The sequence below is a fragment of the Malaclemys terrapin genome, chromosome 6 (genome assembly GCF_027887155.1).
Source record: "Malaclemys terrapin pileata isolate rMalTer1 chromosome 6, rMalTer1.hap1, whole genome shotgun sequence".
Lineage (NCBI taxonomy): Eukaryota > Metazoa > Chordata > Testudines > Emydidae > Malaclemys > Malaclemys terrapin.
Genome location: NC_071510.1, coordinates 102,594,621 through 102,666,709, shown reverse-complemented (window position 1 = coordinate 102,666,709; position 72,089 = coordinate 102,594,621).

The window sequence follows — 72,089 nt, the reverse complement described above, 5'->3', positions numbered from 1 at the left end:
ACAAAATATGGGAACATTTCAAATTGGGTTTTGGTTCAGCAGATAATATAGATGTAAAAAGTTTGGGCGTGCTTGGCTCTGGGGTTTTGGTTTGGGCTAATCTCTAAGACAAAATATATAAAGTGGGCCCTGCTATAGACATAAGTATTGCTATTCTATAGTGCTTGCGGTGTCACAGCATCTCCTGAGGGAGGTAATATTGTTCCTGCAATTTCCTACAATGCATGCTGAGAGTTTAGTAGTGCTCACTGAACCTTCACTTTTATTCCATATGTTAAGTAGATCTGATGGTCTTGATATACATAGTACAGTTCTTTCTGACTTTGAGGGAAATGCACTAAAAATTTCAATGAAATTCTCTACTTGTGCAGAAGTGGAAAAACAATCACTATACATCATACTTTTAAAGAGCATTTCATTAACGACAACATCAGAATATACTGCTAGTTATAGATCATTTAATTGTTATGTATTTAAAATAAGAAATATTTCTCACATTCTTTCCAAGGTTTCATATACTTGAAATTTATTATGTCAGTCATCAACTGCTATGACATCACAAGACGAATTCACAGCAATGATTACTTTAGAATTTAAAATGCTTGGAGTGTGCCAATTATTCAGGCTGCTAAGTGAAAGTAAAAATGTCAGTTTAGCTATCTATAATCCCACAGTGTTTAAAGGTTCATGAATTACACATGGGACAGATAGAAAGAGAGAAACTGAGTTTGACTAAAAGATATTTTCGGCACAAAATTTGCAGAAACCATTGCTTTTAATGTATTCTAGTGATTAATCAATGTGATTTAAGGTTCTGTACTTGGAATTTACTTTGAATTTAAAGCATCCTCCTGTTCATTACAATGAGTAAGCAAACAGCCTAATGTGCCTAATGATTTAAAAGATTCACCTGCACAATTTAGGATCCTGAACCTGCATTCCTTGGTTACATACAATTCCCATTAGAGCCAATGGGAGTACTGAGTACACAAAGAATACATAATTGGTCCACAAGACTCTACTAATTTACGTTATGAACCTCTCCGCAGTGCCCAGCATGAGTAACTTGACTGAGTGCTGGCGAACTTCCTGTGGGAAAGAAGGGGAAAGATTCCCCTCTGGCTACAGGCTGTGAAGATGGAGTAAAGACGCTCCAAAGCTACTATAGAATCATAGAATTAGAAGGGATTGCAAAGGTCATCTAGTCTAACCCCCAATAGTATACATGTACTATGTTTACTATTCCAGCCTAATGGAATACAGCCCCAGCACTCTATCACTTCATGACAGCAAAGGACCAGAGAATCTAAGTGGCACACTCACTCTTGTCCCCCCTTCCAGAGCCCTTCCTAAGTAACTCCCCGTGAAAAAATGTGGAACTAACATGATGTTTGCTGCCACCATATTGTCCACTCTGTTTCTGTGTTTTACCCCTTCCCCCACCCAGTCTGTCTCATCTATTTGGAGAATATTGCCTCATTGTTTCCTTGTACTGCTCTGTCTGTATTACACTGTTGTCTCTTGTGTACTTAGACTGTAAGCTCTTTGTCTTTTTGTTCTGGGTGTGTACATCACCTAGCACAAATGGGGTCCTGGTCCATGACTGGGGTTCCTAGGCACTACAGTAATACAAATAATAATAACAATACCCCATGCTGTGTCAAACAGTTTAGAAGTCACTATATCCTGCCCCCTCCCTTGTACAGCAGAACTGTTCAGGTTCCACTTCCAAAGACTCTCTGTATCTACGAAGTAAGAGATAGGATTTTCTCCTTATTCTTGCATACCCTAACTGCTACCTCCATCAATTATAACTGTATAATTAAGCATGTACTTATGATAGGAATATGACGCATTAAGTTATTTTCTATCATGTTAATTGATCAGAAAATGTTCAATATAAATTGTTATAACTCACTTACAGCTCACATTTGATGTCTTTAAAACAAAACTTCTATCTCTTTCACAGTTTTAAAGAAAACCTTTCCCCTTCATTTTTACCTGAATTAAAACTTTCTGGTGGAAGGCATCTATTATTACTAAGTACTGAGTATTGACACTATGTATGGTGCTATCTATACTTGTCCCAAAGAGCTAGCAAACAAGACCCCAACTCTGCAATCAGATTCACATGGGCAGACATTTGCATCCATGCAGAGCCCCAGTGAAGTCAATTCAACTCAGCATTGGTGCAGTGGTCCATCTATGTGGATCTTATTGGAGGACTGGGCCCTATATCAAGTACAGACAATGTAGTTCAAAAAAATCTGATACATACATTGAAGGTGCAAACTTCAAGTATTTCAGGGTTGTTTTTGTTTTCCCCTCAGACTTAAGAATATGGAGGCAGTGCTTATTGAGTGACTAGATCTTTTCATTATGACTGTGGGAAGAAGCCAGGTGTTCTTTTTTAATTTGTATTACAGTAGTCCCCAAGGCAGGATGGATGCTCCACTGTATGAGGAACTGTACTGCTTGCTACTATGACAGAATCTATCCTTGTCTTTGGACATTATTGATCATGATGTGTGCTAACCTGCCTATGACACCTCACAGAAGTAGAAAGGATCACACTACATTGTCTTTGATCATGATGGGCAACTGCTTCTTTTCACAGAACCCTCTCACTGATGGAATCTTTTAGGGTTCAGTTCTATCACTGCTCTTATTCAACAATATTTTTAGAAATTATGCCATTCAATGGGCTGCAATGCTATCTGAATGTCATCAGAGTCCTTGGTACGTCATGAGGCAAAAGAGGCAAAAGAGGATTGGGGAGATGCTATGTCTCAAAGAAACTGAGGAACCACCTGATCAGTATCCTGTACAGCAGACAGGAGAAGATTAAGAATGAGCTCTTAAAACTGGAGACTCTCATACAATACCAACCTTCCACACAAACTTCCACATGGCTGGACTTTACAAAAATGAGACAAGCCATTTACAATGCACACTTCACTTCTCTACAGAGCAAAAAGGACAGTAAGCTATCTAAACTCCTACCTGCCACAGGGGGCTACAACAGTGGTACCCTCAACTCATCTAACAACATTGCCAATCTTTCCAACCACACACTTAGCCTAGCAGAAGAGTCTGTCCTCAGAAACAACTCTGACATTATCATCAAAGGGGCTGACAAAGGAGGTGCTGCAGTTAATGAACAGGTCGGATTATGAACAGGAGGCTGCCAGACAACTCTCCAAGACCACATTCTACAGGCCACTATCCTCTGATCCCACTGAGGAATACCAAAAGAAACTACACCATCTGCTCAAGAAATTCCCGGCTACAGTACGGGAACAAATCTACATAGACACACCCCAAGAACCCCGACCAGGGGTATTCTATCTACTACCCAAGATCCATAAACCCGGAAATCCTGGATGCCCCATCATCTCAGGCATTGGTACTCTTACAGCAGGATTATCTAGCTATTTGGACTCTCTCCTCAGACCCTACGCTACCAGCACTCCCAGCTATCTTCGAGATACCACCGACTTCCTGAGGAAACTACAATGCATTGGTGTTCTTCCTGAAAACACCATCCTGGCCACCATGGATGTAGAAGCACTTTACACCAATATTCCACATGAGGATGGACTACAAGCTGTCAGGAACAGTATCCCTGATGAGGACACAGCACACCTAGTGGCTGAGCTTTGTGACTTGGTCCTCACCCACAACCACTTCAGATTTGGGGACAACTTATACCTTCAAGTCAGTGGCACTGCTATGGGTACCCGCATAGCCCCACAGTATGCCAACATTTTTATGGCTGACTTAGAACAACGCTTCCTCAGCTCTCGTCCCCTAGTGCCCCTCCTCTACTTGCACTACATTGATGACATCTTCATCATATGGATCCACGGAAAGGAGGCCCTTGAAGAATTCCATCTGGACTTCAACAATTTCCACCCCACCATCAACCTCAGCCTGGACCAGTCCACACAAGAGATCCACTTCCTGGACACTACAGTGCAAATAAGTGATGGTCACATAAACACCACCCTATACGGGAAACCTACTGACCACTATATGTACCTACATGCCTCCAGCTTCCAACCAAGACACATCACACGATCCATTGTCTACAGCCAAGCCCTAAGATACAACCGAATTTGCTCCAAACCCTCAGACAGAGACAAACACCTACAAGATCTTTATCAAGCATTCTTAAAACTACAATACCCACCTGGAGAAGTGAGGAAACAGATTGACAGAGCAAGAAGGGTACCCTGAAATCACCTACTACAGGACAGGCCCAACAAGGACAATAACAGAACACCACTGGCCATCACATACAGCCCCCAGCTAAAACCTCTCCAGCGCATTGTCCACGATCTACAACCTATCGTGGAAAATGATCCCTCACTCTCACAGACCTTGGGAGGCAGGCCAGTCCTCGCTTACAGACAACCCCCCAACCTGAAGCAAATACTCACCAGCAACTACACACCACACCACAGAAACACCAACCCAGGAACCAATCCCTGTAGCAAACCTCGTTGCCTACTCTGTCCCCATATCTACTCTGGGGACACCATCAGAGGACCTACTAATGTTATATATGCCATTATATATATAAAATCAGGACATTTGGTCACCCTAGGTCCAATCTCAGAGACTATCTGAGCTGTTTGCATTCAACGGTCTCTGATAAAGAATACATGGCTGTGTTGGTGTAGAATATTTCTTGACAAATATGTACTTGTGACAGCATCAACAATTTTAGTATATGAAAATAGAACTGTGAACCAGTTATTATGGAAACATGGTCTTGATCTGCAAAACAACAAAGAGATGTTATAAAACAGAAAGGACCAATTCTTTTTATTTAATCAATGAGATGAGAAGAAGTAATACAGCTATAGCAGTAAAATATTAGTTTAAATATTAGGAAAAATTCTATACCTCATAAAGCAGTTAGGTAATGCAATAAACTGCCAAGGGAGGTTGTGGATTTACTATCAGTGGTAATAATCATAACACATGATGCTCATTTAAGGATGATTGTGCTAGATCGCCCACTTGAGGTTACTTTCACCCCAAATAATCACTTGAAACAAAATCAATGATCTTCTGAAACTTCAGCATTCCAAAGTTAATTTGCAAAGAATATTAGTCAATGGCTTGACCTGAGGATAATTTACATTTTATTATAAACAGAAGTCTCCATTATGTATTATTCTTTAAAATTCGCTATTAGGAACTGGCAGTTGACAAATACTGATAATTTTCAGCAACTGTTATTAACATTAACATGCTGGGATAAAGTAAATAATTAGGGTGCAGATTGTATATTGGGCAGGTGGGATAAAGCACATAGTTATAGTAAAAAGATGTAGTACTATATAAATGCAGATTTATAGATTAATCACTGACTATACTGAAGATGGTGAAGGTGGGTGGAGGTAATATGTTTTATTGGGCCAACTGCTGTTGGTGGAAGAGATAAGATTTTGAGCTTCACAAACAGCTCTTCTTCAGGTCTGGAAAAAATTATCGGAGTGTCAAAGCTAAATACAAGGTGAAACATATTATTAAGCATGAGGGGTTAACACATGTTGCAAGAGACCATTTTCATGGGCAATTAACACCTCTGCAAAGGACAAAGGAGGACATTCATAGAAGGGTAACAAAATGACCATGCAGATGACTTTTGAGGAAAGCTTAAGAGAGCTAAATATGTATAGTCTAACTCAGGTCAGGGAAGTGTAAAAAAGGACTATGTTAATAACCCATGTTAAATTGTTGTAATAAACCATAAAACCAGAGTCCATGATTTTTAGTGTCTATCAGAGTTAGGAATTTAAGTTCCCAAGCTCATCTTTTGAAGATGTTGTGCAGTTTCCTTTGAGGACAACTACTGAGAGGTCAGACATTTGAGATGAGTAGTTAACTGCTTACAGATGGATATCTCAACTAATGTAAAGGACATATTAATACATTTCTCAGATGACATTAACATTTGAGAAGTTGCAAATACCATTGAAGAGAGTAAGTAATAAAAAGACTCCTAAAAAGATAAGAAACATTGGTAGAAAATATCTTTGAATAAAACAAAAATACAGATATTCCAGGCAGCATCTCATCCATGAGTTTGCAATGCAGCATGACAACAAAAGGCAGAGATGGGTCCAAGTTAGAAAGTTCTGATCTAGAGCTGGATCTGTTCTGGAGCCAAATTTTCTTGGAGTTCAAGGTTTTGAATCCAGGGTTTTGGATTATGTGCATCTCTACATAAAAGGCACTGCAATGATTTGCGGCAAACAGGGAGGCATCATGTAATCGAGAAAGGAGATAACAGTTCTTCACTATTGACCTAATCCAAAGTCCAATGAAGTCAATGGCTCCCACTGACTTCATTATGCTTTGAATCAAGACCTAAATGCCTGTACTATAAACTCACATGGAATATTGCATTTCAGTTCTGGGTACAATGAACCTGATTCAAAGTCTAGTGCAGTCCATGGGAATCTTCCATTGATTTCAATGGGGTTTGCATCAAAGCCATAAAGAGGAATCCCTTTCTCCATGTTATGATGCCTCCATGTGTGCACAGATGCCTCATATTACTAGGAGATATTGATAAATTGGAGGACATTCAGGGAAGGGTAACAAAAATGACCATGAAGATGACTTTTGAGGAAAAGCTTAAGAGAGCTAAATATGTATTTGTATATACGTATATATATCCTTGACCCGAGTTATATATATGTATATAACTCAGGTAAGGAATGTGTAAAAAAGGACTGTGTTAATAGCCTACAAATACTTGAAAGGTGTAAACACCAGAGAAGGGAAGGAATTATTTAGTGTGGTACATGGAAGTATAGCTAGAAGTAATTGCATGAAGTTAAGGAAAAGAACATTTAGATAGAATTATGGGAAAAACTCCTAATGACAGTGAGATCTTTATAGTTGTGGAAACACCTCCCAAAGGAAGTGATAGTAGCTACATTGTTTGTGGCATTTAAAAGTAGATGGGACAAAATCAAAACAAAACAATAACAACCAACCCACCACTAGCAAACTATCTTGCATTAGCGGGGAAGTGGATGGCATAATAAATCTTTTCCATCTCTAATTTGGATGATTCTATCAATCTATTAAAAGAGCAGAAATAGGCCCTACATATGCTACATTGTATTATACTGTTTGCTCAATCAATATTTTTTAGCTTTTTCTGTGTTGTCCTTACATGTTTTTTTTCTATTTAATAAAAGTATCCTATAATGCATAGCTCACCTCTTTTGGTTTGAAACTGAAAAAAGAAATGCAGTCAGGATCTGCTGTCTAAGGGACAAGAGGTGAGAAATATGAGCAGACTTAAGACTACAAGATATAAACAACTGTAATCAGTTCATAATATTGCCTTCCTGCTTTACTGCTGTGCTTTAAAATGTGAACCACAACCTAGCATGGTGTATACATGCAGATCATAAATAATAGCTGAAGAGTTTATTCATAGATTTAGATTACGGGTTCAACACAGATGTTATGAGAAAAAAATGCCTTAAAGAGTTTGAATGCAAGTACTTGAAGAAACTTATGTTCTAATCCAGTGCTCATTAAAGTAAATGGGAGTGCATTTATGTTGGCTTCAACAGGCATTGTGAATAGTTAAATGGGTGCAAAAAATTTTGTAAGCATTTAAAACACATAGCTGTAAAAAATTAATTTTTGTGTATCTTTTTTGTCCCCAATAAAACTGAAATGCATATCTATGGTGAAGATTTGTTTCTTATTCTCCAGTCATTATTAGTATCTCGAGCTATGTAGCTACTATAGTACATAAGCATATTCTAATAAAACACATGGGGAACAGAGAAGCCCCAAGAGCTAAAGAGCACAACTTTGTTGAAGTCAGTGCAGTTTTGTTCCCTTGCATCCACAGTGAATTTTACCCATAGTTTTTTATGCTGTCATTTTAAAATTACATTGTAAATCAGAAAAATGAATCTGATACATCATATAAAGTGTATTTCTCCGATAAGCTGAGTTTCACCATTAACGGTCTTCCTTCCATCAGTATAGTCTACTATTAACCATTACATCCTATATACACAAATAAATCTTATTTGTTCACTTCTGGAATCATTGAACAATGCATCTTCTATTGTTTCAGAAAAAAGAAAGGAAAATGTGTTAAGTTCCTTCCAGGAACAATGTCTACTTAGAACCAACTTCTGATCACATAACATAATCATAGATGGAAAAAGAAAAATTAGTTTTCTTAGTTAGTTTTAGAGGATCCTTCTGAATATTTTCTTAATTAAACGGTAATGTTTATCTAATCTTTTTAATCACTTTTAGGGTAAATATTCCCAACAGCAGCTCTATGAATCTCACTGGTATTTATATTGGCTTCTTAATTGTTATAAAACATGTATTTTTGTACAATTATCATTAACCTGCAAACAATAACCTTTTGCACATGTAAAGTGGTTGCAGTGCTTCTTATTATAGACCACTTTCAGTACCGTTCATTTAGTATGCTGTGTTTTTAACACAAATGTAATCCACTCTGCATTTTCCATTTAAAATGCATAAGGCAAAGTGCATCATAACAGGATGTAACTACGTATTAATCAAATTAGCACAACACTTCAAAGGCCCCAGCTTTTTACTAGGCTACTGTTAGATCACAATTGATGATGGAAAGAAGCAGCATAATGAAAGGCTTGGCAAGGGAGTTGTTTATTTTCTTTCCAGAAAGATATATTGTGGGTTAATTTTCATGACGGGAAAAAATGTAGAGGAAGGATAACAGTAAGCATTAAGCTAAGGCACAATAAATGGAATTTAAAATACTACCATGGCTTTGCTATTGATGAACATAAATTTAGTAATTAGTTGATGATACAACAGAGCTCAAATGACCTATTGTTAAATTATTCAAACTTCATGACGCAAGCAAAGAAGAGACAGATTATTCAATATTCACATTGTGAAACTAGACAGCTGGAGAAGGTTCTTTGCCATTTATATGTCTAAAACCCTACAAGTGCACAAGAACTTAAAGTAATGCTTTTTATATCTGAACATTTTCAAGTGCATGACATATATCTCTAAATTAGTATAATTTTAAATGATGTTTCAAAGCACTGTGTAAGGGTTTATGTGATACTGTCCCTCAAATGCATGGAATATTTTACAGACACTAAAGAAACATGATTTAACCAAATTACAGAGAGGTACACTAAAGCATTTAAGATGTGTACTATAACACTGTTTCTGAGGTTTCCTCACAGTACCACGAGATTTTAAAATTGGATATAAAAATGGTTCTCTTGCGATGTAACCTCATTACAGCTTCAGATGAAAATCAAACCATAGATATTATGTTTATCACATATTACATACTTATTTTATTTACTCTCTTCTGTCTCATTTACTTATTTCCATTTATATCTTTTTCTTCAGCGGCACAGTAATTCAGAGACTGATCCAAAAGTCAATAAGACTGTACATTTGGCCTACTATTTCCTACAACAGGGATGACAGATTTTATTCTAGTTTTTGGCCTCTAGTCTTTTGACACATTACTTTTATTTTTATGCATGCAATCTAGCCATTTTATTTTCTAAATAGATACACACCCATTTCATCCTCTTCGCACTTTTGTTTTGTTTATCCCCTGTAGAATGAGGAAATAAAATCTACCCTGTGGTTTATATTCTGTATAGCATATAAAAAAGCTCTTTATAGCCATATCTCTGTTTCATAGGTGCATTAGTAAAAGCAAGCCTACTATGGCTACTATTTTGAGAAGCTGAGAACAACTGAAATTTATACTATGGAAAACTGCTTTGACATACTTTATTTGGCAAGCACATAGGCTTCTGGTACAGAAAATAGCAGAGGAAATATTATTCTAAGTTATGATAATGATGCTGAAAACAGAGGATTTAAGATGGCTTGCTGAATCTTTGGGAAACTTTAAATTATGTATAGAACAGAGTGGATGGACTTTTAAAAATAGCTCAGAGCTGAAATAAAAAAATGATAAGGAAGAATATATATTATTAATAACTATTAAGAAGTAGGTGTGTTATATAAAGACATCATTCCATTCAGAGATATTAGTAGTTCACAATTTGAGTGATACTTGTGTCATTTAGAGAGACAAGGTGGGTGAGGTATTATCTTTTATTGGACCAACTTATGTGGGTGAGAGAGACAAGCTTTTGAGCTTACACAGAACTCTTCTTCAGGTCTGTGTAAGCTTGAAAGCTTGTCTCTCTCACCAACAGAAGATGTTCCAATAAAAGATATTACCTCATCCACCTTGTCTCTCTAATATCCTGGGACCAACACGTATACAATAACACTTCATACAACTTGTGTCATTGTCACTTAGGCCCCGGTTCAGGAAACCATCTCTTTTGGGTAAAGTACTTAAATATGTGCATAAGTGCTGAACAGGGATAGATTTAAGTAGGGAATTAAATGCTTTCCTGAACTGGGGCCTAAAACTGTAAAATGGGAATTTTCTTAGATTGAGTAGCTTCATTTCTATTTCAATTATTTTGTTTCCATTCCACATTCCAGAAAAGTCACATTATTGATTGAACATCTTGACAATGCTATGGGTACTCAAACATTCATAATAGCTTTTGTCACTGACTGCTGTATGAGAACTACAGAAAAAAATAGAGGGCCAGATCCTCAGCTTCTGTAAATTGTTGTAGCTCAGGTGAAGTAAATGGAGCTCTGATATTTTATTTCATCTGAGGATCTGGCCATAGTGTAACTATATTTACAATAGTTACAATGCTTACATTTCATGTTTCTGACATGAACATGGTGGTGGGTCAAACACATTTTTTTCCTGAAATCTCTTTAGTAAAATCAGAAACCGGGATAACAATTGAAAGCTGCATTTTGCCTCCCTGTACAGTAGCCACTTAGATGGGTTCACAACAGCTTTGCCTCGACAACATATAGTTGCTCCATGTTTTGATGGGTAATAGCCTGTATTTTTCACATTTTCTCCCAATGTTTTGGGTTTCTATGGAAACAGAGGGCTAAATCTTTGCCTTACTCAGGCTAAACTCTCGCTGAAGAGACTTTTGCCTGAGTACAGACCGAATAAAGACTGCCCAATGAAGCTAGTAGAAATTAGAGATGGAAAAGACCTATAGTGTCATTCAGTCCATTTTTCCGTGACTGCAAGGTAGTCTACATGATAAAATCTGATGTTGTTTCTAGTTCAGTTTTAAGTGACTCCAATGACTCTATCACATTGTTAGGGAGATTTTTTCCATATCTGACAGGCCTCACTGCTAGAAAAGGCTTCCTGATACTCAGTATACTTTTGATCAATTTCATCCTATTACTTCTAGGCTCAGTTTATAAGCTCAGTTTGGATCATGGTTTTTGTTTTTCTTGTAAAAGCTGAGCATACTATGGAAATTTATCAGATTTATGTGTAGCAGAAGCTGTAAGTCACCTTTCATGGCAGTGCTGAGCCATTCTCTATGCCAGCCTCTTCCAGCACTCCACAGGGGTACTTTAATCTCTGCTTTGTTCACTTAATCCTTTGCAGACCACCTCTGTTCCTGTGAGAATGCTGCCTGGATTAAGGCACAAGCAGTATAGACCCATGCCTAGAACCCTAACTCTTGGAATCATGTGATTACAATGGAATCTGAGCTTTCATGTTTATAAACTTAAGTTTCTAGCCTTCATGATTGTGAAGAAAAGCTTGAAAATGTGAACCGAGTTGAACCACGGCAGTGACTTGTGTCAGAACCTGCAGCTGGAAATAACTCTTAGGTGTGACTGTCCCATGCATCTCAATAAGGTGTTATTTCCAACATGCACTTCTGAAGGAGAAGCCTGGAGTAGATGACTCTGTGCCACAGGAGGGGAAAAGTACAGCAGGCCTGGAACACCTGCCCCAAGCACATACACCTGGGCTGCTGAAGTAAACATCCCCCATTGTCAGTACTGTCTCACTGCGGGGAGAGCCAGAGTGGGTTCTTCCAAAGGGGAAGGTGGCCCTGATGTCCTATTCCTGGGAAGGACATGGAGGCCCCATAATTCTGCCTCTGCCTTTCTGGAGAGGAGGGAAACCACCATGGCACTGCCACTGCAAGTGTGGGTTGAGTTCATGGTGCCAGGTGGAGCTTCTGAAGGGGAGCCTAGGGAGGTGTTGTGGTGTGTCAAGGGCACCAGATTGCCCTAAATGGTGTGTGGGAAGCAGATGCTTAGATACCAGAATAGTGAGGGCTGAGGACATAAAGTGACCATATTGTCTACTATTATCTATAGAAGTGCCACGGGCTGCAGATAGAAAGAGACACCAGGGATATTCTCTATATCCTGGTAGGAGAGGAGGATAATTTTTAAAGGTCATTCTCCTTTACTTCTCCAGATGGTCACTGACTAGTTGGTGGTAGGTGCAGAAGGCTACAAAATGGTCCAGGAGAGAGACACATTATTTTGGTGAAGGTGGGTTCAGTTTAAATAAAAGGGTGACTAGGAGGAGCAAAGTATTTTGGAAATTCACAGAGAAGTTATTGGGCCTTGCTGCTGGGGAAGCCACTGGCAGATGGTGAGGACAAGGCTGTATTGCTTCTCCTTGAAGAGCTCTCCCATGGGGGAAGGGCCAGAGAACTTCATCTTAAAGACAAGAAAAATCACTTGGATGGCGAAAGCTCTGGTATCTCCATGTGAACAGCTGTCAGGTCAGTGGAGAGTATCCTTTAGATGCTCAAATAAAGCAAAACATCTCTGAACCTCTTGAAATTCATCCACTTTGACTCAACTACCTCCATTTTCTCAAGACATTTCTAAAGACATTTTATAATATTTGGATTGAAGTGTTTAAGGCTGAAATGCAACTTCCTTTGCCATACCCGTGGTGGTTTTTTTTAGGGGCTCCTCCTGTTTTTAAAGTTGCTTATCATTTTCTGAAACAAATGTCTTTTGGATTACAATTCTCCATGCCCAATCTGTATCCAGAAACAAATTCTTTTGATAAAGTTTCAATCACTTTTCCATTCATCACATATTTTAAAAAATATGCACTTAGAAGGAGGAGATTCTCAAAGGCACAAAATTGTGAGTAGGTACCTATCAACCATTGAAAAATCAATGAGAGCAGATGTGAAAATATCCCCCTTAATTCCAATGTTCCATTCACAATTTTGTACACATCTAGCTCAATAAAAGGTAAGTGATGCAAAAAAATAAAATAAATAAAAGTAGAATTCTCTGTTTGGTTTCTTTGCTATAGAGGTGCACCTGACCAGTATACTTTACTGTTTATTTTTATGTTCAACTTACTGAAGCTCCAAATATAGAGGAAATCTCTGAACAAAACTGAATTTTGAAAAAAATCTGTAAGTCACTGAAAAGTTTGTATGATCTTAAACTTGGAAATGTTTCAAATCCTGAATCATGCAATTTTAAATATTAAGTTTTATATTATTGAAATTTTCTTCAAGCTTGGCTTGTTTTGGAGCTCTCATTAACACTTAAAAATCAAAATGTCCGATCTCTGCATTTGTAGCCTTCTAAAAGACATTATAGTTTTTATTTTCTATTATATTTTTGAATATGCTAGAATGATTTATAAAAGGCCAAACTTTAAGGTATCAGTTCAAAGAGACATAGTTAAAGTTGAGTTTTAGATTTAATTGTATATTCTCTGACTGAGTGCTCAATTTTCAACATTTAACATTGTATTAATATTAGCTTTTTGCATAGTGTTGTTGTGCTAACCTTGCAAGAAGAGCATCTACTTTAGATTTGCAATTTTCTCACACCCTGATGTTACAGGTCCTGTTGTTCCTTTGGGCTAATCAAATGTCTGGATCTGAGGTTTTCAAAATATGCTCCCCACCCAAAATGTCAAGATGACACTTGTTTTGTTAAATATAAAACTTTCCCCAAAGGAATCACCTGTCCTTTTGACATGTCCTTCTGTTTCTATGCAGGGTATGAAAGGTCCATGAAAACAAGCCATTTCTTTAAGTTTGGTGAATGAGTAGATGAAAAACCTTCTGAACCTCTTGTTTTACCTAGTTTGACACTTTGAGGTTCACTGAGTAGCAACTGTGCTTCTTGTATGTTCTGTGACAGCTGAGGAGCAGATTCTGATTTATTTGAATCCAAAGTTTTAACTGTAAAAGACAGAAGACAGAAGTTGTAGTTAAAGGGGTCACCATAAACTAAAACCAGTATGGTTAGAAACTAATTTTCTTGCTAATTTGTTTTTAGCTCATAAAGTCCTTCGGGGGAGGAGCTGTGTCTTCCTTCAAGTCCACAAGCGTGTGGGCCACATTAAGTTTAACACCACCAGATTTTACTATATAAAAATTGTGAAACTAAAGAGTGCTACATCATCCATTCATTACTAAGCTGACTCTTTAGTGCCCTATGCTTATCTTTTGGCCTTAGGCACCACTTGGCTTAGCTTCTTGTCTCTCAGCTAGCATATGTTGCCATCCATGTGCACTAGCAGGTTGGTGGCCTGAAATCATTCTAAGCCGCGTCCTTTGCCCTTTCACTAACAAACCACATTCCCCAAGGCTATGGTGTGCTGTCAGGCATGATAACCATGCCTGCCATGTCATATGTGATCCATGGGTGTGCTGGTTGAGGAAAAGGCTCCTTGTGCCCTTTTCCTTCTCAATACATTCACACTACATGGGGCGTAATGTGGCATTGTGCATTAGCTGCTTTCAGCTTACTTTCAATCCAGAGAGAGTGAGGCAGCACTAGAAATCTCATAAGGAAGCCTTTGCTCATGAGATTTTGAAACCCAACTGTCAATGCAGAAGGTGTAGAGAATGTCTGATGTCATCAGAAATGAAAGGAATCTCCAAAACTTTCCTGGATAGGTTTGTTGATTGCTCATATAAATGTGCGTTAGTCAACTAGTTAGCATCCTACTTTAAAAAAAAGTTTACTTAATAAAAAAAAGGCTTAATTTTATACAGCTGCACACCATTAATATTCTTGGACAGAGACTTCTGTGTACAGGAAGATATAAAGTAAATGAACAAGATGTGACCTAAGACAGTACATAGCTATTTCCCTAGCTGCAAAAATGCATTTATTGATTTTGTTTTTCCCCTGGTTAGAATAATACAAACATTTGTCAGCTGCATCCTTTAGCACTCAGCTTATGTGGAACTATTAAAAGTTGCCCTTATAGACTGTGCCACAAATAAAACAATGTTTCATTATATGTCATGATGTCCCCTCTTAGCTTTGCAAATAAATATAATCTACGTACTGTAGTGCTAGCATTGTTAGGAGGCTCCAGTTGCTTTCAGTAAAGATAGCAATGATAATACTTTCTGGATGAATTATGTATTAATTGTTTTGTTGGGAAAAAAATGGAGATGAACTTTATTTATGACTGGATTTCTCTAAAAGGGTTACAAGGGTTGCTCTTTTATTGTGTACTCCAGGTTTTCAAATCAATATTTATACATTTCCCCCCAATGCTAATGCAACCCTATCCATTTGTTAAAATAAACAATAAAACCTGACCTATTTACAGTGCTCTGTGTATGCTGCACCAGATACTCCTTAAACACAATGGTGGAGAATTAGCACTATTGGATTCAATAATATAATTTATTGAATATGCTATTTGAAAATTAAAGGCCCAGTCCTGTACTCCGTACACACACTCCTTCCACTGACCTCAATGGGAGTTTTGCATTTGAAAAGATTACACTGCTCTATAGCTACTTGGAAAGAAGTTGTTGTTAGAAACAAGATATTTAAGAACCTTTCTTTTTTTAGGATTAGAGACAGATTCTCAACTGGTGTTAAGCAAGGTAGTTGCTTTGAAGTCAATGGAGTTGTGGCAGTTTACACCATTGGAGGCTCTGTGTTAAATGTATAGGAGCAAATTTGCTCTTTTCTAAATTGCTAGATTTATTAATATTCTCCTCATCACTCCTCAACTTTGACCCGAGGGAACCACCCTCTACTGAAGGGAGAGGGTATTTTAGCCTACAAGCTCATTTATCTTTAAATTTCCTTCTTCCTTCCTCCCCTCTCTCCCCCCACGCCGCCAGCAAAGATTGCTGACAATGATACCAAGTATTTGCCGGATATGTAGCATTAATTTATCTCACTAGGATCTTAGCCCAGACCATCAACCTCATTTCACCTGAGACCTTTTCCCAGAATCTACTAAAAATGACTTATGTCGCTCTCAGCCAATCTGCATAGAAAATAGATATCAGGGGCGAAAGTGCAAAGGAACTTATCCATTCAATACACCCATATTCCAGATATCATCACACAATTCTAAATTAAGACATTTTCAATTTTTAGGCAGAAAAATTCTTCATTCATGAACAGGAACTAGTTTATTATTTTTCACTTTAACTATTTAGTTGTTTTGGAAAAAACTGTTCCATGCTATATAAAAACATATAGAAATATTGGAGGTAGAGGGAACTGATTCTGATAAGATATTTTGGAATAAATCAAGGGTAACTCAATTGAAACTGATGGTGTTATACCAGTGTCAGACCGATATATGTGAAAAGCGACATGCCAAGGATTTGCAAAATATTTGTTAGGACCAGAAGGTAACAATGGAAATAGCTATTTTTTCGCATAAACCATATCTTTAATATCTACCTATTTATCCTTACAATAACTTTAAAGACTTAAATAGTCTATTTAAAAAAATAAAACTATTCTTGGTTATTCAAAATTTAAAATATATAGAACCAAATCCTAGTCTTTACTGATGTTAATGAGAGTTTTGCTAAAGGAGGACTGCAACATTTGGCCCATTTTCTCCAGGGGTTTACCTTAAGAAATATAAATTTGGGGCCCTAAACAGGTTGGCAAAAGCTATAAATAGAGATTTAGTCCAGAAGTGTTCATCTATCTGACATCCTACATAATAAAAGCCACAGAACTTCACCTAGTAATTCTTGCAATGGAAGGAATTAGTCTCCCTACTAGGTGAGTGAACGCTACTAAGTGTTGAATACTAACCAATAACTTGTGGTTGAACTAGAGCATAACTTTCAGACAGATATCCTATCTTGATTAAATGACTCCAAGTGATGAAGAATTTAACACTTCCATATGGGAAAAACTAGGAATGAAGGTTTTACTGTACAAACGTCTCTAAATATTGGACAAAATTAAGCTTTTAGATACACATGTATTGCTCCCACTGAAGCCAAAGACACTTGTATGCAGAAGGAGACCTACGTGTGCAGATCCAGTTGCAAGATTGGTGCCTAGGTCTGCAGACAATATAAACTGACTTAAGAACATGTGCTATTCTCATATACACATGCACAACTCCCACTGAAGTCAATGGGAGTCTCTTGTATCTATCTGAGGGCCAGATTTGCCCCATAAGGAAGCATCTTAATGCTCAGATATTGTCCCACTATTTTTGCTGCTTATATTTAAGGAACATGAGAAAAATGAAGTCTTTTAGAGCCCTTTGATTCTCATTGCTATTGTTAGTCTTATCTTTTCTTACAGATAGCGTTAAAGCTTCTGGCTAAAGCTAAATTTGAAGAAGAATTCAAGATTCATTTTTAGGAAAGTAAAGTGCTCAACTTGTTAGAACTGATTATTTTGCTGCTGATAAAAATACCTTCAACATCACTTAGTATGCACTCAAACTAAACACTTGACGGGTGGGGGCGGGGTGATGCAAGTACTCTTGCACTATAGTTGGAAAAGACTGGATGTATTCTGATATTGCTGCCCCACATTCTGCCGTTGACAAGATCCCTGGTATTATCTATCCTGCAAGTGGAGCACTCACACTTATATTTGTAGGAGCTGTCACTGTTACTTTTCCCCCATATCATATTGAAGAAGACACTTAGTATTGTTTCCTTTAAATTTAGATGTTGAATTAAATATAGTTATTTGTTATCACAATTGACCTAGTGGAAATAGAGGAGGATAAAGTGATGGATAATATTTGCTGCAGGAGTATCTTCTTAACGTTCAGTGCAGAAGCAGCACCATCAGATTTCCTGTGCAGCCTCATATACCCAGTGTATATGCCATTACCCAAACTTTGTAGAGAATAATTCTTCCCATCCTCTGAATAGAGTAGAGAAAACACATATACACAAAAATAGGAAGCTAAGAAAAGACGGAACAGCTGGCAACCCATTTAAACTTACTGGTGGAATCATACTCAGGTAATTCAGAGGGATCTGATAATGCTATTGTCAAAAATGCTGCAGTTCAACACCATAGCACTGAACAGAGGGTGAAGAAAGGTATGTGTGGGAATGGTTAGGTTGCCTGTATTTTTAGGACTTTATGCATCTAACTAAAGACTCGGTGATAACCCTATTGATCCATCCGACCCTACCCACACTAATTAATTCAAAAATACTTGTAAACTTCTAGGCAGCATGAAATAGTTTGCAGAGATCAGTCTCAGAATACTAATGTAATATACAAATCCCCTTTTAAAGTTTCTTGTTTAAAATATTCTTTATCTTCCAATTATTTAGCAATCTAGATACCTGAAATACTTATTTTTATATCACTAGAGATGGTAGAAAAATAATATTTTCTCACAAAAAAAAATAATTTTAATTCAGGTTTTAAAAAAGCATGATTTTTGCTTTATTTATTTAGTGACAATTTTTTGCTGTTTTTTTTCCTGTTTTCTTTTCCTCCACCCCCCTTCCTTTTTTCTTTAATTAATTTTGTCACTGAAGGGGGAGGAGGGAAAGGAGAGAAAGAGAGCGGGAATTAAAAATATATATATATAAACAGTTTTCAGGATTTATCAAAAAAGTAAATTTCAAAAACACAACATATTTTGATTAAAACATTATTATGATGAGCTCTATATATCCTATTAAATTTGTACTTTGTGAGGGTGGGGCAGAATGGGTTTATTTTCTATTCCAACTCTCTAAAACATTTTTCACTCAAATCTAAAAACCAACTGTGACATTGGTGATTCACTACTCTGTGTCAGCAACTCTTGAGAGATCCTCACTACACCTAACATACAATTGTCATAATCTGTATCTAAAAAGTGTCATGTAAGGTATCATATATAAACTAGTAACACTCTGGTCCTGAAAATCATTGTGTGGTGTATGTACAGGGGTGTGTACAAAGAGTTAAAAATATGCACAGGAATTAAGTTCTTAAAATGTGTTTGGAAAGCTTGCATAAAATCAGTCTTCCCTAGAAAAAGAAATGTGTATTTGCTTGTCTGACCAGTCTAGTTGTCAGGCAGCGACAATGAAGGCACATTTACATATAAGGTAAACAAAGCTATCAGGCTAACAAACGGGGGAAAAGACAGCGTGGCATCTACACCCCAGCAGGAGAGAGAAACTTTGACTGGGCTTACTTTTCAAAGGATACATTTTAAAGGTATACTGGACTATAAAAAGAATGGGAGACAACCCTATAGTTATTCTTCTCCGAAGGAGTCAAAGAAACCAAGCACCTTGAGTGCCACGTGATCGGTTCTGGCTAAATGTAGCCAGCCATGCTGGAAGAAAGACTATGGTGAGAAAAACTTCCTTGGACAAAAGATTTTAGTTTGTTGAATTTTAGTCTTAGGAGCATATTTTTACCTTTGTTTGTTTGTAACCACTTCTATCCTTATTGGTATAAGGAGTCCTTTTGTTCATAAACTTGTTTTACTCTTCTCATAATCCATCTCAAGCCATTGTTTGAAGTGGAGGGTTTGTCAACCCCAGTTAAGTTAATAAGCTGAAGTGTACCTTCTCTTTAAAGGAACAGCAAACTTGTTAAGGTTTTTGTGGGTGCTACAGTCAGAGGGGCTGATCACGGCACAGAAAGACGTCTCTGAGGAACTCAGGAATTGGGATTTACTGATTGTTACCTGCTAGGCAAGGTTTGGACTGGCAGAGCCCTAAAGTTTGCTGGCAAGGCAGATAAGCTGGTGGATCAGGGACCTGACACCGCTTAGCAGCAGCAAAGCTCTTACTGAGGCTGAGAGGGGTAACATAGTGGCTCACAGTTCTGAGAACCCCAGCAGATCGTCACATCAACTAAATGGATTTCCAGAATACATGGCTAAGTACATTAAGGCAATGGGATTCCAAAGATAATTGTTTTAAATTAGAGGACAGTATCGTTCCTTCCACATTCAGAAGCAGAGAACAGATTTTTCAAGTTTTGTTTTGATCATATTCATCTACATCTTTTAAAGGGCCTGCTGCTTACACACATCCTTCCCCTTGTAGAACAGGGGAAGAGGCATCAAACCAGACCCCTATTCGAGAAAACTGATGGGAAAGCAATATGTGAATACCCTCACTGCCTCTGGGCAGTTGTGGGCTGCCCACTACATCATCACCAATACTGGCTCCAGTGCCATACTGCTGTTGCTCATGTGGCTACTACTGTGCTCATGGACTGCCCCCAGTTGGGTTCAATGGACATATAGGGTAAGTTAGTGTTGACTTGGCATTGACTGTGCAGCTATCTAAAATCTCACCACTTTGGAAAGGGGAGAATGTCATGCAGCGTGGCTGACCTTTAACTATTCTCTACATCACCATGTTGTTGGTACAAAAGAGCAGGTGGCAGCTATGTAATGCATTAGTAAGAAACTACATGGACAGGGTTATTTACATACTGATACCCCAGGGTCTTCTGGTTTCAGCTAAGGCCCATATGCTCATCTCCCCAGTACGTAATGGAGGGGACCCTAGTATTCAAAGGAATGGATAATAAAAGTGTGAAACACAGGTGTGGGGCCACAGCCTCAGCTGAAATAAACTGGCCTAGTTCCACTGAAGTCAGAAGAGCTCCATTGATTCACATCAGCTGAGGAGCTGGCCCATCCTATGAAAATGTTATCAGTCAATGTTAGTGTCAGAAGGATGACTTGGATTACTTGAAAAATCTCTATACTTATAACTCTCATGCATGTTTTGCTGATTCACTTGGAAGTCTTCAGACATGATTCTGTATTACTGCACAGTCAGTATGTTTTACTCCTCTCTGATGTTTTAGTTTGTTTCACAAACTCTGTCCTAAAATGTCTATATATAACTAGAACTAAGCAAGCTAATGAAACAGAGATGAAATCTGCCAGAGAGACCTCAAGTATTGGGTTGTAAATATGAAAGGACTGCACTTCAGTTAATATATTACAGTACTGCTTCTCTTTAGATCTGTTTAGGTTTAAATAATTCAAGCCAGAAAACAAACAGCGATATTTTAAGTTAGCTACTTTATTCATCCAGGTCCTGATCCTGAACTATTGAAGTAAATGGGTGTTTTGCCATTGATTTTAACCGGAGTAGGATTTGGCCTCCAGAGAGAAGGTTTAATATGAGCTTTTACTGTCCCTGCTTACCTTACTGTCTCAGTTCTGCTTAGAGAATAGATTTGTGGAAAGAATCAAGCTCACTCTTTGCTAGCTCTCAGAAGGATATAAATGTGAGTGTGTATGAAAGAGAGAGAGAGAGAAATCCTGCAAATAGTGAGGCGGACTCCCATTGACACTCCATTAGGTCGCAATAAGCTCTGACTACCGACTTCATTTCTGAATAAGATTTAATTGAGACAGTGACACCCAGGTTTGGACGTTTGAAGGGCAAAGGCTAACCCACAATACCATCTGTCATCCAAAAGAAAACTCAAAACAAATGTGAGCATGTCTTAATTATTAAGTTTTCCACAACAGGAAATCTCTTGAATTGATTGATTGGCATCCATGCATTTGATTAATATTTTTCCATTTCTTACATCTACTGCTTTATTCTATTTGATTTTATCCTTTCTCCCCCCATTGGAAGAATAATTGCAGTTCTTTTCAAATCTCCCAGGAAATTCTTCAGCTATGTAAAGTTATAACAAGATGTGACATCCAGTCCTAGTTAATCAGTGTTCAGTGCAAACCCGCAGCTGCAGTGCAGGGGTGGCACTTTCAATTTGCCCATGACACTGACCAGGTTTTTAAGGAACAGAGAGTGTGTGTGGGGAGGAAACAGCATAAAAATACTTTAAATTTTTATAGAAAAGGTATAACTTTGTGAGAAAGCGCTATCATAAATTCCAAAAAAGTATATCTTAATGATACACTTAGAGTAAATCATTTGCCTTGAGAGACAGGAGGTCTCTGGTGACCTGCATGGCAGCCACAAGAGACTACCAGACTAGCTACTTTCAGCTAAATGTACTCTCATATTAATATTTTAAAATGCCATAATGCCTCTCTGAAAACCTCAGAGGACAGATACATCAATTTGCAAGGTCTTCACTTCAGGAAATAGAAACAGGGATAATCTGCCATTAAAAGAAATAGTTCATTATGTCTGCTTCTTGGGAGCACATAAACTATGTCCCTCACATACTTAAGTTGCAAATCCTCACTTTAATGTGAAGGGAAACACCATGCCCCAGAGCTTTATTGTCCCACTGTTTATTAGTACAAAAAGGTTTGTTGTGGTATGAAATCTTAAGCTTGTTGCAGTAATCAATCAGCTTCAAAGAATCTCTACTATGAGCCAGAATCATTACAAATAAATCAATTAAACATAAAGTTTCTATTTTCAGGCGACTCACAATACAGAGAGGCCACAATGCATCATAGCTAAAGAAAGACATTTTACTTATCTGGGGCTTCTGTTATTAAGGACCCCCCTCTCTTATGCAATATGTTATAGGGTTATTTGTTTTTTATTTTAGTTAAATTCTGAACATTCCTCTTTTTAAAACATTTTTTTCATGTGAGACAATTCATATTTGTGTGAAGATAAGAAAGGCTAGACTTAACATTTTGCTGCATGTAGAAAAGAATAAACAATTCATTTGTATCCTTTGTCTCATTACAAGTCTAATCTTATAGAGGACCAGATTCTCAGCTGGTGTGAATTGTCATGACTCCATTGATTTCCATGGGGTTTACTCGATTTATACCAGCTGAGGATCTGGGCCCGAATGTTGAGGCTCATGCGGCAATTTTCCCTTAAAAAGTTCTGCTGTATCTTTTCTAAACAAATTTCTAAGATTGATCATAATGTTCATTGGCAAAAACAAATAGTCTAGCCTAGTCTAGTTAGTTTCTTATATTACCCTCATTAGCAAGAGAATAGTGTGTGCACCATAATGTTTTATTTTGGTATGGTTTTATTTCAGGGTGAGGTGGGAGAGTTGCTTGTTTTTTGGGGGGTAGGTGGGTGGATTTTTTTTTGAGCACACATGCTGCTACATGTTTAAATTAGAGAAGACAGGTTGCAGTGGAATGTGGTGAGGTTCTGATGATCCTTAGTTCCTTTGGGAGTTCGGTCCACAGGTTTTGATTACATGGTCACATACTATTTGATACTCTTTCTTTAATGCTATCACACACTCTTTAATTACATGATCACATACTATTTTTTTTAGGATCCCTGCCTCATTCTGTGCACAGGACAGTGCTCTGGCCTGAATCAGGGTTGTGTAGTGAATGAAGACGTTGTCTGTCTCATTTGTTGCACTAGTTGGAAGTTGTGTGGTGAATGCGGCAGGGAAATACAGGCAGAGAAAAGATGGCCTTATGGTTAATTCAGTTGAATGGAACGCTAGAAAATGGGCTTCTGCCTCTGGCATAAAGGTCCTATGTGATAGTGAGCAAGTTATATACACCAACATTTTCATAAGTAATTAATGTAATGTATAAAGTGCTCTGAAAAATCAGGACCAAGATTACTCAACATCAGTTGACATTTTAAGTAATTTTGGCTTTAATCTCCATGAGAAAAATCTTGATTTTGCCAAACATTTTCAATTTTCTTTTTTGTAAAATCAAAATGAAATATTTCATTTTGGGTCAATTTGACCTGAATCAGAATATTTCATTTTGTTGAAGTGACTTAAAATATTTCATTTTCAATCAGGTCAGTAAAACATTAAACTGCATTTCTCTGGAGGAGGTGGCATAGGCCCCCATTCTCTTCTGTGGGCCAAACTCTCCAGACTAATACATCTCCCATAATGCAATGTAGATTTCCCTCTGACCAAGCCCTGTATGGTGCATCATGGCACTTACATGACCCTCAGAGCATCATAGTCTGTCCAGGGGCCTAGTCTTTACCCAGTGAATTCATGGTGAGTTTTGCCTGTGTCAGGAGTGAATAAAAACTAAGGTCTGGACTGTCTTCTGGAGATCCAGGCACACAGGGGGCCCTCAATGCTCAGATGTTTTGCACAGAAGTGAGGGAGTGCTATATCTTTGTCCCTACATGCATAGAATGGAGCAATCAAGCCCTGAGTAAGGACTTCAGAATTTGGCCCTTAGACTGTCAAATCTACAGGGCAGAGACCTGTCATTGCATGTCTGCAAAGCATCTTTGAACCTTTGGTACTGTATAAATAATAATCCAGGAGTGGCTGAACTCAAGGATACTCTGAAGATCTGGGGATCTGTGCACATGAAAGGGGCAGGTGTGGAAGAGGAGAGAGCGAAGCTGGGTGGAAGAACATTTCCTTCTCCAACATCCTTATGGGGAATCTGTTCAAAAAGTTACTAAAGCCCTAAGCTACATGGAGCTCCTCACCTCTGTAGAATCCTCTTCTGAGGGTGTGAGATACCCTGGCAGTGTGACCAATAGAGCTGATGGAGAAAAGATGTTCCAAGAGACAGCATGGAAGCACATGGTGACAGGTTGGATAATCTGTGGGTCTGTCTAGACAGGCATAAAAACCCCACAGCTGGCCCGAGTCATCTGACTCAGGCTCGCGGGGCTCAGACTCTGGGGCTGAAAAATTGCTGGGTAGATATTCAGGCTTAGTCTGGAGAACACGCTTTGGGACCCTGCGAACGTGGAAGATCCCAGAGCTTGGGCTCCAACCTAAGCCCGAATGTCTACACAGCAATTTCTAGCTCCGGAGTCCGAGCACTGTGAGCCTGAGTCAGGTGGCCATGCTGCAAGGCTTTTATTCCTGTGCAGACATACCCTGTGTTTCCAGTGAAACCCCAAGAATGACACAGATCTCAGGGGATCACCAGGGTTTGAGGACCACACCTCACCTCTGCCATGGGGGTCAAAACTCTGCCTCCTTTCCCAAACAGAAGCAATTGGGAAGAATTCTACCCAGGGCATCTGACTGAGTTTTCTCCCTTTTAGGCTCCTGCTATGGAGTTCCCTGCAGGATAGTTCAGTCTAATATATCGATAGATAGATATAGATATAGATATAGATATCCAATTACCAAATGAGTCAGAAAATGTTTAGTCTGCCCTCAGCTACCATCACCTATTGGTTTACTATTTAGTCATATATCTACAATTGTATTTCTTATAATACAGCAGTACTGTAAATACTTGGCCATAGAGAGAGCTCTAGACCAAAGCAGGCAAAGAACTAATCCTCAATTAAATATTAATTTAAGGCTTTGTTCCAAGGCAAAATCTTCATCTGTAAAAAAGAACACACTAGTAAACCTATGCAAAGCGTAACAAACATCGGCAAAGCTATGTTTAAGCCCTCCCACACCCAAACCCAAACCCAACCCCCCCACCTCCAGTCATATTAGTTGGCTCAATGATACATAATACACTATGCATATGGTGAAATGTCAAAGTGCTCTTCCAGACCCATGAAAGAGACAAAGGTATAGAGAAACCACTTAAGATAATGCTAGTACTTCCAGATAGGTGGAGATGGCACTATCTCTGCCAGCCTTTCAAGCAGGATAATTGTTCAGAGAAAAGTATGAAGCATTCAGATAGATTTTCTTTTTAGTTACCAGATGGTCCTTTTAAGAGGAAAAAAACCTCTCTGCCATGAATTGTTAGTGCACTTGCTCTATTTGCTTACTTCTCTGAGATAAGGTTGCATCAAAACCTTTAATGGTTATGAAACACCTGCTCTGAAAATAAACTAAACATATTGGAGATAGAAAGAAAAATACTCTTGTGATCATGTTAGAAGGCTTGTTGAACATGCTTTATATGAAAGCTTGAAGGGCATCAACAGATGCATCGCCTTTGGAATGTAGGATCTTTTGACCTTATATTAGTAAAAAATCATCTCTATGCAACCATGTGACAATGACCATTTTATTAAAGAATACAAGATACCATTTACAGGTTTTTGTTTTTTACTGTTTATGTGTAAGGAGAATTTTATTGGCACATATAAACCATACTTAACTGTCACTTTAAAACGTGAAATAAATGCAGCAAATTTAGGAAGCTGGGAACTCTTATTTCCAAATGGTGTGAAGTATATATACATACAAACAAGCTAAGTCCACATTCCTAAAAGTAAATACTTATTTCTCAAAGCTTGTTTTTGGAAATGATAGATCAAAGCAATCATGCTGATCTTTTCAGGAGACTTTGTGAGTTCTCCAGTTTATGTATCTAGATGTTAAAGCCAGACAAAATCAAATGAGAAATGAGACACACATTTTTAACAGGGAGGGTGATTCATCATTGGAATAACTATCAAGGAGACATTGAGGATTCTCCATATCTTGATGTCTTCAGATCCAGACTAGATGACTTTCTGGAAGACGTGTTAGCCAACACAAGTTGCTGTGCTCAGTACAGTGGTAACTCGGTGAGATTCTATGCCCTGTGTCGTACAGGCGGTCAGACTAGATAATCTAATGATCCCTTCTGACTTTAAATCTATGAATCTATGAAATCAACATATTATGAGGTTTATGAGCCCCAATATCTATAGCTGCTCTATATAGATTTCTTGTTGCTACCTGGATCAAATTTTAAGGTCCACTGAAGTCAATGGGAAAACTTCCATTGACTTGAATAGGCTCTGGATCAGGATCTGTGAGATTATTTATAAAACAAGATGTGCATTGCCCAATAATCATTACTCAATTCTACTTTTTTTTTCTAATATGGAGAAAAGCTGAATGAAAGAAAAATACTGAAAGTCCTTGTTCTTTTGAATAAAATAATCAACCTTTTTTGTTAGTATGTTACTTGCATATTAGAACTATTTGGTATGGTAGACTGTTCAGTTGCATCAATCGATTGTACAGAGAAGTGCTAGTTAAGAATCTAATTTCTTTTGGCATTATCTGTAGTGAATGGATGACACTTGCTGCATTTCAAGACAGATCATTAAAGCCCTCATCAATGTGAAATCAAAGGAACTACACAAGGAGCAAGATAAGAACATAAGGATGGACACATTGGGTCAGACCAATGGTCCACCAAGTTCAATATCCTGTCTTCTGACAGTGATCAGTGCCAGATTCAGGGGGAATGAACAGAACAGGGAAATTATCTAGCACCTTCTGGCAGTCAGAGGTTTGGCAACGCCCAGAATATGATTGTGTCCCTGACCATTTTAGCTAATAGTTAGTGATGGAGCTATCATCCATGAACATATGTAATTCTTTTTTTGAACCCAGTTATACTTTTGGCCTTCACAACATCCCCTGACAATGAGTTCCATAGGTTGGCTGTGTGTTTTGGGAAGAAGTACTTCCTTATGTTTGTTTTTTAAACCTCCTGCCTATTAATTTTGTTGGGTGACCCCTAGTTCTTTTGTTTTGTGAAGGGGTATAAAACACTTTCTTATTCACTTTTGCTACACCATTCTTGATTTCCCTCTATCATATCCCTCCCACCCCCATTCATCTCTTTTCTAAACTGAACAGTCCCAATTTTTTAAATCTCTCCTCATATGGAAGTTGTTCCATACCCCTAATAATTTTTGTTGCCCTTCTATGTACTGTTCCCAGTTCAAACCTATCTTATTTTAGACGGGATGACCATGACTACATGCAGTATTCAAGGTGTGGGTGCACCGTGGATTGATATAGTGGCATTAAGCTATTTTCTATCTCTTTCCTAATGGTTCCTAATATTTTGTTAGTTTTTTGGACTGTCACTGCACATTGAACAGATGCTTTCAGAACACTATCCATGATACCTCCACGATCTCTTTCTTGAGTAATAACAGCTAATTTAAACCTCATCATTTTTTATAGTTGGGATTATGTTTTCCAATGTGCATTAATTTGCACTTATCAGCATTGAATTTCATCTGCATTTTATTGCCCAGTCACCCAGTTTTGAGAAATCCCTTTGGACTTAACTATCTTGAGTAATATTGTATCATCTGCAAACTTTTCCACTTCACTGTTTACTCCTTTTTCCAGATCATCTATGCATATATTGGATAGTATGGTCCCAGTAGAGATCCTTGGGGGGAGGGGTCCCAAGTACAGACCCCACTATTTACCTCTCTCCATTCTGAAAACTTACCATTTATTCCTACCCTTTGTCTTTTATCTTTTAACCAGTTACTGATCCAGGAGAGGACCTTCCCTCTTATCCCATGACTGCTTACTCTGATTACGAGTCTTTAGTGAAGGATCTTGCCCAAGATTTCCTGAAAATCCAAGCATACTGTATCTACTGGATCACCATTTACCACATGCTTGTTGACACCCTCAAAGAATTCTAATTGATATGTGAGACATGACTTCCCTTTACAAAAGCTGTGTTGACTCTTCCCCAACATATCTATGTGTCTGATAATTCTAGCCTTTACTACGGCTACAACCGATCTGCCTGGTACTGAAGTTAGGTTTACCAGCCTGTAATTACCTGGATTGCCTCTGAAACCTTTTTTAAAATAGCTGTTGCATTAGCTATCCTCCAGTCACCCTCTACTCACACCTCAATCTGGGACAGTTCCTCAGATGTCTCAGGTGCAGAATCTCCCTCACAGCCTCTGTAGTGACGACTAATGCGAAGAATTCATTTAGTTCCTCCACAATGGCCTTGTCTTCCTCGACTGCTCCTTTAGAACCTCAATCATCCAGAAGCCCCTCCAATTGTTTGGCAGGCTTCCTCTTCTGATGTACTTAAATTTATTTTTGATGTTAATTTTGGTGTCTTTTGCTAGTTGATTTTCAAATTATGTGTTGGACTCTGTAATTATACTTCTACACATGACTTGACAGAGTTTGTGCTCCTTCCTATTTTCTTCAGTAGGATTTGATTTCCAATTTTTAATGGATGTCTTTTTGTCTCTAACCACCTCTTTTACTCTGTTTTTTTGCCATAGTGGCATTCTTGTGGTCCTTTTTTGGGGGGTGGGAGTATACATTTAATTTGGGGCTCTATTATGGTGTTTTTTGAAAGTTTCCATGCAGCTTCCAGACATTTAACTCATATGACTTCCTTTTAATTTCTATTTAACTAGCTTCCTCATTTTGTGTAGTTCCCCTTTTTGAAGTTAAATGATATTCTGGGGGGTTTCTTTGGTATTTTTCCCCTACAAAGAAGTTGAATTCAATTACATGATGGACACTATTACCAAGCAGTTCAGTTATATTCACCTCTTGGACCAGATTCTCTGCGATACTTAGGGCTAAATCAAGAATTGCCTCTTCCCTTGAGGATTCCAGGACTAGCTGCTCCATGAAGCAGTCATTAATGGTGACCAGAAATCTTATCTCTGCATCTTGTTCTGAGGTGACATGTACTCAGTCAATATGGGGATAGTTGAAATCCTCCATTATTACTGGGTTTTCAGTTTTATAGCCTTTCTAAGCTTGCTGCGCATTTCACTATCGCTGCCACCATATTGGTCAGGTAGTCGATAGTGTATTCCTACTGCTGTACTCATTATTCAAGCATGGCATTTCCATCTATAGAAATTCTATGGTACAGTTTGATTCATTTAATACTTTTGCTATATTTGACTCTATGCTTTCTTTCACATATAGCGCCACTCTCCCACCAGTGTGATCTACTCTATCATTCATATATATTTTGTATCATCTTATTACTGTGTCCCATTGCTTATCATCATTCCACCAAATTTCTGTGATGCCTATTATATCAATATCCTCATTTAATACCAGGCACTCAAGTTTACTCATCTTAGTATGTTGACTTCTAGCATTTATATACAAGCATTTACAAAATTTGTCACCTTTTAGCTGTCTGACATGTGATGTAATCAAATGGGTCTCTTTTTCATTTGACAGTTTCTCTTCAGTTCCTACCAGTACTTTATCAACTTCTATCCTCTCCTCTTTACTAAAATATAGAATATCCCCTTTAATAAACCCTCCTCTCAGAGATGTGTGCTCCTCTGCACCTATCAGCTTTCTCCCAGCCCTTAGTTTAAAAACTCCTCTACAATCCTTTTAATTTTAGATGTCAGCCATCTTGTTCCATTTTGGTCTAGGTGGATCCCAGCTTTACTGGATAGGCTCTTCCTTTCCCTAAAGGCTCCCCAGTTCCTAATAAACCTAAATCCCTCCTCCCAGGTCCATTGTCTCATCCATGCATTGTAGTACTCGGTGTGGGTAAGGGTATCAAAATCTGGCCCATAATATTAAATTGTTCTAGTGGAGAATGTAGCTCACACAGTACAGTATTGTGGACTGCCTGGATAGCATTCCATGAATAAAATGAGTGTCACGAAGACCACTTTTGCCACGGGAACATATCCAGCCATTTATTACACAGTTATAACTACCACTTTAAGTCACTGGTATTTTTCATATATATGAATGGCATGATATGGCCCTATCTGTATGACCTTGTTGATATTGTACTTCATGAGCTTTGAACAAAAGCTGTTTGAACCCGGGTAAATCTTAGCCCAATGCAGACATATTACAAAGTTTGGGAGTATTCACTAATGTTAACATTTTCCTGAGCATAATAGTCTGTTCATGAATTAGATCATTTCCAATCCATGCCAGTGAAATCTTTATGACACACCACACAACCAGGTATCCTGTATACATACTGGCATATGTTATTGTGACCCTCTCTTAGAAATGTTTCAGAGATATTTTATAACATAAATGAAACTATTTTCGTACCCCTCCACCTGTAAAGTAAAATGTCTTTGTTGCCATAGGTGCAATTGTTCAGTGCCTTGAGAAAGAGGAAAAAAATAATAAAAGGCACACGTTGAAAACCCTGAGTGAACATAGCTTTCCTGTACATAAAGATGCTATAGTTTAAAGGCCTGATCTCTCAGGACCTTCCAGTCTAGAAGCGAATGTTTTAGAATCCCATTTAAAAACTGAGAATCTCACCTTTTTCAAAAGTATAAAATTTCCATTTCAAGCCTCCAAAGGCTTGTAAGATCTTGGACCTTAGACCTTTTCATAGTCATATGCTGAATGACTCAGGACAGTTTATTTATTTATTTATTTATTGGGGGGTGAGATGCAGGAATTCCATATTTTGGGAGAAAGAGGGGGAAATTTATTTTGAAGTTGATTCAAAATAATAGGGGGCCATTTGGAAGTCGTTCTAAAGGAGATGGACTAGCAGACACAGTGCAGGTAAGAAGTGAAAGGTGCTCAATAAATGCAATTTATCATATGGATAATATATTTTATATTTATACAGTCCAGGGGAAGAGGAAATATATGGAAAACAGTATTTCTATAGGTGTCTGGGATAAATTATCTTGGACCTATGAAGCTAGTGCATTTGACTGTAAATTCATTAATCTCAGATTTAGTATATAATTTTGCCATTTACCATGAATTATTTTATAAAGTTTTCAAAATCTACAAATCAGTGCTTTTACAGACAAAACCAAATTCTAGACAAGAGAGCTATGGTACATTTAAACTTAAGATACAGAAATGTTGCCTTTAACCATGTTCTTTGTTTGATCACATATATTTTCAGTTCTTCAACTATTGATATCTAGGAATCCCAGGGGATTTTGCAAGAAGCTTCCATTAAATGCACAGCTGTTAAAGGCCAATCAGGTCTCCTAATGTTTCTAACTACTGCTTTCTGATACAAATTGATTTTACATTATTTTACTATAATATTTGATTAGCAGAGAGACAATAGGACTGTGGTTAGGGAGCGTGGTCAACCGTTCAGTGGGCATTTCAAAGGAGTAATGACTATGCCCACTAACTACCATCCTACTAAAACTGGCTTTTAAGTGCTACAGAAGCATAAAGAGAGACTTTCTGGTTACAGAAGCTTATAGCAAGGTCTTATCAATATTGAATCACAATATGCACACTTTTTTTAAGTTTTACATTTTCAGGAGATCACGATTGGAACCATTTTTCTTCACACATTCAAACCTGTCATAGTGCATCTACGTCATTTTTTAAGAGCTGCTGTACACTAGTAATAAAAAACAGTACAGTGCCTGGTTGTAAGCACTGACAGTCTCTGAAAACAACCAAGTGGATTTGTCGGTTGTGAAATTATTTCGATTCTGCATTAAAATAATATTTTTTTAATTATTGTGCACCAATAAGTGTGTGTAATTTATGCATGCATTCACACCTATACATATGTGCATCTTTGTATAAATACATAAATACACATCTTTATATTTAGATCAATACGTAGTTGCTTTCAAGACATTTTTTTCTAGATATGATTGCTGTTATAATAATAAGAAAAGCAATTTAAAGAACAGAAATTTGACCATACAGCGTCGTTTATTATTTGTCAAAGGAACAGATAACCAAGTTAATCTCAGTACTCAATGCAACTCCCAACCAATACTAGATTCGTTTTCAAATAAATAAGGACATTATAAATTAAATAGCTGAAATGCAAAAAACATTAAGGAGTTGTATTAAATCTTGTCATTCAAAGGTCTGATGAAAGGTTATTTCCCAAAGTGGGATCATTAAAAAGAAAATTAAAACATTATCTTCTTAAGTATATTGGTCTATTTTGCATACCACCCTGTCGCTAATATTAAATGAAGTTTCAGGTTAGAGGTAGGTAAGGTCAAATTTTAAAAATAAAGACCATAATGTGACTTAATTGTTTTATCTGAGTCCAGGTTATATGGCTCCACTCTATCAATTCATAATCATTTCCTGGTGCTGGAAATGGACCTTTCACATAACAATGATGAAAGAATCATTTTCTGCTAATACTGAACAAGGAATTTAATGAGATCAAAGAAAGGACTATTTTCCCTAAAGATATTCTGTCTCTCTCTTCTTCACTGCAGAGCTTCTCCTTGAACCCCTCTTTCTTGACTTCCAGCTACTGCTTGAAAGAGACAGCATACTTCTCCCCTTCCCTGACCTTTTCGTATAAACAATCATTAACAATAATTAATATTTATGCTTTAGTCATACAGAAGTTATCGGGCTCAATACAGAGGTAACTGTGTGAAATTTATTGCCCATGTGACATACAGGAGGTCACATTAGATGATCTAATGGTCCCTTCTGGCCTTAAACTCCATGAATCTATATATTTAACACAAATTATGAATAAAGATGAGTCAATTGCTTCCCCATTTATCCCGATCTGGCCATCTAAAGACAATGAAGAGGGCTCTGTCCAGCTAATTCTCTTATCATTTCAAAGGTATAAACTCAGTGTAAACGATTCTTCTGTCCTTTATCCACAGGCCAGCCAAGGGAGGAGAATGGGGACAGGAGTTTCTGTGCCCAGGAAGGATCATTGAGGATTCTTTTCTCCTCTCCATTTAGTAGAGCAACAAAGCTGTGCTCTCTATGCCCTCTTCTCATGGCCTTGCTACATTGTTCACTATGAAGTCTAGCACCCTGTTGGCAGCAGCTAGTACAGCCAATATCTCAACTGTAAACTTATAAGGGCAACACTGTGCCTCTTCATACCAGTCTGTAAAGAGCATGTAATATTACTGATACTGCACAAAAGTAAACAATATGAATGAAAGCACTTCCCATTGGACGTTATGACAGCAGCCCCGGCAGTGAAAGTGTGGGTCAGATTATATGCTGAGACCCAATCCTATGCACTGAAATGAAGCCTGAGGTATAATGACACATTTTACTACATTAAAAGTTCTAAATCATAAGGGCTAGACTCTAAGTTGACAAGTGAGGTGCATGGGAAGGAAGGGGTTAAAAAATTCCCTTTCCTCACAGAAGGCTGCCCAGAATTCTATCCCGTAACACGGGGGTTGTTGTAGACTGTCCCTCCTCAGGTAACTGAGGAGCTCTCAGACTCACAATGCTTCTGGTGCTGCCCTTGGGGCACTGCAAAGCCATACCCTCACCTCTTCAACACAGAATGGTGGCTAAATGCCACAATTTAGCCCACAGTGTCCCCTTAGTAATCATAGAATCATAGAATATCAGGGTTGGAAGGTACCTCAGGAGGTCATCTAGTCCAACCCCCTGCTCAAAGTAGGACCAATTCCCAACTAAATCATCCCAGCCAGGGCTTTGTCAAGCCTGACCTTAAAAACCTCTAAGGAAGGAGATTCCACCACCTCCCTAGGTAACCCATTCCAGTGCTTCACCATCCTCCTAGTGAAAAAGTTTTTCGTAATATCCAACCTAAACCTCCCCAACTGCAACTTGAGACCATTACTCCTTGTTCTGTCATCAGGTACCACTGAGAACAGTCTAGATCCATCCTCTTTGGAACCCCCTTTCAGGTAGTTGAAAGCAGCTATCAAATCCCCCCTCATTCTTCTCTTCTGCAGACTAAACAATCCCAGTTCCCTCAGCCTCTCCTCATAAGTCATGTGCTCCAGACCCCTAATCATTTTTGTTGTCCTCCGCTGGACTCTTTCAATTTTTCCACATCCTTCTTGTAGTGTGGGGCCCAAAACTGGACACAGTACTTCAGATGAGGCCTCACCAATGTCGAATAGAGGGGAACAATCACGTCCCTCGATCTGCTGGCAATGCCCCTACTTATACAGCCCAAAATGCCGTTAGCCTTCTTGGCAACAAGGGCACACTGTTGACTTATATCCAGCTTCTTGTCCACTGTAACCCCTAGGTCCTTTTCTGTAGAACTGCTTCCTAGCCATTCGGTTCCTAGTCTGTAACAGTGCATGGGATTCTTCCGTCCTAAGTGCAGGACTCTGCACTTGTCCTTGTTGAACCTCATCAGGTTTCTTTTGGCCCAATCCTCTAATTTGTCTAGGTCCCTCTGTATCCTATCCCTACCCTTCAGTGTATCTACCACTCCTCCCAGTTTAGTGTCATCTGCAAACTTGCTGAGAGTGCAGTCCACGCCATCCTCCAGATCATTAATGAAGATATTGAACAAAACCAGCCCCAGGACCGACCCTTGGGGCACTCCGCTTGAAACCGGCTGCCAACTAGACATGGAGCCATTGATCACTACCCGTTGAGCCCGACGATCTAGCCAGCTTTCTATCCACCTTATAGTCCATTCATCCAGCCCATACTTCTTTAACTTGGTGGCAAGAATACTGTGGGAGACCGTATCAAAAGCCTTTCTAAAGTCAAGGAATAACACATCCACTGCTTTCCCCTCATCCACAGAGTCAGTTATCTCCTCATAGAAGGCAATTAGTTTAGTCAGGCATGACTTGACCTTGGTGAATCCATGCTGACTGTTCCTGATCACTTTCCTCTCCTCTAAGTGCTTCAGAATTGATTCCTTGAGGACCTGCTCCATGATTTTTCCAGGGACTGAGGTGAGGCTGACTGGCCTGTAGTTCTCTGGATCCTCCTTCTTCCCTTTTTTAAAGATGGGTACTACATTAGCCTTTTTCCAGTCATCTGGGACCTCCCCTGATTGCCATGAGTTTTCAAAGATGTTGGCCAATGGCTCTGCAATCACATCCGCCAACTCCTTTAGCACCCTCGGATGCAGCGCATCCGGCCCCATAGACTTGTGCTCATCCAGTTTTTCTAAATAGTCCCGAACCACTTCTTTCTCCACAGAGGGCTGGTCACCTTTTCCCCATACTGTGCTGCCCAGTGCAGCAGTCTGGGAGCTGACCTTGTTTGTGAAGACAGGGGCAAAAAAATCATTGAGTACATCAGCTTTTTCCACATCTTCTATTACTAGGTTGCCTCCCTCATTCAGTAAGGGGCCCACACTTTCCTTGACTTTCTTCTTGTTGCTAACATACCTGAAGAAACCCTTCTTGTTACTCTTAACATCTCTTGCTAGCTGCAACTCCAAGTGTGATTTGGCCTTCCTGATTTCACTCCTGCATGCCTGAGCAATATTTCTATACTCCTACCTGGTCATTTGTCCAATCTTGCACTTCTTGTAAACTTCTTTTTTGCGTTTAAGGTCTGCAAGGATTTCACTGTTAAGCCAAGCTGGTTGCCTGCCATATTTACTGTTCTTTCTACACATTGTGGGATGTTTTTTTCCTGCAACCTCAATAAGGATTCTTTAAAATACAGCCAGCTCTCCTGGACTCCTTTCCCACTCATGTTATTCTCCCAGGAGATCCTGCCCATCAGTTCCCTGAGGGAGTCAAAGTCTGCTTTTCTGAAGTCCAGGGTCTGTATTCTGCTGCTCTCCTTTCTTCCTTGTGTCAGGATCCTGAACTCGACCACGGAACACATCAAAACAGAGGGAATGATAATTGTTCACTCTTCCCTTCATAATTTGTAATATGTTCTTCAAGACCCTTATAGATCTTTTCTTCTTCAAGCTGCATAATCCTGTCATATGATTTACAATATAAAAACTCGCTTTACTTTTAACCATCTTTGATATCCTTCCCTGGACATTTTCAGTGTCCTCAAGATCTCTATTTCTCTGATGGCAAGGTGACTAGAATTAGTCACAGTGCTTGAAACGAAGTTTGCTTTATACAATATTGCTATAATACTTTGTTTTTCTATTCCTTTTGATAACATTTAAGCATCCCATTTTCTTTAGGTCAAATACCGCTCTCATTTGCACAAGTGTGAATCCAGATTAACCACATTAAAGTGATTATATTTGTTATATTACATTTCTATATAACCTCAAATGATTTGTATGTAATTTATTTATCTCTGTCTCTTCAGAAGCTGTATAACTTAAATATACACTCCATAAACTAGAGAATAGGTTTTTCATTTGAGGGTGAAAGAATTACTGTGGAAGTTCAGAAACAGAGGGAGGGACTGTTCCACAGTAAATAAGAATCACAGTACGAGTATATTTTTATTTGCATTCAGAAATGATAATGCATCTGGGATTCAGATCATGGACCTGGAGGACTCTAAATAGAGAAAAACTGAGACTTTTTAAAGGGAACTGAAGAAAACTAAAAACTTGTGAACGTAATCTGTATTGTGTCCTGATTTGGCTCCAAGGAATTAATGGATTATTCCTTTCCTAAACCTCAGAGATGAGCTGGATCTGTACATGTGTCAGGAGGAAGACCTGATGTTACCATTATTTGAACAAAACATGGTGTATTCCCAGGTAAAATGAATACAACTATTTGGATCTAGAACTCTAGTACTTCAAGTTTTCAACAATATAATTATTAAAGTATATATTTTAAATCCTGAATCATTTGTGTGAAAAAATTTTAATTAACAAAGTTTATGCATTACCTAAATAATTAATGTTTAATTAAAGTTAGGCAGTGTTCAGTTCAGGCCCAAATTAATAAAAATCTATTTAGGTAATGGATAATAAGGGCCTAGTCCTGCAAATATTTAAGGTAACATATATGAGCATTGACTTCAATGAGGCTATTCAAGTGTTACAAAGTTACCCATGTGTGTAAGTGTCTGCAGGATCAGGGCTTAAATTGGTATGGACAGGTATGAGTATGAGCAGGTACAAGTCTGAAGCTTTTTATAATGTGAACCTTTTACCAGGATTTGGCATACAAAGAATACTATTCAAAGCTATTTCAAATAGAAAAATGTGTCAATGTGTAGTAAGATTTCTATGTCAAAACAACATCAAAACATTCAGAGGAACCATTTAAGATGTCAATGAAAGAACTACAGTGTTTCTAATTCACATTGCTTCTTTTTTTCTTAATTAGACACACACACAAATATATATATATAAAAATACTGCTTTCTGAATAAACAACACCTCCATACTAACCAAGGTAGAATAATTCTATCCCAAAAATACTTATACATCTGATAACATTAGTGCACAAAATATTTATGTAGTCTCACTCCTCCAGTGCTCCAAATACTTGTGTATTCTTCCCCCTCCAGTCGCCACACACCCTTAGGTTTCAAGGTCAAGTATTCTCTGTCAACCTCTTGAAAAACACACCCAAATAAATTATATATGCTTAACATTGTTATCCTTGCTACATTTTTCACTTTCATTGCAACTGTAAGGGAGTTGTGAAAATATTTGACTTTGAATAAGACGTCTCCAGCCTGAAAAGGTTGAGAAACACTGACTTAAGGTATGAGTGAAATTGGATCTCAAGCTAATTTCTTGAGTATGTCTGTCTACACTGGTAAACTACTATAATTTGGAAAAATTGAACATGGAATGGAAGGCTATGGCCAAGACTGGAATAACCACAGTGTTTGTTTAAAGTAAGGATTACTGTGCACTGGCAGAAATGCTTGTGTACTGTGTGCCTGCAGTATAATTGGCTTAGGTCAGTGCTATTAATCTCTCACTTCCAAGATAATGAAAATTCATCATCATGGTTACAAACAAGTCTCAAATGATAAAATAAAGAACATCTTACAGTGTTGTGACTTAAGCAAGGAAACTCCAGTTGATGGCTAATAGTGAATTCCATTTTGCCTAAGTATATTAGCCATATATTGGGCCAAATTTTCAAACATTAGCACAAAAATGAATGTTCTCTCATTATACCCACAAAATTCCACCAGTTCAAACAGATATTTGCAGGTGCAGTTACTCAAACTGTGCACGGGAATTAACAGTTTTCTGTGTATCATGCCATTAACACCATGAATAAAAATTTGGCACAGTGAATATAAGCACTGCCTGGTATCTCTACAATATCTAGGTATTATGATGTGAATTACAGAGTGAGTGCTAGATTTAAACCTCATTTCCAAATATATGTCTAGAATAGTTCCCCATTGAAACAGTTCTTGATTGACACCATTGTAACTGAGAGCGGAATTCAATCTAGACAATCAACATTAGTGCTGAATTTCCTTGTTTTAATAGCAAAGCTTCACTGAACTGCACATCTGAGATTTGAACTCTGAAGAACAAGCTCCTGAATGCCTGTCTAAAAAAATACAAGCCCATATTTCTGTTCTAGCACTGCATTGGGCTAGCAATTAAAAAAGCCAATCCTTCCTGTCTGATTCGTGACGAATGGCACTAGACACTTAAGCTCTACAACTGAAACTATTGGGCAATGCAAAGAGCAACTACTTTGCAACACCTCCTTCTGGTCATTATTTTTGAGAGTGTCAAAATGAGAGGAGAAAGAAAAAGAGAGAGAGTTAAACTGCTTTTTTGTTATTGTTTTCTTATTTCTTTCTCCTAGCTGTTCATCCTGTGATCTAAGCATTTTCTCTCAGAGGCCAGAAGAGACCACCAGATCACATTATCTGATCTCCTGTATATCACAGGCCCCCGACACCTGCACATTAAACCCAACACCTGAAATTAGACCAAGGTATTATAGGTATCACAGAAGACTATATTATTGTATGCCTCAGGCAGAGAATAGGAGGGACTGAGGTGCACCAGTGCTCGAGGATCGCACAATGACAGGGGAATGATTAAGTGAGACACAAATGAAAACAAATGGTCACAGTATCAGAACATTTTCAAAGTATTTACTTTGAAAGCATTTGAGATTCCTGATCTTTTAACTGAGTAAATTAAATATTTCTTCTGATTTAAGAGAACTCAGGCAGACCTCACATATTCTGAGTATACTGTAATATATTTGATGGCCCTTTTTAACATTTTAGGGACAAATTCTCCACATTACATATGAACACACTCTCCCACAGTAATCAATGGGAGTTGTGCATGCATATCTGAAGTCAGATTTCAGCTCTGATGTCCCTGTGAACTTTAAGATTTTGCTAATTTGGAAAGAAGGTCAGAGTTTTGTTTTATTTATTATTTTTAAAGTAAGCTTGATGAAACGTGGTTTATATTTGTACTCATAAATGTCTACTTATGCCTACAATCATGGTAGACCTTAATAGAAATGTACTACGTAAATAATTTTTTTCTGAATTATTGCCAGAAAAAGAGTATGTCAGACCTAGGAAAATCTCAGAAGAACATTGCAGTTTCATCCCATTTCATCTGCATATCAATAGGAATGATTCAGCATCCCAAAGTTCTGACATCAACTGCTTACTCAATATTGCCCTATAAAGAACAATTACAACATTGAATTTTGTAATGAAGTCACTTCTTAAAGCATTTTAGAATGCTGTGGAAAAAGGACAGCACGTACTTTATGGTTCTAGGAAATGAGGATGAAAGACATGGAACATGAGATCAGTATCAGATTTGTTATATATTTCTTTTTATATAATCATACATGTTAATTGCGTAGTAATGTTGTAAACTGACTGTAATCTCATAGTTTACCTCTGTTTATAACTCATACTTTTTCATGGAGATAATAGATGACATCACATAGCAAACTAAATGTGACCTGAAATAGAAGAAGCAGAAGCAGACTCAAGTAAGCAGACAAAACTTGTATTATATCCATAAACTGGTGAAAATTACAGTTCTGAAAAACTCCAATTTTTTTAGCTAGTTTGGCATCATTCTATGTAGTGTAACTGTCTGCGTCTGACGAAGTGGGTATTCACCCACGAAAGCTCATGCTCCAATACAGCTGTTAGTCTATAAGGTGCCACAGGACTCTTTGTTGCTTTTTACAGATCCAGACTAACACGGCTACCCCTCTGATACTTGTCATATTAAAGACTCCACTCACAAAAGTGAGTGTATAAAAAACACAGGAGCCCTATTTAATGCTCAGGATTGGAATGGTGACTAAAGAAATCTATTTCACTTGTTCTAGAACCCAAGGAGACTGTACTGTCCAAGATCCAATCATTGGGGGAAGAGTATATATTAGGGTAGATGAGGACATGCTATAAATTGTGGTTAGGGGCTGCTAAATTGGCATGCCATGCCCACTCACTCTATCCTTCTGTAAGGACTAATCCTTAATGTTTATTGACACCACAGAAAGGGAACCAAGGAGAGAGCAAATGTGAGGAAAGGTTGCATAGACCTCATTTATGATCTCTGCAAGTTGGTAGGCAAACATCAGGAATAACTGTTTGGATCCTGTTACGGTCAGGTTTAGCTCTTTATCTCAAGAAAGGGATAGTTATCTCACACAGAATCCTGCATGGAATCAACTCTATGCTATTTGTTGTTCTCCCTTTCTAATAATGTATATAATGAAGCCTCAAAACACACGGACAGCAAGTCAGAAAATCAAGACAGCTGTTGGCAATGGAGTGAATTAATAGGCAGATTTTAAGGATGTTCTCTTTACTCATTTGACAGCAGAGCAGCACTGTATGCTCAAATGAAGGCCTTCTATGACAGAGGGTCTGGAGTAATTCCCATAAATCATCTCCATCCTGTGGCAGAGAAGAAAAACACACACAAATTCACATACTGGAATAGGAGAACCTGGGTTAATATAGCCCAGAAAGAAATCCATGTAGATGGATTGAAAGTACTAAATTCAGGACTTGTAACTCCTCATTCCCCCTTTTTTAATCCCAGACTGTATTCCTTCCACCATAACCTGGAGTCAGGTATATGTGCTGTGCCCCACCCGGGCAGCAAGAGGGAAGAGAGGAGCAAGAAGGTCTTTGTTGCCTTCTTGTCTGTTCTTCTGTCACAGGGTGGCACACCTCTTTAAGAGGGAAGAGGCCCGTGATTTCTCAGCTGCTTCCCAATTGGGTTTAAAAGAGGGCAGATGGGCCATATAAAGGAGATTCTGGATGAGTGAGGCCTGAGAATCAGTCAGGAAAGAGGCAGAGAGAGCAGATGTGGGGCTCTCACTCCTGCCTGCTCCAGGAGGCCTTGGTAGTGGGAGAAGGCAACTCTGGAGCAAGAAGACAGCTCAGGGGAGAGTCCCTGTGGCCACTGTCTTGTACAAAGGGCAGAGAGCCAGGAAAGACCTGGGAGGGATGTGAAACTTTTATTAAGCCTAGGGTGGGTGAATATAGTTTATGTTATTGCTTTGTTTGAGCTTTTGAACTCTAGCAGGGATTCCGGGGTTCAGCCTGAGAGCCCTCCAACCTGAAGGGGATGTTTGAGACTTATGAAAAGTCTGGAAACAAAGAAGGTGGTGGGGATGAAATCTTTTTGAATTACGGTGTTGAACTGTATTTTATGATTGGAGGCATCCTTATTAAAAAAAATAACCCATTGCACATTCTAATCTCCTTTTGAGAAGTGTTCTTGAGAAGGAGAAACCAAAGGTAGGGCACTTTCAGGGCCACCCCATGCCAGGAGGGGCTGTTCCTGAGAAAGCAACCCTATGAGATCCCCCATGTACAGATACCACCCTCTCCAATTCTTTCCTGTTTCTCTGTGATGCCTATGCAATGCTATCTACCCTCTTTAGAGCCAAACAACAAGAAGCAGAGTCTAGCTGCTACAGGTGTAATTAGAATGTATCTTGTCAACCACTTCACTTCCTGTGAGACAAGCAATGAGGCACTTTGAAAATTCCTTCTCTAACCCACACTGTTGAACACTCAGGTAATACAGAACAAAAGGCAGGTCCATTGTCTTTTCATAAAGAAGTATTAGATTCTTCAGCTTAAGTTTCTGGGTTTTGCTTTTTTACAGGAAAGTCAAACATGCTGATGCCAACTCGCTTCTAGAACCATAGCAGAATGCGCTAGAATATTTTACAGTACATTCATTCTTCAGTGCTTTGGCCAGTCCACCTTTAAATGACTCATGAGCTAAAGCTTGCAGCATTTCTCGAGGGAAAATATTTCACCATTTAATATGGCAAAGTTCATCATTGAGAGTTTTCAGCTCCAAATTCAGCCTAAATGTTCTATTGCTTCATTGCAGCTTGTTATGCCTATTGTAGATACAACTCTTTTGGGCACTCTGAGCAACTCTTCTTTATTACAAGCTATTTGAAGACATTATCATACCCCATTTCAATCACTAACCAAGTTATACCCCTTTCATTCTTTTCAGTGTTCCACAGAAATTCTTCCAGCATTTTCATATTTTATTGCTCTTTCCTCATTCCTTTTGGTAAGTTACTGCACAGCAAGCCCGGGTGTGAATCTATAGTATGCTGGCTTGCCATGCAGTAATGTCCCATGTGGACACTGCTACAGTGGGACTTTCAGTGCACTATAGCAGTGTCCACACAGACGTTACTGCATGGCAAGCTGGGGCACTGTAGATTCATACCCAGGCTTGATGTGCAGTAACTTACCATGTAAACAAACCCTTATTCTTGCGTTGAAGGTTCCATTCATCAACCTCAGCCCTTGATTATTGTTTGGTCAGAATTTAGTAATTAATATCACTACTTTGGCAAAAAGTGCCATGGGTTTTTTTTTAATGGCTCCAAGTGGTCAGAACCCTGGTTTCATGTCTCATTCATAGATGTCATTTCCAGCAGAATAGCTTGTTCATACCATGATACTAGTTCAGAAGGAAGAGTTCTACCTACTGAATCACCAGTTCTTCAAGCTGCATGGTAGCTGATAGGTGCTCTCCCTTCCAAGTGTTGGTTTGATGGGGCTTAATCATCATCAGTGTAATGGCAATGGAGAGAACCTAATTAGTTATCCTTCACACTTCTGAGGTGATCAGCTGATTGCATCCTGGCCAGAGGAGGAGGAGATAGGCTGTATAAGGAACAGAGACAGCTCAGTTGGGAGGTGGGGATACTTGGAGGACAAGAGGTAGGGAGAGTTTCCTCTCCCTAGGAAGGGCCATTAGTTTGGGACTGGCTGTGACCAAGAAGCAAAGCTGTAAGTAGAGGGTTAACTCCAGTGGTGGGGCACTAGAGTGGAGATGATCCCTGAGCTAGTGTCCGTGAGGACCAGGGAATGAGAAAGAAGCCCAGGAGGACCTGTTGTTTGGAGTCAAGCCCAGGTGGGGAGAAGGACTTTCTTGTTCCGAGCTAAATCCTGGAAGGGATTTGAACCATTAGTGATGTGGCTGTAGGACCAAGCCACAGAAGACCCAGTAAGGACCAGCTGGGACTAACCATTGTGGCTGAGGAAAAATCTTTGAAAGGCAAAGTCTAGGGTGCCCTAGAGGTAAGCACACACCCTGACAGTTGGCAATATAGAAATTCTGTATTCATTTTACAGTTGTGTCACTGAAAGAAGGATTTGGCCTATTTTACATTTATATTGTTCATAATATCTGGGCAATTATATTCTGCATACCTTATTTCCTCTGCATTCTCAATATACTCTGTGACTTACACATCAGTGACCGCTCAGAGAACCCTTCCTTCTCCTCCTCATCTCCTCCATACACACACACACAAAAGCAAAAACATGAGAGAATAGATACCATGCCCTGAAGGTCAGCAGGGTCAGGCTTTGTCAGACCAGTTGAGAAAACAAATTCTAAAGTCAAGGGCTTTTGTAAAGTGTGCAGCAGCACTTTAAATTGAACTTTGGCTCTTGCTTTGCGCATACAAAATGTGTGCTGTTAAACTACAGATTTTGGGAACAGAATGCTTTTTCCATAAGGTTCAGTATTAAGAACCTTGAACTCGCTTACATTCCTCTAGCCATGCTGTCAGAACCTCTTCAGACTAGAACCAGGATGTTTTGAAAAGGCTGTCACATAAAGAGGTTACCAGTGGGCAATCTGAAAAATGGTATAAAAAACATGGCTATGTTAGCCAGGTTCTTTTCAGTTTCAACTTTTCCCATTGAGTTTTATTTTATTTTTACTTTTTATCTTCAACTCTCTATGAGTTGTCACTTCATGGCAAAAACAGCAAATGCCATGAATTATAACAATGAATGATTAGTTCTTACTGCTGATGAATTAAAATCCAACTCTCAAATATGAACATAGTTTCAGAAAATGGATGCTTCCTGGAGGCAGTCAGGTTAGAAGAAACTGCTAAGCTGCTTGGATTTTTAAGTTTCAGATAAAAAGGCTAACTGCTGTCAAGTGTAACAGTGACTGTAACTGGTCTGATTTTGTGAGAGGCTGGAAAGTTTAAATGAAAATGAAATACATTGGTTTTGTCTAAGTTTGACTGGGAAAATTTCAACTTTCAGGTAAAAACTAAAAAAAACTAAAATATTTTCATTCAGAAAGGATGCAGTGGAGTTGTAGTTCAGGTGCCCCAGGCTGTCATTCACCTCTGTAAGCTGACCTCCATAGTTTGACCACATCTTCCATGGTGCACTAGAGTCTCCCTTCTTGGTGCAAGGAGGCAGTGTGTCATCGGAGCACCATGGCCACCGTGCATCATGGGATATGAAGTCCAACTTGGGAGCCAGGCCCATAGAGGAGAATGAGGACATGAGGCAAAAAATATTACAACTACCATAAGACACTGCAGTATCATTTCTGAATTGAAATATTTGTTTTCAGGCATTAATTTTTCAACCCAAATTCATTTTTTCCACTGAAAGCAGACACTTTTGAAAAAATGTAGTTTAAGCAAAACCCAATTTTCTATCAAAAAATGGAAAATTGATGGAAAATTTTTGACCATCCCTAACTGTAACTTATATGCCATTCAAAAAAGAAACCTTATCTTTATCTTTGGAATGTACTTTCAGAAGAGAATGCGGCCTCCAGGTTACCATGCCATTAAGATTGTCATTCTAGCTACTTCAGCCATTGGGATGGCATAACGTGTTCACCTGCACGGAGGAGTCCACGCAATTTGGATCATCTTAGAAGACAGATGGCAAAAGCTGTCAGATTGTGAAGGCTAGATTGTTGGAGAATGCAAATCAGCTGCCCATTTATTTCAATTGAGTTGTGCCAATTTACACTAACTGATGAATTGGCCTTGAGTACTTAGTGCTAGGATGTGCTTCTAGCCTCCAATAAACTAAAAAGTCTACAACAAAACTGTATATAAATATTCCAGATTCAGGATATTGGGTTTATTTAAGGAGTTTATCAATTAAATGTGCGGTCTTTCAGATTATTTTTGAGGTTCAAAAAAGATGGTGTTAATATTACTTTTCAAATTGGCCAGATCAATGGTATCAACAGGATGGAAAGCATTCTAACACAGAACTTTTAAAAGGTATTCTGTGATTTTAAAAGTTCTTATATTTATTTTTAAGAGGTGTGCTGAATACCTAAGAACAGAATTTTCTTGTAGTGTTACAGTGTACTGAAATAGAAATTAGTAACAATATTAGGCAGAACCCGTAAGTGAAAGATTGAGGCCATGAAATCCACAAAATTATAGACACCTACAAAATCATCTTGCTTAATGGTGGTCTGGGGAAACTGGAACTACAACAACTTCTACAATGGGAAGGAGACCCGCTAAACCTTTGGGCCTGATTCCCTCCCTCCGTAACACTGGTTTCACTATGATGTAATCCAGTGCCATAAAGCCAGAGGAGTGAAGAAGGAAAGCAGGCCTGTATAAAGTTCACAGCCATTCTTGAATAAAATAGGTCCTTCTATTGTCTTTCAAAAATTAATTCCAGAGTTTAGAAACACAACAGAATATTGAGCTAAAAACACAGCAGAGGTTATTTTCAGACAATCACCACAGCAGAAATTGTAAATACAGCATTGAGTTAAAGATGAAAGTGATAGTCATTGAAGCACTTGGTAGGAACAGTATTCCTGGGAAATGGTTGCTGGCCTTATTACCAAACTGTAGTTCAAAAACCAGCATTATTGCGTCAGGACATGCCCCCTAACACACAGACACACACATCTGGTCTCTCTACAGCCACAGGAAAAGTTTTGCTGTCTTGGATGGTGGCTAATCATTTATACCAAAGGGCACATTTTAATTCACCATATTTTGCTGCCTTCTCTCAGCTGAGCATGTATGTGCAGCTCAGCACAGCCTTTCCCCTCTACATATTCCATTGTGTGGTGCAGGTTGAGTCCTAAAGGCATATAGGCAAGAAGATGGAGGAATAATTTGCCTCTGAAAACTTGAATAAAGTTGGGAGGTGAAGTGGTTCATTACATCTACAAGACAGGACGTGAAATGGAGGTGGGATGTCTTTTGTGATTGTCCACTTTTTTCAAAGGAATGACCACTAATGTGGAGGATGAAATTGGATCACTTTCCCCATGGATTTGGAGCTATGAATAGTCAAGAATAAAGGGTTGCAAAAACTGTCTGCTTGCCTTAATCTGTCATTTTTGCCTACATTCATCCTGGCGTCAACCCTGAGGTCTTTACTTGGGGCATACCGCCATTAACAGTGGGGGTTTTAACTCAGTGAGAACTGTAGGATGGTTCTGAACCCCAGGTTCAATATATAGTTGGGGCTTATTGCTGCTGCAAAATATGTTTCATTCTGTCTCCTCTGCTGCATGACAAAGAAAACATAAAGGTGTCATCTCCCATTTATATGTGTACATAATTCCCATTAAGATTAGTTTTAATGGGAGCTATTTGTGTACAGGAAAAAGAGACCCCTTATGATAAAGACTAAAAGATTTTCAATTATTAGAAAGAATGGAAGGAAAGAGGGCCAGAAGAAAAACATTCACAAGAGCAAAACCATAGCAAGTCAGAGATTTCTAAAAGAATTTGGCTTTAATCATCACTTATTTTTTGTCCACCCAAAATAAGTAGATATTTGAGGGGGGTGGGGTCCAGTTTTATTATTCCTCTTGAAACAAGCCCAATATTACATTTTCTTGATTTGTAAGATGCATTGCCCATGTAAAACAACTAGTTATGAACATATGGAAGAATGGTAAACCCACCAGAATAAATCTCTCAGCCACCAAGAGAAGCGGAATTCATTCATTGTTTGGAATGACATAATGGTTAACACCTAAATGGGACTAATTTTCTGAGATTTTTGAAGACATTTTTTCATAAAAGAAAATGAAAGAACAAAAAGACCACATTATGATACATGAGATGAATCATTAACTTCAGTTGCCAGCATATCAAAATATCCCAAGATTTTAGTTAAAGGGTGATTTTCTCCACATATCTAGAGAAAGACACACCTTAAGGAGGATATAACTGTTCTTATACTGGCAGAAAATACAAACAATTTTCAGATTGCAATATACTCATCCCTAGGAATTTGTTATATACCTGCCTGCAGGACATAACTGCCATGCCCAGCACAGTGGGGTTCTGGTCCACTAGTAGGAGTCTGAAGTGCTACAGTAATAAATACTAAATAATAATAATATTTAATAATAAAGGTGCTAATGATGATGTTGATGATCTACTACATCCATTATGGAAGTGAACCAAGTGAAGCCCCTGATTTTTACAAATATGGGCACTATTCATACAAGCATACATGGACAGATCCTGAAAGGTGCTGCGTACCTCTGGAGAAGGCCTTAAGCATCCTCAACTCTCACTGAATTCAATGGGCGTCAAGGATAGTGAACACTTCTAAAGAGGTGCTCAGCAACTTACAGGCTGAGGCTCCTAGACCTCATGGGAATTATTAAAAAATAAAATGACTAAATACAGTAATATTAAAATAATAGGGATGGTATCCTTGGCTAGTATAAATTGGCATAGCTCCATTGAAGTCAGTTGAAATGCCCTGTTTTACTCTAGCTGTTTTAAAATAAGTATTTGTATTGTATATTGTTAACATAAGCCCTCGTTGCAACAAAATAACTATAAATCCGTGTACTGTACCACAGCTAAAAGTCATAGCATAAAGACAACATTAAAAACAAGTGTCTGACTTCAACAGAAGCAGTTTTGGAACAGAAAGAATAAAGATCAAACACACAATGCTCTGTGATTACTAAATACACTTAGGCTGACTAGAATCCCTTTTGCATGCACCTATTTGCACTGATCATAAAAGGGTGCCTTTAAAAAGGTTCCTTTTAATGTTTTACCATTAGGTAACGTTGAGCAGCATTTCTTACTGCAAGCAGAAATGCAATGCAGTCTAGTAGCTACACCAGCAACCAGAAGACCTGGGTCCTAGTCCTAGGTCTGATCTATTGCTTGACCTTTGACAAGTCTCAATGTCTCTGTTTCCCCTCCCACTTTTTGCCTGTCTCGTCTATTTAAATTGTAAGCTCTTTAGTGCAAAGTCTGTCTCTTACTATGAGTTTGTAAAGTGCCTAGCACAATGGGTCCCACTGCCAGTTTTTGTGGGGGTCTCACAGTGCAACTGTAATACAAATAATAAATAATAATAAGTAGATCGAATAATGCTCAAAGTACTTAGTAGTAAAAAGAAGTAAGAGGAAACTTTCTCAGGCTGCCTGCTGTACTTGCATCTGCACTTTGCCCCATTGCAGGGTTAGAGTGAACATAACTGAATGGGAGGCAGGCAATGGTGGTGCACTGGAGTCCAAGATAGACACTTATTTTTAAGGCAGAGAGGGTGAACCTACATAACTGGTCACAAAAGCCTCAGGTACCAGTACTAATATATGTACCAATGGTTGGCAACCACTATAATATTGCACAAGACAACAGCTCTTTAAAAAAAGAGGGACTGGAATATTCAGGCTTTGACTCACTAAACCATTCTGAATGCCTTATAGCTATGGACAGGCCCAAACCAAACCCACATTGATCCTACAATCCCAAACTGAGTGGCCTCTATAGGGGGTTGAACTAAACCTGGGTCTCAGTGCTTCCAATTTGGGAAAGTTTGGATATGAACTTTACACTCAGGCATATATCTGTTTATAATGAACCAAAACCATCTCCCTTTTCTCATGAGTAGCCCCATCAAAGTCAATTGGACTGATTGTATGGCTGTGGGGAGCATACTGTGCTTAGACTCCTAGGCAGAGTAGGTCAAGTTAAGAAGGTGCTTCAGGCCTTGAGAAATTGCCAGCCTGATTCTTCACTGTCTTGCACCTTTAAATCTGTGCATAGTGGTATAAAATACTACCAGAATTTCATTGGCAGTAATTTACACTTACTTGCACTCATTTTACATGGGGGGCAAAACTGTGGCGAATCTAGCCCTGAATGATTAGATGTCATGGTGATAACTGCTATACATAAACCTAAAGGCTATGGGGATGTGGGTATACTGATGCAAACTCCTAGCTCTTGTCTACACTACAGAGTAAGGCAGTTTACATCGCCCTAATTCTGTAAGCTACACTAAAATGTAGCTCCCAGCGATGTAACTTGCCCACTACCCCAACTTAATAACTCCACCTGCATGAGAGGCATAGTGCTTAGGCCGATGTAGTTAGGTCGATGCAGTGTCAGTGTAGACACTGTGCGGCTTACATCAACTTTACTGCCTTTCAGAAGCCGTCCCACATTGCTCCGCACTGACAGTTAAATCGGTACAAGTGCTCCTGGTGAGGACACACACCGCTGACACAAGGAGCATAGTGTGGGCATGCAAAAGCAATTTAATTATTGCAGTGCTGTACATCAACATCACTTTGATCGACTTAATTTTGTAGTGTAGACTGCCCTTAGTATAGATGTCCTGCACTGGAGTAAACTTTGATTTTCAAAGGTGAAGCTCACCCTGGTTTGAAACCTATCAATAAACAGAACCTCATTCTCTTCATATGTATTTAAGTCATGAGTAACTGCACTGAAATAAATGAACTTATCCATTTTTAAAATGTGAGAAAAGAGAATCAGGTCCGTAGATGGATCAATCCCTTTACATATAATTTTTTCAGTTTTTGTGAGTTTGTTAGCACCTTCACCTCATTTCCATACACTGTATTTACCCCGTGACTTAGAAAGCTGTAATGGACATGTTGCCTGCCCTAAAGGGCTCGAGGGGACAACAATGGTCCGTTGCCCAGTGTGCTTGGTACCAATAAAGACACCGAGGGGAGAAAGCAAGCCAACTTTATTTCAGAGCTCTGAAATGGCACTAGGAGACCAGCATGTCTCAAATCCAGTGCAACAAATACAAACAACTTTTACCTTTTATACTTCAAACTGTTTGCATACATCTCTTTGTCTGGCTATTCCCCCTTACCCCTCCCATCCAGACAACTGTTACAATAAGCTCTACATAAGCTTGTGAGAAAACTTTCTCAGTCTTTGCGACCTTGAGTTAGACGCCTGCAAACTAACTACCCCGCTTCTTATCTCTATTATTTCTGCTAGTGTGAGTGAAACTGCAGCCATCTGCTAGAAACGCTGACCAATACATTTCTGCTTCAGCCTACTTCAGAGCATGTAAGCAGTTAGCATAGAAGTAGGTGAGAGTTCCCAAGATGGAGTCACTGTGGTTCACAGACCCAGAGCAAAAGAGCTTCATCGGCACTTGTGGCCTTCCACTCTCCCGAGTTACCTGGTAGCTATGCCTAGTGGACCCCAACAGACATCTTGCAAGCGAAATAACTCATAACATGTAAAAATAGGGAAAGACTGGGAGATTTTTAAGACATTTCCAACATACATGCTAATATATTAATATTAACAACTTTATTTTCTGTTTCTTCCCCACTGCCTTTTTCTACAGAGTCAAACCCTGAAGTTACAGTGAGCTTGTGGAGAAATCTATACTGTTTTTTTCACTTAGAATTACACACAGTATACTGCAGTTTCCTACCGTAAAGTCATCTATGATCTGAATCCACTCTGAAAAGAAAAGTGTTAGACTCTAGGGATTACAATTCTTGTTACTGTCAAGAAGTTTAAAATGTATCTGAGATGACGGCAGCTGTTCAGTTATACTTGTGGAAGGTTGAATTTCTTTGATGGATAAAAATGTTTATTTTTAACAATTCTCTGCAAAAATTCAGATGTACATATATATAGTATATATACCATGGTCTCATTAAAAAACCAAACACAGGAAATTATGCAGCCCAGAAATGGGTTAGGTTTTTACCAAAGCTTTAGAACATTTTTAAAGAAAAAAAAAAAGACCTGGATTGAATGTGAAACGTTTATGAACGTCTTTTAAAAAATTGTGTTTCAAGGTACATTACTCATCATTCAAAACCCGTTTGGTTTTTAATGAATTGGATCCATGAAGCTTTTGTTGTCGTGTTATTGTTTTTAACTATGAATAAATGTGAACAGAGCAATACTCTGACTTGTCATTACCTCTGTGGTGGGAGAGATGCATATTCCACCTGTTCATGGCTATTGATTATTTGTCTTTAATATTCTTTTTCAAATCCTTGTTTCTGCATTTCTTGGTGCTTGCGTTCTCTCTCTCAGTTTACAGAGGCATATTCCTTTGATTCATGATATTTAATATTCTGTCTGCTATTAAGAGTTCCTAGGCTACCACTGCTGGGTCAAATTCTGTCCCTCGTTACTAGTGAAACCCCATTGACTTCAATGGGATATGCATATCATTGCTGTCCAGAAGTGTTGAGGGATGCAGACAGCATCCCTAATACTAAAAGAAAGCTTCATTTTGGTCAAACCACTGTATGAGTGTGCTAAGATTCTCTCAACTTCTCAGTCTGATGAATATATCAAGTGGAGACATAATTTTCAGGAAAACAGGTTTTTTTATCCCTAAAATAACCCACGAATCATTTCTTAACCAAGGTCCATGTTATTCACTGACCATTTTGATGCAATTTTTTGTTAGCATAGAAAGAAAAAGATTGTACTAAGGGTTTCACCAGTCCTTTAATATCCTTTACAAAGAAAAACATTATTCTTGTTGAAATACATTAAAGGGGTGGGGAGGGAGGCAGTTTTGTGCAATAATATTTCTGGCTATTGCTTCTTGCTTGATTATAACTACTCATCTTGTGTTCATGTAGCACAAACTACCTCTTTAACTAAGTGTATTTTGGCACATGCCGGGGTATGGCTTTACTTGAGGGAAGTTACAAAATTAATTTGACCCTTTTGATTGAGTTGAATGACACAGAATTTAAATCCCACAATCTTGCAGTAATTTGGTACCTATTTTGGAGTACAAAGGGACTCAATTCCTACACCAGCTGTTGACCATCAGAAGAAGTAATACTACCCATGGTATATTCAAGTTATTATACTATGTCCCTTAGCTTTCCATTAAAAGAAAAAAAATGCATTAATTTTGTTCAACAAGTTCACATGGCATGGAGCATTTCAGGCCATGTGAAAACAGCAATGTGTCTAATAATTCCCTTTCTGACTCTATTGCTAGTAAATACTGTCGTTCTTAAAAGTGATCGCATCCACCTTTCTTTCTCCATCACATCAGATAATAATGATATCTTCCCCATTTTCCAGGCTTGTAAACTCAGCATTGGCTTCAGTTCTTCTGTTACTGTTGATCATGGGCTATTGATAAATCCAGCTGTTGCTTCCCTACATCTCCAAAATCCATTCCTGCCTCTCCATTCCTTCTACCAAAATCCTCATCCTTGAGTTGTTTGGATGTGGAGTTTCAGGTCAGGTTCATTACAAAGGTAATACAGAACTTTTACATTAGAACCTGAATCAGAACTTTCTCAATCTTGGGAATTGGTTGTTGGGAAATCAAAGCTATCGTTCTAGTTTGGTTCTATATCTATTACCTATCATGCAGTATGGTTAAATGTGGGATTGGAGATGGGTTAACACTGGGTTAATAGAAATTGTTACTGATGTTCCTAACTTTCGGAAATTGTTTTATGTCTTTCTGTCAAAGATTAAATCTAATTCCATAAGTGAGGGCAATACCACAAGAGATTTACCCATATATATATATATATATATATATATATATATATATATATATATATATACAGCTTTAGTAAAAATAGTGAAAGGGAGACTTCTGGCCAAGAAAGATGCTCTTCTTTGATGCCTTTGTCATTTGTTTTGTTTTAATGCAGCTCATCTACAATATTGTTATTGCACATGACAATGACTGCACTGCAGCAGAAAGTTAATATAAGCCTTCATCAGTTGTCTGAGTCCAAATGTACAAAGGGTACTTTTATAATGCAGTTATTATGGTCATCCAGGCAGGTGAAGCAAGAGATGTGATGCAAAAGAAATGTAATTTGACAGCTCTTTTCTTGTTATCTACTTCAATGAGATGCAGAGGAAGAACAAGTCAAATGGGTGGAGGGGCATGGGGGAATCATTCTAGCCCCTTTGAGCCATTCCAGCCTCAGTGAAAAAGATGGGAGTGGGAAATGTCGAGGTGATGGATTTAAAAATTGACTCAATTAACTTGTAGGCCTGACATAAAAGCATACAAACAGAAGGTTGGATAAAATACTATCATCTTAGGAAAAAATCAGTTTCATGCTTAAAGAAGATATGGAATACATCTGAGGAATTGATTGTAATTATAATTAATGATAATGTTTAACTCCAGATTTTTAAAAAATTAGTAATTAGAAAATACACTGAAAAGTATAAATATGTATCAATTGGGGCTGCTGGTTGAGACATAAATGGAGAACCCCCCAAAATCATCATTAACTTGTTTAAAGAACTTTGAAAGTCATGGCCTGAGCCAGAAATAGAAATGGGATCGGCACATAGTCTCAGGATTATGGTGAGGGGATCAGAAAATTAACAGTCACTGGGAGAGATGTCTACAAAGGATAGTTCCTTCCCATCTCTCTGATATAAGACAGGGAAGGGAGCTGAGTTAAGGAAGCCCCCTGAGCGGTAAAGGCAAACAGCACTGGCTACCATGCAACTAAAACATCATAAAAAGCAAACTAAAAAATCTGAATAACCAAGTAAAGTTCATCACTCACAGCAGATTGGAGATGTTGAACTGAAGGGGAAATTCCCTGCTCCACCACAGTCTTCCTGTGTGTCCCTGAGCAAGCCAGTGCAAAAAATAAACAGATAAATAAATAAATAAATAAATAAGCTAGAGCAGTGAGTCTCAGAGCTACAGACTCAGGCTTGTGGGCTTGTGCTACGGCACTAAAATAGAAGTGCAGATGTTCCCACACAAGCTGGACTTGGGCTCTGAAGCCTAGGGAGAAGGGTGGGCCTCAGAGCCCAAGCTCCAGTCCATATGGGAACATCTACACTGCAATTTTTAGCATGGGCATCAGAATGAGAGCTGGACTGACAGTTGAGAAGCGAGTGGCAATTGGACTGTGGAAGCTTGCAATGCTGGATTGCTATCAGCCAGGGAGAAATCATTTTGGAGTTGAAAAGTCCACAGTGGGGGCTGTTGTCATGGAAGTGTGTAGGGCCCATCTCCTGCTCTGCAGGACTCTTGGCAATGCTCAGGACACAGTGGATGGATTTTCAGCAATTGGTTTCCTGAACTGAGGATGGGTGATAGATGGCATGCACACCCCTATTTTGGCAACAGCCCACCCTTCCCAAAATACATCAACAGAAAGGGGTACTTTTCTATGGTTATGAAAGCATTGGTGGATCACCTGGGATGCTTCACTGATATCAATGGGGGCTGGTCACAGAATGTGCATGACTCTTGTATCTTTAAAAACACAGGACTGTTCAGAAAGCTGCGAGTTGGGACATTCTTTCCCGAATGACGGATTACTACTGAGAATGTTGAAATGCCAGTAGTGATCCCGGGGGACCCAGCTTACCCTTGTCCACTGGTTCATGAAGCTGTACAATGGCCACCTTGACAGCACCAAGGAAAGATTCAACTACTGGTTCAGCAGGTGCAGAATGACAATTGAATGTGTTTTTTGTAGATTGAAGGAATCATGGCTGTGTTTATTCACAAGATTGATGTGACATTGCACCCCATTATGCTTTATAATAGTATGTTTATGAGTGTAAATATGACATAACTGGAATATGTTTTATGCTAGATATGCCATGTAATATATCTCTGCAAAGGTTATGTTCTACTGAATGTAGTCATCCTATCCGTATGCATGTTCATCCTATTCGTATGCATGTATCATTTTTATATCTGAAGTTATGAGCATTGGCTCTATGTTTGTATTTAAAGTGTTTGCTGTAGGAAGCACATAAGGTAGATTTGGTCAACATAGTGTGAAGAGATTATTCAAGTAATATATGGAGGTATACCTATCTCATAGAACTGGAAGGGACCTCGAAAAGTCATTGAGTCCAGCCCCCTGCCTTCACTAGCAGGACTAAGTACTGATTTTTGCCCCACATCCCTAAGTGACCCTCTCAAGGATTGAACTCACAATCCTGGATTTAGCAGGCCAATGCTCAAACCATTGAGTTATCTCTCCCCTAAGTAATTAGGAGTACTTAGCTAACAATGGACCTTGAAAAAAGAACAGGAGTACTTGTGGCACCTTAGAGACTAACAAATTTATTTCAGTATAAGCTTTCGTGGGCTACAGCTCACTTCTTCAGATGCATAGAGACACCAATCCACATCTGAGATTTCCTGGGAAAGTCCAAACTAACATGTAAACAATGGCGTCGGCCTGTAAAGAACAGAGTCATGCATGGACATGTGACTGCAAAACTCCATCATGTGGAGGGGATTTTACTCAGGAGAAGAGAGGGGTTTCCACCCACAAGAGAAAGACTATGTAAGCCCCTGGAAACCCCTCCATTTTGTATTCAGCTGGCTCAAGAGATAGCCTCTCCACCCCAAAGAGATGCCTGAAAGAAACTGGAACAAAGGACAGTAACTACAGGGGTGTGAGTGATTGCTGGACCCAGACTAGGAAGGAGTCTAGTCTGTCAAAGAAGGTTATTGGAACATCTCTGAGGGTGATATTTACGTGCATTTAGTTTCCTACTGTATTAGGCTTAGACTTGTGTGTTTCTATTTTACTTTGCTTGGTAATTTACTTTGTTCTGTCTGTTATTACTTGGAACCACTTAAATCCTACTTTTTATATTTAATAAAATCACTTTTTTCTTATTAATTAACCCAGAGCAAGTATTAATACCTGGGGGAGCAAAAAGCTGTGCATATCTCTCTATCAGTGTTATAGAGGGTGAACAATTTATGAGTTTACCCTGAATAAGCTTTATATATAGTAAAACAGATTCATTTGGGGGTTGGATCCCATTGGGAACTGCGTATCTGGGTGTTGGAGACAGGAGCAGTTCTTAAGCTGTTTTCAGTTAAGCCTGCAGCTTTTGGGGGATATGGTTCAGACCTGGGTCTGTGTTTGTAGCAGGCTAGCGTGTCTGGCACAACCAGGCAGGGCACTGAAGTCCCAAGCTGCCAGGGAAAACGGGCTTAGAGGTAATCTCATAGGGTGACCAGATCACCCAAGACAAATATCGGGACGCGGGGGGGGGGGTGACGTGGGCGGGGGGCGGGGCCAAAAAAAAAAAACCTTCCTCCGCAAGCGCTGGAGGGAGGCCCGGGAGACTCAGGGGAAGCGCGGGGCCGGGGTGAGTAACAGTCCGGCCTGGTCCCTTGCAGGCAGGACTCAGTTGGGTGGTAGGGCGAGGAGGGGGCGGCCCGCGGGGCCAGGCGGCGGCTGTTCTCACCCCCGGCCAGCGGGACTCGGGAGCAGCCGCTGCTGCAGCTCCCACTGCCGCGGGGGAGGAAGCGGCCATGGCGCTCCGCGGCTGCGGCTCTGGCGCCCACGAATCCCCCGAGCCGGGGCCTGCTGCGGGGCCCAGCAGCGCGCACGCTGCGCCCAGCCCCTGGCCAGTCATGTCTGGGCTGCTGCCCAGCTGGTGCAATCCCGCGGCGGCCGCGGAGTGGGGCAGCAGGCCCCAGCCCCCCTGTCCCGCTCGGGTCCCGCAGGGGAACGAACGGGGCTGGGCTGCTGATGCCTCCGCCCCGGGGCCGCCGCGGGATAGCACCAGCTGGGCAGCAGCCCAGACGCGACTGGCCAGGGGCTGGGCCCAGCGTACGCACTGCTGGGTCCCTGCAGCAGGCCCCGGCTCGGGGGGTTCGGAGGCGCCGCAGCCGCGGAGCGCCATGGCCGCTTCCTCCCCCGCCCTGGCAGTGGGAGCTGCAGCAGCGGCTGCTCCCGAGTCCCGCTGCCCGGGGGGGACAACAACAGCCGCCGCCTGGCCCCGCGGGCCGCTCCCCTCCTCTCCCTACCACCCAACTGAGTCCTGCCTGCTCGGGGCCAGGCCGGACTGTTACTCACCCCGGCCCCGCGCTTCCCCTGCGTCTCCCGGGCCTCCCTCCAGCGCTTGCGGAGGGGGGAGGAAGGGTGAGCCCGGGGAAGAGGCGGGGATTCGGGGAGGGAGCCAATCGGGGGAGGAGGGGGCGGAGTCGGGGTGGGGGGGGAGGGGTGCGAGCACTTCCAGGCTCTAGGCTCCGGGGCATTTCCTTGTTTGTCCAGTGTCCCGACCGCATGTCGGTCGGGACGCGGGACAAACAAGGAAATATCGGGACGGTCCCGATAAAATCGGGACGTCTGGTCACCCTATAATCTCAGTACATCAGGTGGCAGTCCCAAGGGGGTTTCTGTGACCAAACCTGTCACAATTGGATCTCAGTGAGAAAAATATCCAAGCGGGTATAGCTGCTTGTTGTGTCCTGCATAATATCTGTGAGGCAAATGGGGAAAAGTTGCCCTCAGGGTGGAGGGCAGAGGTGGAGCAGCTGTCTGCTGAGTTTGAAAAGCCAGTTACAGAGCTCAAAGTGGGGCTATGTTGCTGAGGAAGGTCTTGAAATGGACTTTAACAGTCAGCGCCATTAATGTGGTGGGGTGAACTGTGCTCTACCTGAAGTTTTGATGGCTGTTAGGAACATCACACTGCCTTTTAATAAGATGATGAATTATGCAGTGCTTGTTGTACATTTATAATGAAAATGGATTGCATAAAATGGGATGGAGGGGGATGAGCGAATTTTTCAGTTGCATGAAACAATAAAATGTCAGCCCCCTGTTTCCATGGGTATGAATGCAGTGCAATGACACTTTTGAGTATTGACACTGATTTCCACAGGTACTGGTGACGATTTAAGATGATATCCTACTCCTAAGGATAATAAAGGCCCAGAGAACACAGCTGCCACTGCGATCGCAAAGCTGCCCAGGCCCATATGCTGCTCTCGTGGTTACTGCAATACTGCCTACTGAAGTCATTCCAAAGTGGTGTGGGAAAGTGTCGTACAATGGAGGAAAAAAATAAGGCTTCCATCCCTAGAAACCTTCAGGAGAGGATTGCAGAGTACCTCCATGAAAGTTTCATTGAGAACGCTCAGAAGGATAAAGGATTCATCCCTATGTACATAATCAAACTGCTCCACATCCCCTCCCCCCACCACCTAGCCCTAAAAGGGAACGGAAAGCAGGTAATAACTCTACCTCTGTTGTACTGCTACTGCTCCTCTTACAAGAAAAACAATGAAAAGTCAATACCAGTGTCCTGATAACTTGGTGTTGGGCGAGGTGCCATTTTTACATTTAAACACTGTCAGGAAAAAGGCATGCACACACTAATCTGAGGTTCCTGCCCCTTCACTGGGCTTGTCCATGCTTGGCTGGTAGGACTGCCTAAACTGCAGTGGCATCTTGGACAGGTCCAGGCATGTGGCATAGCTGGGCCTCCGCACTGTGTGTCACCCCTCTTCCTCCTTCTTATCTTCCTCTTCCTACTAACTTTTCATGGCAGGGGTCTCTGTCTCAAGCTCCTCTGAGGTGTCTTTGGTGGACTGCAGGGTGCTAGTGGGGTTTTTGCCAAATAGGGCATGCAGCTCATTGTAAAAGTCTCAGCTCTACAGCTCAGCACCAGATTGATTATTGGCCTCCCTGGACTTATGGTATGCTTTTTGCAGTTTTTTTCACTTTCATGTCATAATCCTGTGCCTGCATTCGCTGTGCAATCTTTTCATAGCTGTCCACATTTCTATGGCTGGTCCATAGCTGCGCCTACACAGCCTCTGCTCCCGACAGGCCCAGGAGATCCAATACCTTCTGCCTGCTTGAGGCAGGAGCAAGTCTAGCGTGATGAGCTGGCATGGTCAGTTTGGCAGTTGCACACAACAAGGGAGAGCTGCTAGGTGTGCTTGCTAAGGTGGGAAATCAGGAAAAGGCATTTCAGAAATACAAAAGGTTTTAGAGGGGGGAGTGGCTTCTGGTCTCATTGATCACTGGACTGTGGAGTTTGCAATTGTTCCCAGAATGGTCACTGTTGGGTATTGTGGGAAAGCTGCTGGAGGACTGTTTGTGTCTACATGGGTCATGCAGTATCTATACTTGCACCTAGTAGGTCGACCATGGTGCTACACCATTCAGGGAGGTGGTTTTACTGTGTTGCCACATAACAGGGTGCTTATTACACTTACATCAGCCAGAAACAAATGTCAGTATAAATACATGCACAAACAGTTGACAGAAGGCAACTTACATTGACCTAACTTTGAAATGTAGATCAGGCCTGAGTACCACAGGGCCCAGAGTTGGGGCCAAAGACCTGATACATGGTCTTTGGTTTATTGGACTTATGTTACCCTGAAAGGAAACTTAAATCATCACCTGGCCCGAGGGCTGAGTCATGGGAAGAGGTGGACCACTGAAAGACAGAATGGCTGTCAGCAAAGGGTGCCAGATGGAGAGAGAGCCACTACTCTATGTCTGGTCATAAGAAGGTGCTCTAGTGGTGAGTCTTTCCCCCTTCAGGGGACCTGACTATTCATATGGAAGTCAGATTCCGACATAAGGATGGCATGCACCTTCAACTAAAAAGAAAAAATACTATTATTCATGTTATGTTTCTACAGTCAGCGGCATATAAAATACAATAAAACCAAAATTTAAAATTTAAAATCTTTGAGACTTCTACCTGTTCTGTTTTATTCCAATACTTATTCATTGCCCATCACCATGGTATCTCACCACTTCACTGTGTTTTCTAAGCACCAAAGACTAGAAAAAATGTTCTAGTCTTGTTCAGGACCAGGGAGCTTTCATATCTGAAGTTTGATGTACTGTGCAAACAAATTGCTATAAAAATATAAAACTATCTAGTTGCTACAAAATTAGGACTCAGAGTAATGGACTAATCTGTATTTCTTTGTTCTCTTTCCAAAAGAGAACTCCAGTATGTAAGCCATTTTGTACTGCCTCAGAAACTGCACTAAAATGTGCTGTTGTATTTTGTTGTCTTCACTTTAGAAATCCCCAGGCACACCACTGAAACTTCAAAAAAAAAAAAAAATCAGGATTTTTTTTTCTACAACTTTTCTGACATTTAAAAAAGGAACCTGCTTTGGTCAAAATAGTGAAATAAACATTAGTAAGAAGGGTCATTACTTCCAACAGAATTTTGAATCAGTTAGTTGTAATAATGATGACAAAATAAATAATAAATATCTCAAAGTCACTGATAAAACCTTTGATAAATAGGGGATAAATAAACACACACACACACACAGCAACCTCTAGAATGGAATGAAGCAGTTGTTTGAATTGTCTAACAACACACAGCAACCCTATGCAATAATAGGAAGAAAATAATTTATATTTAGTTGAAAGCGCACAGGACTCCAGGTCAGTTTAGCCAACTAAGTAGAATTAACACCCTTGCTTTCAGACTTAAAATTAGGTGCACTGGTGCTTGTGCAGTAAAACGGAAATGTACACCTCCGATGTTACGTCATACCACCTCCAGTCAATAGGGGTCAGACAGATGTCTCATATCGTTTTGATCTTCTTTAAATCCACTTAGGTTTATATTTTTCTTATTACCAGTATTCACAGTGTTGTATCTAGCCCAGCAAGAATCTACAGTGTCCAGTCTTTACTGTTAAGTGAGATTTCAATTGTCACAGTTAAGATGTCCAACCATTAGGCTTGGAATGTTTATCAGTAGAATTCAAATCTGGAGTCGTTTTTGAGCATAATACATATTTCCAATTGTGGTGTTAATTGTTTCTTGTCATCTTTCCTAGGTTTCATAAAACTTGTTTGATTGGGAACTCGCTGCAAAAAATTCCATGGCAAGTGAGTAGGTTTAATTCTAGGACTTTTTGCATAAATTTCACATTTAGCATCATCGTTTGTAAGTAGGCACTATTTCTTTGTACAATTTTTGTATCTCAATATGGCAAGTAATAATTCTGTGAATTGTACAATACCATTTTCCACAATGAGACAACTCACAGCTGCTTTCCCATTTCCTAGAATCAAATCCACCTTGAATTTCTCTAAGGCAATGTGGGTTAGATTTAAGATCTCTTAGTGGTGTTCTAAACACATAGTGGATATTTGACTATACAGGATCCTCGCTCTGCAGGCCTCACTTTGTCAGAACACACCCATGGCCTCCCCCATTTAGTGACATGTCAGGCCCCACCGCCAACCTGGAAACCTCTCCCAGCTGCCCCAGTTCTACCCCTCTATTCTAGATGATGAAACCCTTCTGACTTCCAGGAATGACCCTCTTCCCCCAGCTGCTAGTTGTCCCCTCCCAGGTCCCATCCCCAAATTTTCCTAAAGACAACCATCTTAAATTCACTTACCAACCCCTTCCATTTTCAGATGTACCAGGTGGGCAATGGCATTCTGCCAGAGACCTTTTATAACTCTGGAGTCAGTCAATACTGACTCTTGTCATGTGACAAGGTCTCTTGACCTTTTCTTTCTTTCTCAGATCATGTGACTGGGGCAATAAAATACAGTTGAGTTTCTTTGTCAGCCTCTTATAGTTTCCTCATTCTCACTTGGAACAGAGCCTACAAAACCTCTTAATATTTCAGATAACTCCATCTTATTAAAAAAAATTATGCCATCTTATGGCATCTTACAAAGAATTGCTAGTGTCATTTTTAAATACTTGTTTTACCCCTTCTGTTGATTGTTCATTCAGTTATTTATAGAACGATGGGATTGTTCAGATGGTCTAAGTATTATATAAATAAATGGGAGAAGTTCCTTTTTCAGAGAAAAGAATCAACAGCTACAATTTGTTCCTGTGGGGGCCTGCGTTCTTGCCCCCAAGTAAACATTAAAAACTCTAGGAAATTAATACCCCAAAATCTTTCTTGTGCAGCAGTTAGGGTGGTTACACATGCAACATATGTGTCACATACTCACAAAAAGAAAGGAATTATTTGATTTTTGACAGTGCATATCCTCTAAGCCTCCACCCAAAGGCAGACATTGTCACAAGTATCATACACCAAAGACCACGTATCACCAGCACAGAATTAATAAATACAGGCTCACTCGGTATGAATTTTTGGGCAAATAATTCTTTGTACTAAAACTCATGACACTTCTGGAATTCATTAACCTCTCCCTGAATGTCAGTGGCCTGCTGAATGCTCACCCCTAACAAATAATAGTGAAATAAAAGCATTGAGTCAAGTCACACAAATATCCACAAATCTATTTTTTTTTTGTAATACTCAACCAGCTCTAGGCATAGCTGTTCATAGTGAATTTTTGACAGAGTTCTTTGGAGCAGTAATCATATGTGATTGTACAGTACCTAGGACAAGGGGACCCAACCCAGAATGGGGTCTCCCATAATATAGGGTGAAATCCCATCCCCAGTGAAGTCAACAAGAATTTTCCTCTTGACTTCAATGGTAACAGGATTTCACCTATTACCTAATAAGAATATTCAGAGTAAAAAATAACAAATAAATATTACTATAAAATAAACAGCCAAAACAATGCAGCCAGCTTCTGTCAGTGTCTCTGAACTCTGTCTGAGCCTGTCCATGAACAAATATTTGAAAGAGAACAAGAAACAGCTTTGGGTTATAAGATTCAATTTTTCTTTTTCAGAAACAACTTTATTTCTGTTAGTCAGCAGGACACAAATAGATATTGCTGGTGCTTACGAACTTGGAGTCTGATCCGAAGCCCCTGGGATTCTTTTCAGTGATTCTAGTGAACTTTGGATCAGACCCTTGGTCTTGAGGGACTATAATAGCCTCTACTCCTGTGCTTTTAAAACCCATAGTTTGGCATCTTCTTTTGTTTTCCCGCTTTGGATTGTATTTTCAGAAACAAAGGATATAAGTTAAAGATTAAGAATGGTGCTGAAAAAATTAGATTGTAAAGATGACAAGAATTGCAAATCATGTCACAGTGTGTGTTACAAAAGAACCTCATCCCTCTCATGCACGCTAGCGGCAAACTGTCTGCATCCTCAGAATGCAAACGCTCCCTGCCACAATTTTAAAAAGAGGCACTTATCAAGCTATGCATTGTTCAATCACACAAATACTTTTTTCCCCCAGTTACCAGGAAGATATTTTGTTCATGGCACATTAGAATGACAATGGCATCTAAGTCAAGGCTAAGCCCATAGCTGAGCGATGAGCATCCTATATGAATGTGTCTTACGTGTGTAGTCACAGTACAAAGCATCATTTTCTCTCTCTATATATATGCCATAGATGTTTGCTGTAATCATACAGCAATGCAATTTTCAACATGAAAAACAAGTAGAAGAAACACTTGTAGATTGGAATGTTAGATCAAAAAAAGTAGGGGGCTAAACCTTTTCTGTATATGTTGTACCTTTTCTTCATACACACACACACACACATTAAATATCAAACGATCTCTTCAATCTGAATGCAGCTATTTAGATATTTGTTTGGTCTGTCACTGGATTTTTCATTAAAAATATGTGGTTAACAGCAGCCAACCTTATTTGCATGTATGTGTTTCTGATTTGTTCACTGCTATGCCTCCTGTGTCCTACATCTTAATCCCATCCAGGCACCCGCCCCATTACATTACCAGAAGGGAAGTGATGGACATCCCTTGACTCTCTTCATGACCCCCTGATAATCCTGTTTCACACACAGGCTCCCTGCTGTATGAAACACAAAAGCTGCCACTGTAGTTCTTTACTTCCAGTCGATATTCTGACAGACTTGATCTAGCAAATTAGTATGCTGTGGTAGGGGCACGACAAAAGACCCTTTTGACACACTCTGAATCGATACAAAGGCCAACAGAGAGCCATTTCACCGTAGTTCTGTTATTTTTCCCCTTTTGATGACCCTTCTCTTTTTTTTTTTAGCTTGTATGACCTTGTCAGATTTAAAAACATAATGTTAGAAAAGTCATCCTTGCATGGGGCGGGGTGGGGTGGGAGGAAATCTAAACATGCTGAAATTCAAGAATACCAACATAAAATTAAAATACAGCCGGATCAGAGGAGTAGAGGTTTTTCTTGTGTGATTTTGTTGTTTATCTTTCATGCTACAAAAATCCCTTCATGCTTCAATGTCAACATATGTAAGTAAATAGACTCTAGTTTAGAGTAAGAGCCATGAGTGTAGTGTCACATCTGAATATTATTATTTCTTTAAAAAGATGTACAAATCATCTTTGAAGATAAAAATAGTTTTTTCATGTTTATTTTTATTAGAAGGTTCTTTGATATGATACTCTTTATAATAGGTTCATAATATTGTGGTTTCATAATCCATAGCAAAACTTGTTTAATGCCAAGTGCTTACATTTATAAAATTAAACTGGATTTATGTTGATGTCAGCTACATTGTGTTAAGTAAATAGCGTTCTATGAACTATATTATACCCATAATATATATATAAAGATCACATATCTAAGAAGGATCGTTTTCTTATCCAAACTTATAGGCTACTAGGAACTACAGAACTAATTGACTTGTACCTTTTTTTACATTATTTCATATTTTTTGGGATGTACAATGCAAATATTATTAAAGTTATTCAGTATGGGCCACATTCTGACTAGTCTTACACTCTTAGCAACCTCATTGATTTCATGTTGACCCAGTGTGTTTACTACTCTTTAAAAAACCATAAAAATTCATCACAACTGTTGAGCACCTAAAAATGCTTATGTATAAGTACATCCAAGTATATGTAGATGTTAAAACTTTGCTTCATTATCATGTTAAAGGTATAAATATGCATATTATAAGGCCCATCTAGTTAATTTATGTGGCTTTTGTGTTCCCTGTACACAACAAAATATGCAATCCATGCTCTAAAAGTGAAATGAGCACTGAAATCATGCAAATTTTCTTTTTAATATTCACAAACTTAAAAAAAAATACTCAAAGCCACTTTTTCAACCTAAACTACAAATCTTAAATTGTTCAGGCCAAAAGAAATCTTAAATCAACAAAAAATGAGACATTCCCAGCTCTAGAAAGCACTTTACTGTAACTCAGATTTTTTCCTCAAAAATACAGGTGCACGAATTACTCCTGCTATTTGCTATCCAGTATGTACATTTGACCTCTGCCGCACTTCATCATCTTCCAACACATAAACCTTGTTCTCTCAAATAGAACTATATAGACACAAGGGATAAAGCACATTGTGTAAGAGATTCAGCTCACTTCAGACAACTCAACCTGAGAACACTGAGCAAAACTACAATAGCTGTTCCAATCCCTTATGCAGTTTTACTTAGCCTATGACTATCTATCTCAAAAAAATATAAAACACAGGGCCAGATGTGTAAATCAGCATATCTGCATTAAAGCCAATGGAATTTTGCTGATTTACACCAGTTGAGGACCCGAAGTTTGGTAATACTGTGTAATTTAAAGCAAATCATATTGCACTATCTGAGAAAGTATCAGGGAGTAGCCGTGTTAGTCTGTATCTACAAAAACAACAAGGAGTCTGGTGGCACCTTAAAGACTAACAGACTATCTGTTAGTCTTTAAGGTGCCACCAGACTCCTTGTTGTTTTTATCTGAGAAAGAACCACATTGTAAATATAATGAAAATTTGCATAATGCAAGAAGAACCCTTATTCTTAATCTTCTTATTATATTATCCATGTTCATACAATCTTTGAAGTCCGTGATTACAGTACAGTACAATATCATGTAATTCCAAGTCATTATGATAGGGTATCTCCAGTGTCCTGATCTCAAATAGATTAATAGAGGGGTACATTCTTCCCTGAAAAAAACAAAGAAACAAACAAATATAGGTGATAATTTTTAGAAATCAGGTCATGCAAATAGATCCATCATGACTCCATTGCAAGAGCAGCAGTGTGATGTAACCCTTTCTCCCAGTGGGATGCTGTTCTATTTTGATGTGTACAGGGCTGAAAGTGTTTCCAGAAAAAATATATACCTATAAGACGAAGATTTTCAAAAGTAACTGGTTATTTTTGGGTACTCTGCATTCTGGATGCCCAACTTGAGACATTTGTCATAGTTAGTGCTCAGAAATGTCTAAAAATCAGGCCTGTCGAAGGCATTTCAGGTTGGGCATCCAAAACAGAGGCACGCAGAATCACTAGTTACTTTTGAAAAATCTTGGCTTAATGTTACCTCTGTACTTTGAGTCAAAGTGAATCCAACAGTTGTACATGACTCAGAGGAATAAAGGGATGACATGGAGGCATTCTCCCAAGGGTGATAGTCACCCTTGCAATCGTCAGACTCACAGTCCCAGCATTCTCTGTTATCCCTGGCCGTTTTTTCCCTGCTGCTCCCATAGATCGAGAGTTATAGTATGCAAGAACATTTCTACTGCTGCCAGGTCATGGTTCCTCTGCCTGTTCCCTGATTGTTCACACTCACAGACTTTTCCTGCCCAGATTTTTATGGGTCTGATCTTCCCCACATCCATATATGTTGTGGTTTGTTTTTTTGCAATGATTTTGTACAGTACTTAGTACAATGGGGTCCTGCTCTTTCCTGGGCCTCTGGGTGCTACTCTGATATAAGTAATAAATAAGAAAAATACCCCAAAGTCCTGGCCCCCCACCAAAAGTAATGTCACTTCCTTACAGTACAGCAAACTCTTAACTCCACCCTTGGGAAAGCACTTCACTCCATACCACAACTCTCCTCTCCAGGTAGAACCATAGTACCTGTTCTTCAGCATGTGATACAGGCTTTCAGCCTTCTGTCAACAGACAGGTGGAGCACGGAATACTCCTCTGATTCCAGGACCCACACAACTCATTCTGCCTAAAAAAGCAGAGTTAGTGGGATGTCAATTAGAGTGCTTCTCCAGCAAACCAAGTGGTGTGGGAACAGCTCTCACATTTTCTGACAAAGCTCTTGGGAGAAAAAATACAATCTATTGGTACCTATCAACCAACTTCAAGCCCTGCAGGCGTGGGCATCAACTCTAATATAAATTATTAAAACATTCAATTTTGAATAAGCTGCATTAAAAGCTTTTGTTCATTTTATAATGCTCTTTACTTACTGTGGGCAAACTTTCTCTCCTCTGACTGCTACAGAATCGCCTGTGTCTTATTAATGCTTATTCTCAGCAAGTTCCTGATGTTCTATTATTTTAGTAAAACACCTCTACTCCCATAACTCATCGCATCTTAGATTTTTCCTTCTGAAGTTACATTTCCCAATTTAGTTGCAGCTTTGGTAGAAATCAAACCTTTCATCCTCTACACCTTCTTTACATAAGAAGTGAATTTGCTCTTCAAATAGGCGGGTCTAAAAATTCATACATGGTCTCATTCTAATTTAACACCAGTTTTATGTCGGTGTAACGCCATTGACTTTAGTACAGTAAGTCCTGAATTATTAAATCAGAATCAGGCCACCAAATAGTGACTAACATCTACTGCACTAACACTCATTTTTAGCTATTAGAAAAAAAGAAAAAAAAAAAACAGTGGGACATTTCCTGCTGTCTGTACTCTGTCCAAACTTGCATTGATATAACTGGGAGTTTCATGTAATTCAAGAGTTTCATACTGAGGTCCAAGATTTGGCCCAAGAAATTCAGTACCTTTCACATCACATTGTGGATGAAGAGATTGTGATATAAAACAAGCACCATAATACATTTTCAAATGGTAAACCTATTAATATTACCTAATATAGGGTGACCAGATGTCCTGATTTTATAGGAACAGTCCCGATTTTTGGGTCTTTTTCTTATATAGGCTCCTATTACCCCCCAGCTCCTGTTCCGATTTTTCACACTTGCTGTCTGGTCACCCTAACCTAATATAACCTATTATATTTCCCCTTAAACCATCTATCCATGCATTTATTGCACTATATTATCTGAGCACTATACAGTTCAAAGCCTTAATCATCACAGTGTCAACATAAGAAGAAGTGTCACAGAGAAACCATTCCACCTAATTCTGGCAGCTACATTCCTCCACTTCTTGTAGAACTCTTTCTTCAGCTTATTAACCGTAGCACAATATTTATTTTACTCTGATCTGAGACACTCAGACCACTGGTATAGTGCATATCAAGCTAGATATCAAAGTTATTCATAGAGAACCATTTAAACACATAAACAAGATCTAGTAACTATTTAAAAGCCAAGCATCAAGAGAAGGTATTTTTGCTCATTGTACTTACAGTGCCAGCTCCTCAGCTGGTGTAAATCAGCATAGCTACATCAATTTACACCAGATGAGGATTTAACCCACATCTTGTAACAAGTCAATATGGACCAAATGATAGAATGCCCTCTTCTGGACCACAGTCGTGGGTTCACATGTAGCAATCAGACTGGAGCATATCTCCATGGGGACACTAATGAGGGAAGGCTAATGTTAGAGTTGCACTCTTTTTTTGAGGAGCCAGTCAGACCTTTCTATCACTCTGTGATGGCTAGCAGGGTGCGTGATAAAAGTCCCATTGCACTCCTTGAAAAGAATAGCAAAGGAGAAATCCTCACAGTCCTATCAAACTTCCTCTCAACTTTCTCAATGATGCTTGTCAGTATTGTACAGATAATATAGTCCTGGATGTGTTTGTTTACTTGGTAACTTAACTACTATGACAAGTGAACATTGTGGATAAAGGATGTCTTCGTTAAAAATTCAACAACCCTCTTTCTTTTGATTGTTAGATATAAATATGCCTGGTGACCCCCAAAATGTCCATCAACAAAATCAGGGAGGACTATATTTGACAATCCTGATACTATTAAAATGAAAAAAGCGGAAAAAAGCCCTTTATAAAGAAGGGGGGAAAGGCACAAGCCTAAGTTTTTTGGAGGAAATTCTTTGAAAGTCACTTTTAAAACTTTGTGCTGCCTTTCATAGTGAATTGTACTTACATTCTCTTACTAATCTCCTCACACATTATAGATTTCACAAGTGATTTGTGACGCTGAATTGCCGTAGTTATTTGTACAATTCCCATGTTATTCATTGTTTGTCCCTTTGCTTTACACAAATTGGAGGGAGCACAGTTTGAAAGTAACTGTCAAAGTGTGATGCATCTAGCAAGTCAGTAATTACATTTCATAAAGTAATTTGCCAGAACACAGAGAATTTGTAAGATTTATAGATGGTACCAGGTCACACAAATATAGATGCCTGCCCACCACTTTACTAAATCCAGTTCAAACAACCATGAAACAGACTTTCAGGAATTCCTCTAAATAGATAAATCCACACCTCAATTGCAAAAGGTAGAATCTAGTGACAGGAATGGGTGAGAGAAGAGACCTTCCAGCAATCGCTGGGAAGAAAACCTACAGTTATACAGCACACTTTTTAATATAGAATGCTAAAAATAACCACTTTCTTTTAGTTTTATATATCTAGCAATATTAGGATATTAATTAATTCCCTTCATTTATTAACTCTGCTTGGTCAGAATTCAGATGTACAGCATCTATATGGCACTACAAATTTACAGCATTCATTCTCCTACACATTGTAATATAGTTGTTATTGCCACTATTTTGACTGACACCATGGATTGAACTTGAGCTAAAGAATCAGGCTCTACAGCTGCAGGGACATAAATTCACATGCTCTGGGGATCAGGCACAGAGGGGGACACATAGCACACCACCTAGTGGGTCACACAGTGTTTCAGCTTGAAAGGAATTAAACTACAAATGCATACAAGTGCCTCTTTACAGCAGGTTATGTTGTGCCTTTAGGCACTGCCCTAAGCCAAGGGTGGCATGTAAGCTGCCTCATTCTAGAACTAGCCCTGTGAGGCACTGACTTAGAGACACACTATGTAACAATTCCCTCCCCATTTGCTCCTGAAGGGGCAGTAGGTTTCTTCTGGTCTATACCAGCAGTAAATTACAGCAACCCCTATACCCGCTCAGCTGTGCTGACTTGTGTGCTGGTGAGGTGGAACCTCTCTCCCCATTTCCTGTCCCTTTACCCCACTCCTCACCTTCCTGCTCTAGGGAGTAGGACACAGCATGTTATTTTGAACTCGTGAAGCAGCCTATAGATACAGGCCCATGTATCAATCTCCTAAATCCTAGCGTTTTTCAGGGGAGGCTCCTCATTTATAATAAGTATACGAACATTGTTATCAGATCTAGAGACAGAATAGCAGTGTTGCATTGGTACACATATTGCCTAGCTTTTGCATTAGATTAGGGTTATTCTCTCTCACATACGTACTCAAGCTACTTTCTACCATTGAGAGAGACAGACATTTTTGTGGGGGATAGTCTCATTAATAGTACTGAGAATGAAATACACATAAATCCCATTATGCATGAGAAATCATTCTACTGGATCTGTTGAGGAAGGGAGCATCACCAAGATGCAGCCATACATTCTTTGAGGGATGCAATAGACATGCAACTCAGAGAAGGAACTTAGCATTCACCGATTGCCTTTACAGATCATTATATGTACATTGGCTTTAGAAGTAGTCAATGCCTCCTAGCAGAATGGCCATGGAAATGGATCACAACACTGGAAAAAGATTGGCAATAAACATTATTACAATTTGAATTTGTTTATTATAGTTGCACCTACAAGCCAACCAAGAATGGGGCACATTGAACTAGGTGATGTGGAAGCATAGAATAAGAGATAGTAAGCTCTTTGTGGCAGGGACTATCTAAATAGATATGACAGACAAAGGATAGGGGAAAGAGATATAACATGTATGCAAAGTGAACAGAATGATGCTTTGCAAACATCATGCTGATTCTACAATTCTGTTTTAAAGGTTTATGAAATGCACTGGCAATTAAAAATGGTAAAAGTTCCTTTGCTTTCAAACAGAGCTGGGCAAAATCGGTGCAAAACAATGGTGTAAGACTGTATGAAATTTTTCATGAGTTAGTCTGGCATAATTTTGTGCTCTGAAAATTGTGATATTTTGTCAAATGTTGAGAGACTGAAAGTTATTGATAATGAACCATGCAAAAACAGTTAGCAAATTCTCAAATGTATTGAATAATCTTGGTGAACATGTAAAAACTCAAAATGATAATTTTTCACTCAGAGCCACTTTCAATTAAATCTCTTTAACACTCAAGCATATCCATTTTTATATTTATATAATTTTTACTTTCCAAAATAGCCTATCTCCCAGTTATAGACTCATATTTACAGGGATGCTTTTGATACATGAATCTCTTACTGTCACTTGCTTACATTGCCCTTTTTCTTCCTTCTCTATGTCCTTGAGCAATCAGGTCAATAGCTATAGCCAAACTTGGCAGCTGCTAGAGCAAGATGTCAAATGTTGAAATATATATTCTTCCAGCAGTGGCACCAAGGCCTGTGGCTGGTCCTTTGTATGGATTCACTGCTAGCAATGTAGTTGTTTTCAATACTGACTGCTGAGGGTGTGTG